The sequence below is a fragment of the Cygnus olor genome, chromosome 2 (genome assembly GCF_009769625.2).
Source record: "Cygnus olor isolate bCygOlo1 chromosome 2, bCygOlo1.pri.v2, whole genome shotgun sequence".
NCBI lineage: Eukaryota > Metazoa > Chordata > Aves > Anseriformes > Anatidae > Cygnus > Cygnus olor.
Window position 1 is genome coordinate 138,984,874 of NC_049170.1, and position 71,562 is coordinate 139,056,435.

A 71,562-nucleotide genomic window follows, 5' to 3' on the forward strand; every position below is an offset into this window, starting at 1 on the left:
AAGCAGACTATTTCGGAACAAGATACACACTGGGTTTGAGGCAACACCCCACTATAGGAAGATATTCAGTGTCCAAACAAAGATGAAAAGTATGTGAAAATATACTTGTCATAAGAGGAGGCTCCTCATTCACACAGGAAATTATTTTCATGATCAAAGACTGTGGATCACTCTCTAGTGGGGTAATGGAGAAAATGAACGTTCAGGGTGAAACTTTTGTGATATCCAAGATGAGCTCAGATACTATAGTAAGAAAAGGCCTTCCAAAAACAAATAAAATCTCAATGACCTCCCATGTAAAGACACCTTCTTATTTAGTGATTAAAGGCACAGGAGTAAAATATTTTTATGCTATATTCCATTGGTCCCTATTTGTGTGGTTTTTAATTTTCAGTAGTAGCTTGATTTCTCCAGATAAATGGAGTAACTTTACAGAACCCTATTAACTCAGAGTTGGATAAAGGTTTAAGAAAAAAAGCAGCAATTTCAAGTATTTTTTTTATAGCTTAAAGTTAAACATTTAGAGTATAATTAGTTTACCATGCAACTCAGTAAGTGGTTTTAGTAAGAACAAGCAAGCAACATCTTCATTAAAGACTTCCCAAGAAACATAACCCACATTTGCTATAGAGCGAGCTATCGTTCTTCCTTTCTAAAAGTGGATCCAACATCCCCAAAGGAATTTTTAGTTGTGGTCTGCCAACTTGCCTTGCTTCCAGACTGGAATGCAGCCCTTTGTTTTGTCAATGTACTTGATTACTGCTTTTTCCTTTTGACAAGTGCTTTCACATATTAAAGAAGCCATTGTTACTTTTTTCAGTGGTAATTGAGGAATATACTAATTTCACCCCTATAAAGCCTCATTAACCTTCACCCTCTGTATTCTTCCCTCCTTCCTGCTCTTCATGAAATTCTAATTTTTATTACCTATTATAACAGATTATCAACTTACCATTCTGGGAATGGTTATTAGTGTCCCTAACTACCTTTTTAAAAGCTTGAAATTATTCTACTCACCTTTTCTACCAATATAAATATTTAAATTCTGGGACAAGAGGCTTAGCTCTTTCTAGAAGGAGAGTACCGTATTCTAAATACGATCTTCATGTTTTAAATCCTGCTCCCCCAAAAGAAAAAGCCTGTACAGAATTTCTAAAAAGTCAGACCTGTTATCTTGCTCAAGTCCAACCACAGGTGCAAAAGGGTAAGGCAATGGAGATCACTTTCAGTGTCTTGGTATTCTTCCAGGTAAAAGATTAACCTGGTGACACTAAGACACCTTTTATTTGGGCGGAAAGTTATCTAAAACTAGAAAATACTTATAACTGTGCTTACACATGTAGCTTGACCAAGAAAAAGACCACTCAAGTTCCCTTTATTAAAATCTTCCCATTGTAAAGTATTTCTGTAATCAACATAAAGGTCAATTATTTTCCAATAATCTCAGCTCCTGGCAGAGATGTGACCTGGTTTGAAAAGTAGACTACTTCCCTGTTTTTTCAGTTTCAAACTAAATATCCCCAAATGCCATAGCTGTTCTGTGAATACTGTCAGTTTAGACCTCAGCAGGAACAAAGAAAGGAAGAGCATCATTGTTCCACGGAATCTTTCTATAAACTGAGTTATAATATCTGAAACGCCTGAATTCCATGGAGGCTCCTGCTCTGCTCTCCTTTGAAGAGCTCAGAAAGGAAGCTGTGGGCTTTCATAGACTAGACTTGTTCCAAAGGTCAGCTCTTCAACAGCTTCACATGCATTTTGCCATAAATCTGGGGACCATATGTTTTATTAAAGCATCTCCAGAGTACCAGCGAAAGAGTCAGAAAGCTCTAGCCACCTAAAAGCTGTAAATTAATTAGGGCAATCTAAAAATCTGATGTGAAACATCCAATCTTGGCTTCCATGAAATTAACTATATCCTTAAGTGTGTATTAATATTCTCCTTAATAAAAAGGCTCCCAAATTGACTTCATGTATAATACTCCTGTTATTCTAAGTGTGGAAAGAGATCACATGAAATCTATAAAGGTAGTTGAAAAGTCCATTCATAAAACTTTTATTCCACTTACATCAACTTAATACACATGTTCTGAACAGTTATGCTTGGATTGTTCATGAAAATTTCATAAGACATTAAACAAAGCTAGCCATCATCTCAAGTTATTTCCCTGTTAACTATTTTTACAGCACATGCATGTTAGGCAAGTATCAAAAAAAATCACAAAAGCAAAAAACCTAAAAAAGTTAAATACATGGGTTTTTGTTTTACTGCTGTGCTCGATATACAGTGTCATTATGGATATCAAGCAATTCATTTTTACTGCATCTTTACTTGTACATTTGTTCTTAGGTTGCTTAAACCATTTAAATACAAATAAAATGTGTAGCAAAAATAATGAAAGCAACAGCAGGTAACTTTACAAATAATGGAATGTGAACCGTTTCTCTGTCCTTCTCTAGAGAAAGCTGACTGGGTTATCAAACTGTCTTAAGGAACACTTCAGCTGCAATCAGAGATGTACACTTGATTGGTATATTCCACAGATTTCACATGTTTACTTGACATGCAAGATCTGTGGGACATCAGTTTGTTCACAGCCATGTGTGCTCCAGCTCGAGTACTCATGCTAACTACACCTGTGGCTGCAACCAATTATCCCTTTTTTCCACCGCGACAGACCAATATGCAAGCAGTCTTCTTTGCTTGACATAGAAAGCTGTTTCAACACTGGCCTTGTGGGAAGCCACAATGTACCAAAAGTACTATGCCAAACATGTAAAACTTGTATAAAAATTTCACAACCCTATATTGGCCACCTCAGATGAAAACAGATAAGTTCCCCAAATGTTAACTGGCTCTATTCCCCTAATATTAAACAAAACCACATGGGAAATATAGAAATCCAAATAGAAGTAACATAAACCTGTCAAATCGTAAACAAAAACTATTCGTGGGACAGCATGGATGACAAATGGTCTACTGTGTAAATTTCAGAATGAGGCAGACGGAAGTTGGAAGGCTGGTTAATTCTCCCCTCCTTCTCCTGCTTCAGCTTCATCTCCTTGGGTATCCGATGTCCACAACTGTTTGGGAAAGAAAATGGAGTAACTAAAAGGTAAGACTATTAATATTTACAACCAACAATCAATGATTACTTGAGAAGCCCGCTTTCTAATAATATTGTAGGAGGTCATACTAAGCACCACGGGGGGATAAAAAGCACATTTAATATATTTCTCTTTGCAGGAAAGCAGAAGTAAATGGCTATTGCTTCTACACAAAACAAATATAAATCTAGTGCTAGGTGACCCAACCCTAAGCTGCTTTTAATGAGGAAGTTCATGAACAGCCAAAACCAAGATCTTGTATTCACAAGGCTCACCAGAACATGACTACAAGCAGGCCAGAGTCAGACCTACAGACCAGATGCTTGAGAATAAGGAACTAACACCACTTGGTTTCGCATGGATTTGTACCTTCTCCTCAAGTGAGCTTTATGCATATTTCTGAAGGAAAATGCTTCAGTAAAGGTGTCTTTCCACATCCAGTGGCAGAGTGAATGCTACCTTTTCTTCACAATAGGCATCTAAAGATTTTTTTAAACCAAGATATTTCACTAAAATTGCTATCCCTTGGCTCTATTCGGTTAATGGATCCAAATTTTGCTTAAGGGCAGGCACAGAGCTTCTAAACTTGGAGGGCAGTGGAAGGAGGGAAGAAAAATCAGGCTAAACATGCTGTATGTACCAAAACCTATTTTCAGCTTCATAAAATCACATTAAGGAGCCATATATCAAGATTAAGTACCACTAAAGAAACTAAGCACCAGTTCCAGGGCAACACCCAGGGCAAAGAAATTATTTTGTGAAGCACGGTTTCCTCCACACTGACTGCTTCTGAACTATTCCCAACCCAATATGATTTGTAATCTCTCTCCATGGACTTAGAGCAGCCTCAACTGAATCCTTCATGCTCTACGGCATTAGGTAGTAAAACCTGAGAACAACTTAATTCTTTGTCCACCCACATTTTAGCATTGCTTTGGGATCTACCAATAATTGTAGGTCCTACGTGATGCTAAAAAAAATCCAACACCAGAAACATTTTACCCTTTCCAGAAGTACAGGACAATACAGAGACTTAAGCAAGACTATATGTTCTTACTCTCAAGACTTATCTGCACTAAACATTCCTTGCTGAAGACATTAAGCAACAAGTTAATACTCTGGAGACAACAACATACCGGACTGTTTCTAGCCCCTGCACTACATTCAAATCCATTATTCTCCGTTTCAGTGCTACTCCATACATTTATAAGGAACAGTCAGTAAAAAAAGAGCTTTTAATCAGAACTTTATCGGGTGCTTCTATCCTAAATCCTCACCCCCAGAATATCTAGAGTTATGTACATACCTTTATTCACTAAATAAAGAGAGCCTAGATGGTATAAAAAGAAGGACTACCAATTGAAAGCAGAGTTTAAATAATCTGTTGGGGGACCTTTAGGGGAAGGGAAATAGGGAAAGATTCCACACCCCCCACCTCCCAGCCCAGTAAAACAAGTTTTGACCTGATATATTAAACAGTCCTCTGAACACTTCTCTACCTTCAATCCCCCCTGAGAATGAACACAGTCTCTTCTTCAGCCAGACGAGACAAAGAATCATCAGCTGAGGAAACTGCTACTGCATAAAATTGATCAGCATGCTGAATCCCTGTTAAACCTGTTAAAAGCCTACATCCAAAAGAGTGTAAGAGACTTGCATAACTAGTAGAACTTTTCACATTTATGATTTTAATTGCAGTCTTTATCAGTCACACATATATCAGAAGTTAACTTTCTATCTCAATAAGTTGTGGAAAAACATGGAATCATTGTGAGCACAATACTCACACGGGTCACACTAAACATTTAAGGCAAGACACATCCATCCATTCAGGAACATGGAATCTTGCAGCAATCTACAATTTTTTCCCTTATAATGGAAACCTTACATCAACTATCAGGGCCCTACTCTCATAATACATTCGCTATGGTATCTCAGTCCAACTTTTGCTCTTGTATGAAGCAAGATGCTTTCCAACTGCTGTGACAAGCTTTACATTATTTTCACTGGAAAGCTAGCAATTAAAGTCAGCTTCTATTTTCTGTTTCAATAGCTCTCTCATTCAGAGGACAGCTCTTGAGCAATCTCACCCAAGGGACAGCAAGCACGCACACGCACTGAAAGCAAGGCCAATCCTGTATCTGTCTCCATTACAGAAGTTGAGACATCTCTGCCATTTGTTTTGTAAGCAACAGCTGGAACTACCACATGTAATTTTCCAGTAGTATTAAATTGCCATTCTCATGGAAAAGGTTCCAAGAAATAGGCAAATAACGTGCTAGAAACAGAAATAGAAGGTATGGCAGCTCCAATTTTATGCAACTGTACAACTTTGCTTGTAGTTATGTTAAAAGAAGTCCAGCTATTTTGCTGCTTCCAATTCCAGATGCATTGAACATGTGAACAAGGGGTTACGTCTGGCAACATAAGGTGCTTCTTATTTTTCTGCTCTTGCTTGCAGTTCTCCCTTTCCCTCACAAGGAAACTGTGAACTGTCTCATTAATTACAGTATTGTATGCTTGCTTACATTTGCTGTTTCATTTAGATGTTTATCTTTGCCAGTTTTAAAGTTCAAAATAGGTTAAAAACCACACACACACGAAGATTTTGGTTACAGCAGAGTCCACGTCAAAAGGAATTAATATGGTTGTTTTATGACTTCCCCAGAAATAGCCTGGCTAGCATTGATTCCAATTTCAGCTTTACCAAAATTAAAAACACCCCACCCACCCCCCCAACAGGCCCTTAAATGGACTTGCTAACTTTGTTTGCAGTTTTCACAAAGGGTCTACTCCTTACGCATGCAAATACACAGAGCAAGCTATGTGAAATTTGATGGAAGTTTTGAGGTAGCAAATGTGACTGTATTCTCTAATGCTGTTATAATAAAAGAAAGCATCGTCACTGGTCACAGTCCCCATACCACATCACAAACATGTGAAGTTACTTGAATTAACAAAACAAAACCCTGGTGAATCTGTCTTCTGCTAGAAAAATGTGTTATGTTAATTAACCCATAGACACAAGAGATTAGGCAGGAGAAAAAGATGTAGCTCAGAAACATCATGTAAGCTTGCCTGCAAGTAAATAACAGCTCCACAGTTAAGAACGAACAGGACAACTCTAAGTGTTGTAAAGACCAACCCCACTACCAATAATATGTAAAATGTAACGATACTCACTGTCAAGTTGTCTCTCAGTAACTGCATTATTAGTGTGCTGTCTTTGTATGACTCTTCACTTAATGTATCAAGTTCAGCAATTGCTTCATCAAAAGCCTACAGTTAAACAAACAAGCTTCATTAGACATGTGACAAAAGGTTACATAAATAATAGAAGTGGGATTTTCCACCCCCACAGACCTACCGTTTTTGCAAGGGAACAGGCTTTCTCCGGGGAATTGAGAATCTCATAATAAAACACAGAGAAGTTTAGAGCCAGACCTAATCTGATGGGATGTGTTGGCTGCATCTCCTTTTTACTGATTTCAAAAGCCTCTTGATACGCCTGTTGTGATTGCTCCACTATCCCTTTAGGGAAAAAAAACCACACAAAAAAACACAAGTAAATAATTCAAATACTGTATTCAGAAATACAATAAGAACTGTGTTCATGGTTGCATGAACAAAGTATGTTAAGAGCCAATGCTTGTGAATAAGCACTTTCCTTAACAAGTTATTTTATAAAGATTTTACTAAATCAAATTTTTAAATGGGTAAAAGAAAGAAGTTGCCACTAAATCATAGGTTAGAACATCTCCCTGTCACACTGTGACTATCCGCAAATACAATCAAATGCTTACAGCACTTTTACAGTGCTTAACAAACATAAAACCCGCCGCCTAAATGAAAAAGGTACAAAGTTGAAGGTCTAACTACACACAGGTTTGATGTAATACCACGGTTCCAATAAGTACTGCAAAGAGATCCACATTTTAGTCACAAAAAGCCCTGATTACCTTTGCCTATCTTGCTGCATCTTTTCTCTTACAGTCAAACTGCTTGACAAAGGTAAAGTGGCATACCTAAGCCTGAGTTAAATAGGTATTTTCAATAGCTTACAGCATAGCTCTCTCTCCAGTGCAGATATGGTAAGTGTTTTTTTTTTTAAACCTAACTTACAACTTCTAATACCTATATATTTTGAACTAACAGCCAAAAGTTACTTGTTTCTTTTTTTAGAGATTAATTTACAGATTAATTTTTAGAGACTTTTTTTATTCAATTGTGTAAGTTACAGGAAAAAAGGCAAGAAAAAAATGGAACTATATAGTGTATGCTAAAATGGAACAGTTCCAGACACCATTCCCACTGAATACACTTGAACTTATGAGCAGACCGTGCCTGCACAAGTCAGAGATCATGGTCCAACACAGTTTACAAGTTGGACTATGCCCTTGATGACTGCATGAGGTAAAGTGCGAGACACTGAGAACAGAGTCACCATTGTTCCCCACACTCTCAAAGATTGTTAATAGTAGCTGAGAAAGAGGTGTGCAGGAAGGAATTCAATTCAGATGCGAAAGGATTCACATCCTAGATTCATGCATCCAGCACGATCTCTGCAAGAGTGCCAGTCACCTATCCAAAAATGAAGAAAGCAATCTTGAGGTTAAGGACTCAAAAATATCAGTATTCATCTCAGTAGCACTCAAAATCTGAAAATAACTGAACACCAATATCCAGGATGCCTATGCAATCTCAATTGGTTCAACTTTATGAATTCCCCAAAACTAAAGCATCGCATTGTTCCTCTTCAGCGTGGGAGAGGAAGGACACTCACTGCACCAATATTCAGGGCTCTGTCCCCTCTTCACTTACTACTAATAATGGAGTGCTTCAGGAAAGTCAGACAACCACCACACCACCTTGAAAATCACCAGGAAAAATCACCAAACCACTACAGTTGAGAAGAACTGGTTTTACAAGAAGTTAAATTTAGAAATAGTGGGATGTGCTTCACTCCTTCCGTAATGGAAAAAGAGTTAGAAAATGGTGCTGTTTATGAAAGCCAGAACAAGTACCTTGAAAAATAAACACCTTCAATAAATGAAGGTGCCTTATTTTAAACATTGTTTCTTTATCATAAATTACTTCAAAAAAGTATTTTTTTTTTCCTTATTTGATAAGGGTTACCTTTTGAGCACTGATTCATGGAATTAAGAGCCGAATTAGATATATTCTATTTATTTTAATATCAGTCATCCAGCATAAAAGGGCTGCAAGATTTTCAATCTTGTTCTGCTCAGACAGATAGCATTGTACAACTCTAAAGTTCAAGGCTACAACAGTTGGGTAAGGTTACTTGCTTGACATTCCTGTCCACTAAACAGCTAAAAGAAACCCCGGTCAATACAATAACTTATGAAAACAAAAATCCAGTTCCTAGAATTGGGAGCTTTATACTGATATTGCATTATTCTGCAAAAGGCTGAAAGAATACTGTTCAACTGAACAGCCATTATTTCTTAAAAAAAACAATTATCAGCTGCTCTTCTTCAATGTTACCCATCAGACAGCACACAGGAAAAGCCTGCAAGATGAAACACCTACAAAAAAAATCTTAAGTTTAGGAACCATAGCAACTAGGAGCCAGTGTGTTTTCAATATGTTTTCTTTATCTAGTAAGTCAAAACCCACTAAAAACTGCTCAGCCAGGCGACTGGGTTGATTAAAAATGAACTTTAAAACCACATTAAGCAGAGATTTTAACAGTCTAATTTTATAGCCTGCAACTTAATCCTCACCGGAGAAGAATATCATACCTTCCAGGTCTGTAAACGAGAGATTACTAAACGGAACATGGTTACTTCAGGGCTGTGACAGTACAGACCACTGGTTACACGTACAATTCTTCTGCAGTCACCAAGGCTGGGTCAGTTTGCATGCAGTACGCATCAGAAGTCAAATCAAGCCCTATTTAACTAAGTCTCAGTAGCTTTATTCAATTCCCCATTATCCAGCGTACTGGGGAAACTGGGCTACCGTAAGTAATGTGGATATAACAGATATGAGGCAAGGCAACAGCAGACATCTACTGCCTTAAAATTATTCCATTTCACCTCTATACCATGCTCAGCCTAGTTTCTGTGCACCTACGTAAAAAGATGTCTATAGTTTCCCATCTCATCCTGAGAGGGCTTCCTAGGCTGAGAGCAGTGTAAGGCAACCAGGACTTCACACATCTGAATTGCACTGAATTTAGGAAATCCTTCACAAGGGTGAGGTTCTACTGACCAGCAATTGCACAGCTCAAGGGCTCTCCAATAATCCCCAAGGGATCCAAGTCCATGCATTCGGATCGTCTGCAGGCTCCCATACTTCCGCAGACTGAGTAACAGATTAAACCGAGTCTGCAAGGAAACAGCTCAAGCCTGGCAGAACTTGTAGACTGGGCTCTGTGCTGAAGAGCACTGCTCTTAAGGGCACTCTGGTCCCTGGTCCCAGTCTTAAGCTGGCTCCAGGAAATCATTTAGCACTGCTCACAAGCTCCATCTAACGTAATGTATCCTCTTGAACTGAAGGCGGCTGCACAGAGTTAACATGTTATAATGCTACAATATATTAGGTGGCTTAACTGCTGTAGTTAAGTACCTTATTTTAACTTTACTAACCACACTTAGGTGAAGGCAACTTACCTGCAATTAGCACAAGCTGCTTAAGTGAAGATATAAGCAAGTTTAGGAAATTAAAAACCATTTGGAGATTAAACTATCATGGCTATAGAACAAGTTCACCTAACAGTACCATTTAGTTCATTAATCCTGTTCTTCTCCAGGTGTGTTGCAGCCTTTGATCACTGAACCTATGCAGATTTTTTTGCAAATGCAGAGCTAGCATGAAAAAGACTTCAAAAAGCTACAGACTGACCGACTCCCTGTGAAGATGTTAAAACAATACTCAGACGCCCAGGAAAAAGATGCACGAACCCATATTACAATGATAAGGTAGATGCCTGTAAGTGGAGTTGATTTCCAGACTTTGTGACTGAACATCTGTTCCCCGCTTCAAGCTGCGGAGGCACACAGAAAGCTTCATAACTCATTTGAAAGCCAGCGACCTACGATTTTTCTTTAGAAAACAGGAAGCTTATTACTAAAGAAATTTACAGCCCAAACACAAGTATTCCACAACTACAGTAGTGTCACTGTTCCCCAAAAGCAATCCAATCTGACAGAACGTGGTGACAAGCTGCCGTACAATACCTTTCTTGTCATCTCCAGCAGCAACCTCGGCCAAGTAACGGTAGTAGTCGCCTTTCATTTTCAAATAGAAAACTTTACTTTCTGCTTGCGAAGCATTAGGGATCAAGAACTTTTCCAACAGAGACTAAAACAGAAACAAAGAACATAGTGTTGTGAACATGCATACTCGTACAGCTCGTTGAACAACAGTTCAATTACATCACCATCTATCTCATAGTCAAGACAGCTTTACTTTTGCCTGTTTTCTTCACGTCCTACATAGCATAGTCAGTTAAGGGGAATGTGTCCTGGATCACAATTCTAGGTACCAAAAAGGAACGCTCCATGCTGTGGCTCCATGGGGAGAACAGGAAAGAAGGCTGTGGTAGCTTAGCAGATGAATCTTGAAGAAGCAAAGGAAGGGTTCCTGTAGGCCTTGGCAAAAATAAGGTAATCCAAAGAGTATGGGCAGAGCATACACAACGGAAGAAAGTCTGCATCCACAGGTGATGAAAGGATTCAAAATATCAGCTGCCAAATCAGAGACCCAAATATCTTACATAAACAGGCAACAGGAACTACAGCAGGCTAATGAGGCTTTTTTAAAGTTACGATTAACTAGAACTGTACACCGGAATAACCCAAAAGAAACTGCAAGGTGAACCTGGATCCCTGCATTTCTCAATAGCTGAAAGTCTATAGCTGAGCAGCACTGAGGAGGATCAGCTATTTGACTATGTGCTGCCCTAACAGGTATTCCCATCCCTTCCAAAGCAAAGGGTAGCTCTCTGAAGTCACCCCACCAAATCCTCCCTGTAGGCTGCCAGTTAGGACCAGGTTTTTCTAGATTATTCTAGCTGCTTATTAAATTAACATAGCAAGTTCCCAGCTGAGGCAGTCATGTAATTTAGCAAGAGTTCTATTATGATGAAAAGAAAAAAAATCACTAGCTCCAAAACATTTAGTCAAACTAAGGTACAAGCCTGTCAAACTTCTTGATAGTGAGTGCTTGAAGTCAGACTTTGAAAGAAAAGCCAGTTATTTAAAAGCCAGAAAAAAAAAGTGCAGAAGTGCTCTTGAATACTGAAAATGAAATCAGAAGCTGTTACATAAACTTTGCTATGGCTACATAGCAAACAATTTTTTTAAAAGAGGTCTCAGTAAGAATTTTTGGGCATCGCTTTTCACTTTAAATTAGAAGAATGACATTTCAGTTTCGCTTCACTGTTTTTAGCTCATCTTTCCAGAGCCATGGCTGCCTTACAATACTTTCCTCTAGACCTGCACGTTTACTGAGCATCTTACATGATGAGCTCTTGGGACAGGGTCAACCGGACTACAGTAAGCTGGAACCAGTGTGCTGCAACCCAACACAGGCACCTTTGGTCAGTAAGTCAGTGGACACCAAGCTACAGAAAACTTTGTCATTGACAGAAAGAGCAAGAGAGAACAAGACCATGCAGGGAGACCTCAAAAAATACTGCGTGTCCTTGCTTCCTGTCTGAACGATAGGAGAGAAACCTTTGGCAACAAAGGGAAGCTAAGACAAGCGAGTCAGCAGCAGCAGTATTTCTCTGGAGCCAAACAGGGAGCCAAGGCGCTGCCTGCTCAAGGCACCCACCTGGAGGTCCCACCACCACGTGAGGAGAAGGGTTCGGTGCCACCGCTGCCCCAGCACAGCTGGCACGAAGCAGAAGGCTGTCAGGTTTGTGGGTCACACACTTTGGCTCTCTGTCGCTACTTATACGCTCTGCTCTCACCAGCACAGAACTTCAGGATTCGCAGCTATGATATTGTTCATCAGTGCCAAGCAGCTCTGACTTCAATGACAAGTGAAGGTTCCTAGCTGCTGAGAACGAGGCTTATTAGGCTGTCTCTGCAGGGCTGCAATTAAGCCAGGTGTGTCAGTCTGCACCTACCCCCTGGCACCACGGGGAGCTGCCCTCCTTCTGTACCCTCCATTAAGCGGCCAGACCAAAATATTTGCAGCAATTCTAGAAACAGAAGTTATTCATCACCCGTATCGGAAGCTGACTAAAGTACAGCTCTGCTCACTCCCACAGCAGCAGCTAAACTCCCAGACCTGAACTTCACTTTGGCCCCAAATGAGGTCAAGTCGTTTGCCAACATCTAACTGAAGGGGTGGATTGCACCAGCAGACATAGAGGAGGGAAGACTACCAATTAATGAAGTCTTCATAATTGGATAGAACCTAGCAGGGCAACAGAAGCTTGGACGGTGGGTAAAGAGTGCACTGAAAAGGGTTCTAAACCCAAGTTGACTTGGGAAGTCAGAGGAGCTAAGAAAATCCCTTTGAATAGCTATTCATACATCATAACCTACACAACGAGTCTCTGACTCCACAGGTAGCTCGCTCCGGTCCGGGTGAAAGTTCTCTCTCCAACCACCACACAGGACTGGTAGGCCACGCATCTTTGGGAGAATTTTATTTCTACTGAGTACTTCATAAACAGTAACAGCAAAACCTGAAAGCGGATCGACATCTAAGAAACGGTCTGTAGGATTACTGAAAGGAGGAGATCTCTCCCCTCTCACAAAATGTTTCAACAGTGCTACCAATGCTTCAACTATTCTGTTTGAATATATACCGGTAAAGGAGGAAGAAGGTAGGTATATGGCAATGGTTGGTTATCAGCGTAGTGCTGATCACCACATGGGGCACCGAAGTGCTAAAAGTTAGTCTAAGACAGGATTAGCATACTGGTCCCTAATTAAGAAGTTTGTTAGGTAAGCCACATCACTGCAATGCACACAGCACCTTAACGTTGGAAGGACGCCCATACCGCAAGGGTACAGTACAGCTATACAGTACGTTGCTAAGTTGTCATGCTCATTCGAGGTATTCTAGCTATCATGTCAAATTTCTGCCCATTTTTGATTTTTTTTTTATATAAAAGTATTACTTGTATATTGAAGTACGCACTAACTACACCTCCATGGGCAGTTAATTACAGTGCTGGAACGAGAATCTTGTAGGGACAATTTCTCTCCCAAATCCACCCCCTTCTGCCCCCCCCAGCTGTAATTGCCAGAGCTTTTAATTTGACAGCAGGAACGTTTAGCTGCTGTGAAACAAACCATGGCATTGTAGTCAAGCGGACAGAGATGCAGCAGCATCTCGGAGTGCTGTACAGCAGAAACCTGTAACAGCTTGTACAAGTGCTTCGAATACTTCTCATAGCAAAGTCACAAGCAGTCTTTCCAAAGAGATTTTCAATGAAGACTTACTTTTTTCGGTCTGTTTTTAAACATACATGCATTAAATTTGAATATTGAGTCTTACAAATATGCTAGTGAAGAAAAGCTCGGGCTCCAACACGTCACCGCTGGCAGTAATCGCAGTTGCAGATAACACGTTGGTCCTCCAGACTGGTAGAGAAAGTGCATTCAGACTCGAGAGATGCCAGCTATGCTCACGCATACCACAGATAAGCAATCTCACAAATTTGGTACATTCCCCCACCCCCAGTAAGTACGCAGCAGAGAAAGTCTTTGTCTCGAAGGATATAACAGACTGCATCAGCACAAATTTACTATTCTACCAGCGAGCTTCAGTTCTGGCTTGCATCGAAAACTAAATGAGAAAGATTTATTCTGTTCCTTTTTAATTACGTTCTTTAGCCAGAGCAGGACACATTCAACAGATGGCAACGCTAACCACAAGCACAAGGCATTTTGAGCCTATTTTGATGAAAGGCCCCATGGACTTGTTCCTGTGGTTTTGCAGGATAGTCTTAAAGGTAAGCGTTAGACTCAGGAGTACAAAGGAAGCACCACAGTAGTAATTCAGTCTGGAAAAAAAACAACCAAAAAACAAAAGCAAACCCTCTACAAGAAGTCTGCCTTCTGCAAGCATACAGACTTAAATTTGTCAAGTTGTGGTGAGAACTTCAGTTGAAGACAGGAAGCCAACCCAAGACGACTTGAGTAGTCTTTTCCTTTCACAAGAAGCCTCAAAATACCTTTCTTTTGAAAGTCTTTGCTTACATCTTTGGCAAATGACTTGTGCAGGCCAGAAGACCATTCCCAAATCCACCATAAGAGCGTTAAAATCCATGCCTCAGTTTTGTTCCATTGCTTGTAGCCCTGCATGTATTTCCCTTTAATAAGGGCTCGGTTTCAGTACGTGTTGTCTGGAATCTTTAGATAATTCCTAAAGCACTTGAGAACTGCAACAACAGCTCAATTTTCTACTCAAGGTATTCCTCTCCTGACAAACAGGTCATAAGAATAAAGTCACTTGATTCTACAGTAATATAATTGTAAATGAGCAGGTAATATATAAAAAATTTTAAATACCAGCAATTAACTACAAGTAAGATAAATAGTTGAGTTAAAGCCTTTAGAAATATCAAAGGGAAAAAAATGGCTTCTGCACAAAAGAACCAAACTTAAGAGAGGCAAAACCTGAAAGGAACACATTGAAAAATATTAGCTAATTTAAAGGGTATCGGTTTTGCTCAGAACTAACATGGCAGGTCTTTTGTCTTCAAGCAGTGTCAAAAGCCATCTGACATAGCTATGCCATTATTGCTACTTTTGGAGATAAGTTACACAGGAGAATTTGCTGAATTTTAATTCACTCAATTTGTGGTATATGGCACAGGGCTGAAGAACATATGGAAGGACTTTATCTTTTTTTAAATTCACCCAGAAGGCATGAAAGAAACAGCGTGTCTTCTTTAAGCTCAGCCTGAAAACCTATTTCTTTGACATTTCTTATTAAGGGACAGCGGCCTCATTTCTTGATGTAGGCAGTGTGCCATTATCTTTCTACAGGAGCACAACACGAGTGCTGTGTTTTCCACAAGAACACAGGGGTGATTGCCCTGGAAGACAGGGCTATTCTGTCCACTAACCCACCCGCAACAATGCCCTAAAGAGGCTTCCGTTAGAAAAACATACAAAAAAAACATGAAAATACCATGCTTCCGTTGGCCTCCATCGATGCCTAGGGACTTCCTGAGCCAAATGTGGTTTTTAAGTGTGGTAACCTTCAGCAGGCTGCTTGTCCACATTCTACGCACTTGTGCGAGTTCCCTTTAAATCAACATAACCCTAAGAGGACAGTACTCTGCGTCAAGGAAGCTGCAGATACGTGCCTATAAGGAATTGTTACTTTTGCCTTAATCTACTTTAGTTAAAAAAAGCTTATAAAAGCATTGGTGCTCAAGTCTGCCTTTCTTTCAGAAGGCCACCAGATAGCTTCAGATCATTTGAAGAGTTCACCGTTTCCAAAGTAGAATCAAAAGCCCACGCTGCACTTTCACACCATCCAGGCAGCTCTATACTTTGTGGTCTACAAAGAAAGGTGAGTAGCGGAAGAGGAAAGATGTGGAGGACGTTAGGAGGGCAGCCTCAAGCTGAAGCACTGTGGTTGAACAAGCAACAAAATTACAATTGACTGAAGCCCACTGAATCTCCGAAATTAGCCTTTGGGATGTATTTGGGATGTATTGATACACTTACCAAGTGCAACCCAGAGAGTACCAAGCTCCTCTTGTGTTCCAGTGCTCCCAGGGTAACAACTGTTCATTTCTACAGATGTAGAAATACTTTACAGATGTAAAGTATCAGGTGCGTCCAGGCAAACACTTAACACATCCATTCTGATCAGGTACACACATGGAAGGAGGAACTACACTAACTTAGTCCTGAGCAGAGCCAACTAACCAGAATAGTAACTGCAGAACATCGTGGCTAACCTACTCCCTACATACTTCTATTTTGATACCAAAATTAAAGTCAGTCACGCGTGTATGGTAAGTTCACGATACCTGTTGTTCCTACAAAAGGCTAGCGTTTGGTTTTCTGTGCATGTGTGTTCTGTGTCAGCACCCCAGCTAGGAAAGTTGCACAGGCTATGAAATGATACGTGCAGTTAGCCACCCTGCACAGATCTGCGTACCCACTACAAAGGGTTCAAACAAGCCATCTGCGGCCAGCGGAAGTTTTATTTCCAGAAATCTGAATTGTTGGAGGGAAGTGACAAATTTTGATTTTTAAGCGGATTTACAACTACTGCCTCATTGGCGACCTCCTACTCTCTTGGGAAAAAGAAAAACAACAAAATGCCACAAGAGTGGTGCTTTGAGTTCTGCTGTCAGCCTTTTACTCTGGCCAAAAGCAAAGCCTCTTGTTTAAAGTCAGCTCAAGATTTCTACCTACTCATTTGCTCAGCAGAACAGGCATACAAGACGACCTGTCAAATACCACTGGCTGCTGTTACACCGGGGAGCTGGCTGGTGAAACAGCTGCTGAAGAAGGAAACAAGCCTGCTGCCTGTCCTCACTACCAGTTATCCCCTCTTCCCATCAAACTGGCTGCCCACACAGGCAGCAGTTTGAAAAACGCGAGGCAAGGAAAGACAAAGTGAGAATAGTGAGCCTGAGAAGGGGAGAAATGCAGGATTTGGGACATTGGGACAAAGGGAAGAGCAGGACTCTTGGAGCTCGTGCAACAGTGGGAGATGCAACGTGCACAGGGACACCCGGGACTGGTAAGAGCAGGAAAAACGTACACTTGGTTACAGCAAAGCAGCTGCTGATCTGGTGAAGATCTAGAAGGGGGAAAATGAAGGAGACGGTCCTGAATAACAAGAGGATAACTGACAGAGCTAAAAGGCTACTGGAGAAAAGGGAATCCTGTAGAGCAGACAAGGATTGGCAAGAACTCTTAGCTTATGCAAAAGATGCTGTTAAAAACAGTCTAAATATGTTTCTGTAGAAAAGAGAACAAAAGCAGTGTCACATACGGGCAACCAGAGGGAGACAAGAGAGAAATAAGTAGGACACCCAGAAAAAAAAAATCACCCTCATGCTCACGCATATGCTGGGACGTGGCACTAAGCAAGAAGTAGGTGTATGCACTAACACACCTAGAGGGCGTTCAGAGGGAAGATCTGGCTCTTACAGCCACACAACGCCCAGTATGAAAAGAAAAGCAGGGGGACTGAGGCAGCAGGGAGCAGCATCTTCCATACCACGCTTCCACAGGCAGATCTGTAGCTCTCCTTGCAGACCTGCCCTCCCCAGCTCATTTCTTCTACCTCTCTGCTCTCCAGCTAGTATTGGTGGCACGGGGAACAGGTACGCTTAATATCAGGATATACTCTCGGAGAGTATTCAGAAGTTATTCACTCGTTCATGCCAACCATTACAGATTTCTACCAAAACATGCTACAGAACACATCAGTGAAGGAACTGAATTGTGATGCATAAGCAAAAATGCCTCTCCGGTTTAGTAACCAAATTTGAGAAAATTCATACAAAAGGCAGCAGCCAATAAGCCACTTTAATCCTAATTATTTTTCTCGTTTTTCTTTTGTTGAGGCATTGCTATAAGCATTAACACGCAAAAACAGTCTTTGCTGAGAACCAAAGCCAATATGCAACATTTCCCTGCTTTTTTTGGCACCACCTCAAGTTTATTTCTTGACTGTTGTGGACTTGCAACAAAATAGCACAGTGCCAAGAGCACAGATCATTACTCCCTAGAAAACAAAGAACAAACAAAACGGAATACCTTCTGAAAAGCTTGTGGTAATACAAAATTGAAACCAATTGGGTTGGATGAGAATTTCTGCTGGACAGGTAGGTCTGCATGACAAGCTGTCCTGGCGGTACTCCAAACCAGAGCACACATTCTAGCTGTCTTGAGCTTTTCCAGTTTTCCTTTCTGAAGAGATACTATTAAACCCCCCAGAAACATGACATAACACTTTTTATCCTTGAGAAGAAACAAAAGAACAAGTTATCCCTAGCAATTTAGGGATCTCTGAGCAGATCTGCAATGTGAAGGGTACCGCATTATACAACGTGTCTATGAGCAGTTCATTAAAGCATAGGATGCTAATATTAGCAAAAATGTCATTTTAGAGATGTAAGCCCACTCTGCCCTAGGAGCTGATCGTCTGGAGACTGAGCAACTTAGATCCCTGCTGTTAAATATTTTGTTACCTGCATAACCACAAAGGGTAGTAACAACCAGGAAAAAGGCCTGCTAAATTATTTGATCTGGACTAAATCTGATCAAAACAGAATTTACTGTTTATCTCAGCAGCAGCATGACTTACTATTACTCTTCATTAGATGGGGCACAGCCAATCTTCTGCCAGATTTCAAGAAAAAATAAGCAACTATGTAAGAACTGACATTCATTAAAAAACAAGTTCAAGAGGTAATCATCATCTTAACATTATTCCATCATATTTAACAGCACAAAGCTTTCTCACAAACTATTTCAAAATGGTAGTCAACTACTGCCTGAAGAGATGATCAACCTCTGGTTAACATCCAGGAGCTGCTTTGTCTGCCTACAGGAAAAAAAAAGAAAACCAAACTAAAAAAAGACAAGAGTTTGAGAACTGGTTTCAGAAAAGCGTATTTCTGTCAGATGCATGGTAACAAGACAGAAGTTTCCAGATAAAACCAGAGATAGCTTGGCATCTACTTATTACAGATGATCAGAGATAATGCACCAACTCTGCTCATGTTTTAGATGTTGTATTTCTACTACTTACATCTTCCTCAGGCCCAGCAGCAGCAGGCATCTTACCATGGCAGTGTTTCTACTGCCAGCCTCCTGAGCACCAGTGAAACGAGCACACCTAGCAGCTTCAGAGTCGCAGTGCTTGCGTCAAGTTCTTGCTTCTTCAACAGCAAGGAGTAAGGAGGAGAGCATTTGTCATAAGTGACTAAAATTGAACAACTTGTTTTTATTTTGCTGCTTAAAACTTGTGTACCACTTCCAAGCACATAAGGCAAGCAAACACTCAAGGTTGCTTTCAAGTAAGAAAGTTACCTGGATGCTCCTGAGCAGCAGAAACCCTATGCACAGTTGTTATTTTATTTTTAAATCAAAGTCAATTCTTAAGCATTAATGTGACCTTAAATTAGTACAGCAGACCACTGGTTATAGTAAAGACTTGCTGTACTTCCAACAAATTCAAGAGGATACAGATACCTGCATATATGTACATAGACACGTGTGTGCATAACTAATATAAGTGTCACAGGTAACTGCATATTTAAATACGCGTTTGCATTTATGCAGAGCACCGTGACCAACTTTATGATAAATGGGTGCTCCAAAAACATCTATCAACATCACAGATGCAATTCTTGCTAAGATTAGTAAGTGCTGTCTCACCTTTGTTCACGCAGCCCAACCATCAGTAAAATTACTTACAAATGCTGGAATCAAAAAAGTCCTCAAAAATGAACTGAAGTTTCACACATTTACAAAGAATTACATGAGCAATGTAGAATAAATAAAGCATTAGTTTTGCATAACTGATAATTGAAATTATCAAAATAATAATATTTGAACTTGTCCATGATGTTTTAATTCTGTGATTCAAAAGCTTTAACACTTTTTTTTTTTGATTAAGGAAATCGCTCTAGTTTAGGCAGTGCTTTCGCCACTGCAGGAAAACAAGGACAAAAACAAACACCTGAAGGGGTGTAGCTACAACTAGGGAAGTGATTAAAGGATTAGCAAAGTGAAATCATGAGGTTGATACAAACAGTCTCAGCCTCCTCCCTTCAACCTATTTGAACAATTATACCAGCTGAAACTTCACTGAAAAAGCTAGACTTGGAGAATAATTAAAAGCTTTAATTATAACCATCCCGGGAAGGCGTAAACCCTGGCTATTTTCTCCTCTGCAATATACAAAAATTTATTCAAATAAATGATTTTTGAACCAGAGGTACTGACTTATTTCACATACACCCCCTAGCATGTTACCAGTTACCATCTTTCAACACAAAGTTGAAAAACAGGAGATGATATCCAGAGTTTCTTGTCCAGGTTTGGGCTCCACAGTCCAACACATGGACATGCTGAAACGAGCCCGGGGAGGCCACCAGCATAGTTATGGGGCAGGAGCACATGAAATATGAGGAAAGGCTGAGAGCTGGGTTTGCTCAGCCTGGAGAAAAGCAACAGATCTTACTGCTGTGTGCAGCTGACTAGAGAAGATGGAACCAGACTATTCCTGAAGGTCTACGGCGAAAGAAAGAGACACAGCAAATGAGCTGGAGCACAAGTTCTGACTGTATAAAAGGAGAAAAAAAATGTATATATTTTATGGTTACTTACAGTGTAACAAGTATTACAACAGGCTGTCCAGAGAAGTCATTCAATCTCCATCCTTGGAGATATTCAAAATTTGATTGGACAAGACCCTAAATGATGTGATCAAGCAGTATCTGTTTTGAGTGAAGTTGAACTAAACGACCTGCCTTCAAACCTAAGTTATTCAACCAAGGCAGCTTAGAATGACATGGAACGAGTTTTTCAAGACAAAGACTTGATGCACGCAACTCCTAGATTTCGAAGTTCGCCATCCTCCTTCAAAGAGCTGCTTTCTGCAGACAGAAGTTTCTACTACCTCTTCCTTTTTTTCTCCTTCCTAAAAACATCTGATAAAGGGCACAGATCTTAAAGGCAGAAAAAAGTGGAGTCAAAACCAAAAAATTAAGTCTGGAGGAGTCAGAGAACTAAACATGGAAATTTTCAGCCAGAACGTGTTTTTTTTTTTTTTTTAGCATCTACACTATGAAAATATCTGAAGGCTGCACAGGATAATCAGTCACTGTGGCTCAAACAATCCAGCTGTCCGCTCGCTACCACCACTTTATAGGTTAGCTGTGTCCTGACCGTCAGGAAGATGCGCTGGGTTTTAAGAACACCCCATACGTACACATAGCTTCTTATAGGACGGAGGACTAAGTTTCCTGATCCTATCATTTGGAGTTAGCACACAAACAGGTTTTATAGATGTTGAAATAGTAACCTATTAGGTGTTTGCAGGCATCTAGAAAATAGTCTCAGAGGAATTTGTGAGTAGGACAGCAACAGGCATTAATTCCGTGGTATGTTCTTTAAGAAGCCATTTAGATGCATTCTGAAGGGAATTACACTCTCAGGCCCCAGTGAACTGCAGCCCCACGACAGGTTACTAAACCTTCCCCCAGTCCCTTATGGAAGATTCCAGATATTTCAAACCTTCCCCCCCCCACGCATACGGAAGAATTGCAAACCTAAAGTCACTTGGCTGAGATATTTAACTTCATCACCTTCCCTTTTCACAACAACCACTGTTATGGATGTTTTTCTTTTTTACAGAATGCAAAGAAATCCAGCTAGGTACACAAAGAGCCCCATTTTATGCTTTTGAGCACGAAGTCAGGAAGAAATAAAACCTGGAAAAGCAAGCAAGCAATTCATCTGATTCTTGAACAGCACCTTTTTCCTTAAGCCAGCACCTTTCCTTTTTCTGGCAGGGAAGGGAATGCAGCGTAGCACCTATGTGCAACAGCAACTCTCGAGCGCTGAATGGGAGCCAGGGCTTCAGGAAATACTCTACACCTCAAGAGGAACAACCCAAAGGGAAAAGAAGTAGCAAAGCAGAGCGCTTGTGCACTGCGAGCAAAGATTCATTTAAGGTGTAACTGTGGGGGAACCTGGAGGGGGAGACAGGTCACCCAGAAGACTGGGCACGGGACAAATGTGAGAAAATCACAAGATGTTTTGGAGGAAATGCAAGGGGCTGTGCTGCCATACGTGCCAGCCTAGAGATCGGACAGTAACTGTCTAGAGCTACCTCCACAGTAAACTGAAGAACAATTCCCATGCTTTAAATTATTAGTTTGCATTTAACTCACATCAGAGACTGCCTGAAAGCTAGCAGTAGTTTAGCGCTCCAGAGAGCACGCGAGCAGTAAGAAATGTCAGATGCTAGCTATGCAGAGACCTCTCCACCTATTCTTCTCTGTATTTCAGAATCCTTATTAGCTGGAAAATTCATCTTACTACGAATTTAATGGGAACCACTTCAGCTACAGTTCTGTTTCCCTTTACCTAAAAAAAGGGCTTTTTGAAGAAAATCCACACCTGTTCAAGTAACATCTATTTTTACTATGGAAACGACAAATAAAAGATTATTATACTGACCCTCCTCCTACCCCAGAAAGCAAAACGGGATGTGAAGCACACACTTAGCTAACATGAGGAAAAGTACTTAACAGCTTAATTTCCTGTATCAATATGAAATTTCTGAGGCTGGAAATTTTCTATAATACTCAGGTACATTTACGATGCTTGAGTATGGCAACGCACTACCCATCCACGTCTTCCCCCCCCCCCCCCCAACTATATTATTATTCTTGAAGGGTTTGGAAAATCAGTCTTCATTGTTACAGTGCACGTAACTAGCAGCATGCATCATGTGTCACAACTACTTGCAGTTTATTGGTGCCACCAAAGGAACTAAAAATTAGGGTTGATTATGACATGCCTGAATGTCTCTGGGCATATCTGACAGAACTGGTGCCGGAAGAAGAGATTTTAAGTCTCTCTCCATGCAGCAGCACGCCCAGGCTGCAGCAAGCAGAAGGATGAGTTCACCTGCTTAGAGAGCTGTAAAAGCACTCCGCGGAAAGATCAAGGAAGGGAAGATACAGAAGTGGCGAGGACATAGACGCTGGCTTTTCTGTGGCGAGGTCAGTACAAAGAAGAAAAACGTCTGGATCTGACCCACGTCACTGCTCATGTTGTTATCTCTTGATCACTAGCAGTTCCGAACCAAGAAAAGCCCAGCATTACTCTTATTCAGCCCATAAATTCATAGGAGAGCTGGCAACGGACCCCAGTCACAGTTTGGCGTACTCCACACCTACTGGCTTAGAAGGGCCGTTCCTTCCAACCCGCTACTAATTTGATTCCAACAAGCGAGGGAACAGAGAGAGAAGCTTCGGAGGAGCCAGCTTTGGCTACATTTTGCTTCAATATTCTCTTAATTTCCTCCCTTCAACACAGAAGTTAGGACTCGGGTCACTTCCACACTCAGCTGTGATGTAACACTCCAGGGCATTAAATATTACTTAAGAGCCCAGTAGGCAATTGAAGACAACAGCTCAAATGGATTCACAGTCTTAATAAAAGATACAAACAAGTTTCCAACTTCTTTTTTTAAGCCAAAATGGATAAGCTTCGTGACTGAGAACTCTGAAAGTTTAACACTTCGGGCCCTGTTAATTGCACATTTCATACCAATTGAGATTTGGTAAGCATTATTTTTCATTTCTGTGAACAGTTACAGGCTGTGCAAAAATTACAGAGGATCTAAGAAAAAAATCCTAGTTCTACCTTTGCACGTGGCATCGTGCAGAGTCCTGTTCATAAAAAATAATTACGTTATTAGAGCTTTTTTCCCTGGTAAAGCAAAGTGGATTTCAAGTAAAGCAATGCAATCAGTCGCGTTACTAGGTGAGTAAGAATGTATGTGAACAAAGAATCAAGAATACATTTTAAGATATAAATCTAATCCTTCACTATAATTATCAACGTCAAATTCGGTGTGTGCCATTTGAAAGCATTTTTAAATCCTGTCACTTGAATACAAGAAGATTTCATTTTCCTTTTTAATCCTAAATCTAAGAAGTAGTTTTATTGCTGTTAATCACTGTCTAAGGCATTGTTTCATCTGGACAATACTTTTTCCTCAATCTATTAAGAAAAACCAGATTGGCAACACTGAAAACGAGCAAGACATTAGCCGCCTAGAAGTAGTAACATGTCAGAGAATAATAATTTTTTGAATAATTTACGTATCTCTCATTAAGCACAGCAAAGAGAAATTCAAGCCTATTTTGAGAATCAAAAGATTTAACAAGATTCCCCACCCATGTTTCCCCCTCCCTGATCCATTAGTTGCTGCAGCAGCCTCAGAAACTTTTTTTATTTCTTGTATTTAGCACGCACAATAAAAGCAGGCTAGTTTTGCCTCAATCTGGTTTCCATTATCAGAATGAAACTTAATTGCAAACACTTTGGTAAGTTCTACTAAAAAGGGGTTTCTAAGCCCAACGGCTTAATTAAAATTAATCCTTAAACCCACATGCAAAAAGAACTTCAGATCGCCCTGAACTGAAAGCATCCACCCCCGAGGACTTTCCCCGTTAATAAAGTAAGTTAATAATAATAATAAAAAAGAAATAACAAAATTAGATCAGATTCAGATCCTTATTTTCCTGGCTTAAGTTGATGAGCTGCCACTTAACACACGGAACAGCAAACCAGCTTTTTCCTATGCACAAGCTTGGCTTTTCCATTTTCACAGTGGAAGTTTAAGAGCTATCCCCGCACAGAATAACAAAGCGCATGAAACTGGGTGTGTTACAATAACCGTGGAAGCCAGCCTAAGCTGGAAGCCAAGGCTCAGAGCTCTCCATGCCGACTTTTACACACCCTTGGAGAACCAGTCTTCTAGAAGCGATCACCGCCCATGGCGTTTCGCTATCCGACACGGCAAGCCAAGTTTATGCTACTCGCTGGCATTAATTTTAGTTTGACATCAGGTCTTCGAGCACATGCTCAGCTACAGACCGCTTCCCTCGGATCGCATGTCATCCTGTCACTGCCAGGTATGTGATCCCCCGTCACATATGGGGTGACACACCAGCAGGGCCCACAGTCCAGGGTGAAATTCTACAGCTGACAGCAACATCAGCCCCAAGTGGACGTCCATTGCTCAAGTGCTCACTGAAGCATTACCGGCATATGCAGTTAAAAAAAAAAAAAGAGACAACGTGGAATAAGCATTTGGAAGATGTTCAGATTTTATAAACCGGCCTCGTAACGGCAAACATAACGTTCCTTGGTAGGTACGTGCCCATTGTAACACAACTGCGAGTCCCAGAAAATGCCTAAATTGAACCCCCTTTCAGTTTGCTTCTAAAAATCTGAAGTTTAAGAAGGTATCATAGGGTTGCTACTGCCTCTTCCTGCAGACAGTTTTCTGCATGGCTGAGTCATAACTAACATTACATCATCTTACCCAGGGAGGGGCACAATTTCCGTCGAGTAAGAACTACCTCTTACAACTAGTGCAGCGCGTTAAAGTTACAGGAATCAAAGCCATCCAGGACACGAGTACTGCAGGGGAGCGGGCTGGAAGAGAAGACTCCAAACCAAGCCCGTATCTACCTCAGCCTCAAAGAAACATTAGATATAAAGTAACAGTTATGAAAAGTTACCGTAAGGTTTCAACATGTCTCCAAACACATTAGCATTGATAACTATGTTAATTTGTACATAAATAATCAATATATTAGAGGGAAAGAAGAGCAAGACAAATTTTAAAACCTGTCCTTCAGAAATGGCACAGGACTCCACAGCTTTAATGAAAGAACAGATAGAAGCAGCCTTACAAGACCCAGCACCATTTACCCTGCAACTGTAAGTAAAAATGGATCAACAGTTTCATTATTTCTCACCAGCACATCATTGCAGATGTCTCTTAGCTCAGTCTCAATTTTCTCTCTGTATTCTCGAGCCATCTGCTGTTTTTTCTCAGCGCCTTCCGTCTTTTGTTCAATACTTGAGACGACTCTCCAAGATGACCTACGGGCTCCTACAACATTTTTATAGGCAACAGAGAGAAGATTCCTCTCTTCGTTGGACAACTCAGCTCCTTGCTCAGTCACAGACTTCATGCAACTTGCCATGTCATCATATCTTTCAGCCTGCTCAGCCAGTTTGGCCTTCTGCACCAGCTCATTTTTATCCATGCTGATATGTTTCTAAAGAGGAAAAATAGTGAGGCATTATTCAGACACCGATTTCATGAAAAAGACGTTTTAGCTTCACATGCAGAGCCGCCATTCTCTAATTAGCCTGGAATTGCAAGAGGTCCGGCTGAAATCTAGAATGCAAGGCGTGCAAGTGCTCACACACTGGGATTGAAAACTTACAGTCATTGATTCCTCCTAAAAGGCTGTTAACTTGTAGAAGTGATTACTTCAAAAAATGCAAACAAAAGCATCCAAAGGTGAACTGGAAGCAAATCCCTCCTATCTTATGCAAATACACGATCCCAGTTCTTTGCCACTCTCTCATAAGAGCGCATTCAAGCTGCAGCATCAATTGCATCTAATTGTGAATACAACAAAATTGACAAAGAAAGCAGCCGATAGTGCTTTTTTCCCCACAAGAACAGACAAAATAAAGGCTAAGATGAACAGTACCACAACTCTCTGTGCCTTAACAAAATCTTACGGTTATGTGCAGAAAGAACTGGCAGATGGATCTGCAAATCCAACCCCACACTGGATGCTGCAAAGTCAGAACCCACCAAACACCTAAATTTCGAGGAGCCACGCTCATTTCAGCCACGCTAACCTCCTTTCCTGAAAGGCGAGATGCTAGACCTCCTGACCCCTCAGCCTGAGTGGTCACATTTTTTGGAGACAAAAGGAAATTTTAGGGTTTAATAAATTACTTCAGCATCCGTATTTTAGATGGCAGGAGGTAGCGGACACGCTTCACAACCTGCACCCCGTGAGGACTCCTCCAATCCAGCCCTGCTGCACGGGGATAACCGCTACCTTTATTTTTTTTCGGTCCATGAGGGAAGAACCATCCTTCCTCACCCCCGACCTTTCATATACCTCGGCTGGGTCCTTCCCGAAGCCCTGGCAGCCCGTTTTGGTCTACATCACCCTTTAAAGCCCATTTATTCAGGCTGCTTCGGCACGTACCCCGCTTAAAGCTCACTCCATCCGAACAATTTCGCTTCCCACGCGCAATAACCCCGCGTGACAGAAAAAAAAAAAAAAAAAAACTCGCGGGGCTCAGCCCAGGCACTGGGGGGGGGGGGGGCACAACCCCTAGCGGGGAGCCCGGCGGCGGCTGCGGGAGCCATTTTACAGGCGGCTCCGGCCGGGGGTGGCGGTGGGGGCGGTCCCGCCCTCCTCAGGCTGTCCCCCGGGGGGGGGGGGGGGGGGGGGTGTGCTCAGAGGGGCTGGGGTGGGGGGGGGGGGGGATATAGAGAAAAGGGGGGTGCACAGGGAGAGGGGCTCCGCGAGATGGCGGCCGGGGGCGGCCCCTCAGGATGGCCGCGGGGGCACCGAGCGCCGCGCCTCGCCCCGCCGCCTTTGTCATGGCGGCTCGGCGCCGGAGCCCTGCCCACTGCGGGGCGCCTCCAGCCCAGCGCCGCGCAGGAGGAGGAGGAGGAGGAGGAGGAAGAAGGGGAGGGGGTGCCCCCCCCCCTCACACTCACAGACGCACACTCACACACCCCGCCCGGGGGGCACCGTGAGGCGGGGAGCGGCCGTTACCGCCCGGGGAAGGACGGGGGGGGGGGGGTTAAGGGGGGTGGTGGTGAGGACACCCCCGGGGCCGGCCCCACCCGCCCCCCAAGGGACCGCCGGGCTCCCCCCACCCCCTCCCACCCCCTGCAGCCCCGGAGGGGGCTCGGCGGTGCCCGCTGGGCTCGGGCGGGCGCGGGCGGCGGGGCCCCGTTACCTGCGCGAGGCGGGAGCGGTGTGTCGGGGCGGGCGGCCGGCGCGGACTGTGCGGGGCTCGCGGCGCTGCAGCCTCTCTCCCTCCCCTCCCCTCCCGAGCTCAGCGCCGCGCACGGGGCGCCTCGGCCAATCAGCGCGCCGCCAGGCGCACGGCCCGTGACGTCAAGCGGCGCCATGGCAACGGGCAAGGCGCGGGCACGAGCCCCGCGCCCTTCCCCCGGCAGCGCCGCGCAGGGCGGAGGCCCCGGCGGCGGGGGCGCGCGTCCCCGTCCCGCCCGGCGCCCCCCCCCCCGTCCCCTCACACGCCGCCGTTACCGCCCCGTCCCCTCACACACCGCCATAACGCCCCCGTCCCGTTTCCCCCCTCGCCCCGCCGCGGGGCCCCGTCCTCGCCTCAGGGCCGGGCCGGGCTGAGGCGAGGCGAGGGGAGGCGAGGCGGCGTCCCGCCCCCTCAGCCCCGGCCGCTGTCACTCCGCCAAGCCCGCCCGCCCCGGGGACACCGCCGGGGTGTCGCCCCCTCCCTGCCCCAATCTCCGCCGCCCTTTTGTGTTTTGCCCCCTGTGGAAAATCAGTGTAAAAACCCCAAATTTGTCGCAAAGCACAACACCCCCATTTCTGCTCCCTCACGGTGGCGGTGGGGGCACAAAATGGCCGGGGGCAGGTCCCCGGGGGGAGCTGCTGAGGGGCTCCACGGGACCCCCGGCCCCCTCAGGGAGCCCCGGGAGTGCTGAGGGGGTCCCGAGAGAGACCCTCGGCGGGCGGGGTCCGGCCCCTGCTCTGCCTGGGGAAGGGGCCTGAGGGTCCTGAGAACGTGCTGGGAAGGAGCGGGAGGAGTATGGGAACACTAAATGTTGGGAACGCTTTCTGTGTGTGTAACAAAATAAAATAAGGTGTTCAGGTCTGCATCCGCTTGGCTGCCTCGTTCTCTGTCTCAGCACGCTGCGTCCTGAGCTCTCCTGAGCTTGATTCTGGGCTTTGAGATGAGCAGCATCAGAAATAAGACCTCACTTCTGGCTGGGGCATCTGACGGGAAGCCACCGAGGCACCTGGACGCAAGCGTGGTGCCTCGCCGGCCTGAGCGAGGCAGCGGCTTCAGGATGCTGAGGTCTGTGATCTGCTTGCTGTCAGTGGAAGATGGAGAAAGTGACCTGATCTGTTCCCTGCAAATGGTCGGTGACAACAGAGGGGCCGGGGAGGTTTTCTCCTCGGGATTTGTACCGAAGCTGGCAGTGTCACGGAGCAGGAGCATCTCTGCTGGGAGAGGGAGATTCCCTCTCGTGGCCTCGCTCCAGGCGCTCGTATTTATGGAGATTCCAGCGAGCACTCCACCCTATTCCTTTGCAATGCGGGATCCAACATAAAAACCTTGCACGGCCGTCACGTGGCTGGTTACTGTATCTCGGCTGTGGAGCAGCAACTGGAAAACAAGCCGCAGCAGCTCTCCGAGCTACTCCTGCTCGGCTCACAAACGCTTGCTCGACGAATCATTAAAAACAGCTCGTGCGGAAATAGCCAAAGCATGGGACGGACGGGTATTTACGCGGACAGAGCCGTAAAAATCTCTTGGTAGGGCAGCATGTGGGAATAGCATAGGAGGACCGAGGTACTCGCTTCTCGGAAAGCAAGAGGAAGTTGTGAGCGTGTTTGTGCTCTTGACAAGTAACTGGTCAGGGCTAGGCTGGGACAGTACCACGGAAAACAGCGTGAACAGGTTCTCCTGCGAGCTCACCGCCTCCCGTGTTGTGCCTCGCAGCCTTTCCCGCACGTCTCTGTCTTTTCCAGGCACTTCTGGGGGAGCTTCTTGGCACGCTCCTCGTCTTCCTTTCTCCCTGCATTGGCAAAGGGGCTGGAGACTGGAAGTATGATAAAGTGGCCAGAACGGGGATTTTATTTCTAAATCTTCCAAACAATTATCCCGTGTTTTGACTGAATATCAGAAAGACTCTATTTCAAGCTCTGCATGACAAAATTGGTTTCCTAAGAACAGGGCTTTGTTTCATTTACCTTTAAAATTGTATCATATAAAGAACTGCTCCATTTTCAGCGGTGACATTTTACCTATAGTACTGGCTTATGGCTCTGTTACTGCCCTTTCTTGTGGCCTAAGATGTATATTGAGGTTTGTCACAACATGACTTTTTCTCCTTGTTTTGTCCAGCAGCTACTGATATCTTAGACGTTGATTTAACACGGGGGATTTTTTTTTTTACATTTTTTTTCTTTCTTAGCATTTCTAGTGCCTTCCATTTACTCCGACATTTAAAGAATTTCACTCACTTGCCCGTGGAATATTGTTGGGATGCCTGAGAAAGGAGCTAAGAATAGCAGAGCATGGAGACTGGCGGGCAACACCAGGTAGAGCAAAGCTCACCAGGCTTTGCTAGCTGTGTCAGGTGAGAAGATCACTGTTGCTTAATTTAAACCTGATGAAGAACATAACCTTCCTTTTTTATTTCCCCAGTGACACTTTGTTGCAGGAGGCAGATACAGAGGAATTCATTTTTGTAACAAGCACGGTAAGGCTCAGGTTCATAATGTATTCCAATACACAATGCTTCTTCATCTTGTCTGTTTTTATTTTTTATCATTATTTTCCACTTTAGGAAGCTATAGGAGGAGAGCTTGAGAGCTGTACTTGAACACAGATGGTATGATGGCACAGCATTTGCTGCAACTTGCTTCAAGTTATGTTACAGAGTTCATTTTTAACATAAGCTTTAAACCTTTATTTTGTAGAAAAGTCTCATTGAAATGGCAGCTACCCAAATATAGACTATACATTTTCAGAGGTACTTGAATGTTTTGTGGTAATGTGGTGAAAAATGAACTGATACGAGAAAATAGAATAATCCTTACAAGTGCACAAAAATCCATGCTGAAGTGTGTGTGTTAGATGAAGCACAGGTATGCATCGCTTCTTGATACCTCCAGGAAACACAGGGGAACCACTTGTGAAGTAGGCTGCAATATTGTAGGTAGTGTTAATAGGTTTGTGGAAGGAAAACATCAGCCTTTCCATTCACTTCTTTCCATTATTTCTGTTTTTGGAGCGAATGGAACGTCTCCTGCAACAACCCTAATTGCCACTAACCATAGTTTTTGTTTGCTAACAGCCCCATATGTCAATAGACTCTGCACTCGTTCTCCTTTAAGTAAGCTATTTTTGCCAAACACCATTTCCACTTCTCTGGATTTTACGAACGCTGCCATTTGAAACAGATCCAAGGAATTAGACATTACTCACCTTTGCATATGCCGTCTCCTGAACAGATACTCTCCTGCTGTCTTCTATTCTTATATTTCCTGCACTTTTCCCCCAGTGTGGAATGTTATATTTTGTCTTGCTTACTGCAGCTTTGACCAAGGAACTCAGCCTCTTAAAAAGATAGGCTTTAAGCAGTTTCCCTTTCCTTCAAATGCATTTTCTGTGCTGCTTTCCCCACGGCTTTTTGTTCGATGACTTGCACTTTCACTATCTCAGACTGTCAGGCATACTTGTCAACAGCGAGGAGCAAAAACTCATTTGTAGAGTTAGACACATTAGCATATAAAAGTATATATATGTGTGTTTATTTACAGTGCTTCTCACTTCACTTGCTTCTTGAGAGAGGAAGAAATGGAGTGGGAAAAAAATGAAAACGGCCCCAGATGTCTTTTATTCTCCCTCGAGCACAGCATTTAGTTCTTTCTTCTTCCCTCTCATCGTTTATCCTTTAAGTGCTAGTTATTCTCCCCTGCGCTTAACCATAACCGACTGAAAGTGGATGGGTGGTTACGGGAGGGTTATCCGCTCACTGGAAGAGGACAGCAGGAATTTTGGGGGAGGTTACCCTCACACAGGCCAGGGAAAGCAGTCCAGGAAGTCAGTAGGAATAGCTCTTAAAGATCGGTGAATGCTGTGAGGAACCGGGAGGCAGAGCGTTGCTCGATCCTGGTGCTAACCAGGAGGCGGCTGCTGCTGCTAGAAAATGGACATGTTCTGATTGCCTGTTTTTTCCTGGGAACAGGAAAATGAGGAAAGGCAGCCTAGCAAAGGGCATTTCTCTGGAGACCAGGAGATGATTCGGCAAATCTATGGCCTACAGGGGGAGAAAGAAGAGATGGCAGCTCTGTCGTGTGGTGTCCTGCCGTCAGGAGCCAATTTTCTGAACGATGCTTGCTCAAAACCCTAGCTGTTGTGAATTTGTTTCATACTTTTCTGCACCAATTCTCAGGTTATTATGTTGTATATATGAGTATCCTTACATAGTCTTTTTGAGCTTCTGCAGGGCTTTGAGCTCCTTGCCCCCCACTTAGCAAAAGCAAGATCTTCAGAGTATTACCACCTTTCTGGAATAAAACTTTCATTAAAATTTAAAGGACTCTGTCCTAGCTGCCTTCATGTCTTTCCTTGGCCACAACCTCTGATTTACAAGTCAGACTTCAAGCTTTGCTGATAGCATTAGTGGACTAGATATTTCCTCTCTTGTGTAGTCTGATTGGGGTCTTGAATCAGCTGACACACTTTGTTCTCAGGACATTCTTGTAGATTGACCAAACAGAGACTTTACTGAAGGAAGGATATATTTTAGACTTTCCATTTTGTTCCTTTTTTTTTTTTTTCACAGTGGTCGAAAATGAGTCAGATTCTGACTCCGTGTCAGGTGCCACTGATAAAAAAATATAAATTGTGGATAAGGCTGCTATTTTCTGCCACTGAATGGAAAGCAGTTAGAGCTGCTGGGTCTTAAAAGCCCTTTCTCTCTGCTTCCTCAAAGATGTGCTGAGAACCTTCTCTAAATTTCTCACCTTTCCATCCATAGTCCATTTTTATTAAAAATGACACATCTAACTGAAGAATCAAAGCGAGTCCTGATTCTGGATATCCTGATACCTGGATCCTGATTTTGGATATGGACTGGTTTAAATGCATATATTAGAGAGAGTTAGTGCCTGATTGCGAGTGTCCTGAAAGATGAATCCTGAGATTCTGCTGCCAGGAAAAGGCAAATGTCATTCTCACAAAAATAAAATAATTAAAAAATATATTTATAAACATTTTGTCACATAAGTGATGTGTATACAAGAAGGACGTCAGAATACCACCAAATAAATGACATAGAGCAGGTAAATTATAAGTTAGCACGTTCCTTGATTCTGAAAAAAAAAGTGATGTGAAATGGCAACTTCCTTCACAGAACTTGTCGCCAAATGACAAAGATAAATTGACGCTGCTCTTTACTTCCTACTGACCTTTCTGAGAAAGGAAGCTAAATGCTGTTCTTCCTTGTTTAGAAAAGTTCCAGCAAGGTATGAAAGACTGTAAGTTTGCACAGATGTCATTAGAAGCTGAATTTAATCTAAAGAACTTCTATTTCTGACATTCAGTGTATGACATGGCGGAGAACACCAGAACCTGGCTGTATTTAAAGGTCTGTGATACATTTCAGTACCAAGTTAGATGCGAGTTAGCTTGAGAGGTCTGGATGTTGTGTATAAAATGTAGCTCCATGGATGGATCTCATTTGATTTCTTTCCTTTTAGTGTTTGAATGTGTCTGCAACATTTGAGCATGTATGTATTGAGTAGAAAATGAGCAAATTCTTGAATTGCTGAAAGCTCATTTTCAGAACAGGCAACTTGGCATGGCTTTGGGTATATTTACTTTCCCATGGAAAATTCATCCTATTTCTGTGTTGTACCTGATTTGATTTTGCAAAATTAAATGCAAACCGAAAAGCTATGCGGAAGAATAAAGTTCAGCACTCGAATAAGATTGATTAATCAGACTATTTTGAGAAGCAGCTAAGGAGTGTTTTAGGGATGCTGCTGCAGTTATCAGAACTGTGAAGAAATCAAATGAAATATCCCCAACCGTCAGCACAAGAAGGAGACTTAACGTGAGTGTTTAAAGACACTTGGCTAGACAGAGGCCTGCAAGTGGAATATACATGGTTTATGTCTTGTGATTTTATTATATTCTCATTCTTAACCGATTGCCCAATGCTGAGGTATTTGCGTCTTCCAAAGACGTATTGAATGAGTGTATCAGATAAGTTTTCTTCTCCCTTTCTTCATACAGGAGACAAGATGGATGATGCTGAAATGAGCATGCTTTGTCCTGAGATGTGCTCAGGTGGTCAGCACCCCCCACCAGCTGAGAGCACTGACTGAACCTGGGTCCTCCAGGGCCGAAGGTTCAATGAGTTCAAGTGAAGTTAATACAGCACTGATAAATTCACCGCGCATCCATCTTATCCTGGTACTCTACACAGTCCTGAATTACACCCTGAATTACTAAATCCTGAGTAATTCGGTTGGTCTATAAGTGAAAACAGTTCTTTTCTTTTTGCAAACAATAGCCACGGGGATTTGGGAACTTGGAACTCTCCTTAACTTGTATTCATTTCCTTTATGTGTAACCGTTCTTGAGTGAGCAAGATAATACATAAAAAGTGTTACCAGAAGAGACAGGATGTCTTGAAGCAGACTTGAGACTAACATCATTCTATTATACTTACTTTGATTTATTTTTGGTCTTATTTTTTATTTATTTGAGCTTACTAGCTAATGTTATTTTAACATTGATTGTCAGGAAAAGGTTCTGTAATATCTTGTTTCATATCTGTTCTGTCACTAAATTTCAGACCTCCTTGTCTTGTAAGCATTTATTCTGAACTAATTTGTCTGATATTTTTAAAACAATAAATTATTTACTATATTTACATTCTTTAGAAATATATAACAGCCGCTACAGTTGAAGGCATCAGAAAAAATGCTAAGGTGTGCTTGTAGTTTGTAAATACGTAAGTTGCCAGTTTCATAGGGTATGGCCTGAAGATTTCCAAAGGACCTCAAAACCAAAGTAGCATAGCTAGTATATGACAGATACAAGCTCTCACTAAAACCATGACCAACGGGTAATTTGTTGAACCTGGATTTTTAAAAGGTAATCCAAGGAATTACTAATACAGTGCATTTTATATTTGTTTATCATTATACTTAAAAATGGAACGATACAGTACCTCAAAGATCATTTTATGAGGTGGTTTTAGCAACCACAATTTCTAGAGCAGAAAAGTCCATCTCAATAAACTCTTACTGTTACCTGAGTGGTTCAACAGAGGTATGGATAAAGGAGAATTTACTAATATATTTTATTTAGATTTTCACAAACCTTTGGTGAAACTAACAAGCTACTAAGGAAATTCAGAATGTAGTTTTACAAGGGAAACTTGGGCCCCGAAATATGTATTTAAGCAACTTTATTCATGTTATAGGCATTAATAGCATTTTTAACCTTGAAGGTTTGCTTAATGCTGTAGGAACTTGCATTTTCGACTGGTAAAATCTCTTAGTTTCCTTGTTTTTGCTGCTGAGCATGTGCAAAACCATCTTGACAGCTCCAGGCTGCTAAGCCCCAAAGAAATACACAAAATAAGCATTTTCTTGCAAGTTTCCTCTCAACTGCTTGTCAACTTCAGTTTTGCATCCCAGCAACCAATTTCAACTCATTTTGTTTTATACTGACTACATTTACCACAATTTATTTTATATTCTTGATAGGATATTGAAAGAGGCTCTCAGGGCCACAGATTGCTGCTGAAATGTTAGACAACATTTGGCACGAACAGGATCAGAAATTAAAAACTGGCATTTTTTTAGGCTGGTTGCCTTTGAAACGAAGTTTATAGGATTGTGTTGTTTATCTCTCTGTACATTCAGCAATTCACCTTAAAAACTTTGGGACCCAATTTCAACCGAATTTGAAAGATGAAATCTCAAGATAAATAAGGTTTGTGAAAAACTGCAGCTGTACAGAGGACAAGGAGCATAATTAAACGCCTGCACTATGGAAAAGGCAGGTGGAAGCCAGCCTTTTATAGCAGTTGAGAGCAGCCAGCCAGCCAGAGCATGCTCAAAGATTTTGATTGAGCATAGCATGTGGCCTACATAGAGGGTGGGTTTCAGAAGATAACCTGAGGTTATTAGGGCAAAGGAGATTTTAGGAGACAACACAAGACTGTGAAAACAATCAATCAAACCCCACTTCGTTTGTTTTATTTCTTGCAGAGCAACTCGACTCTCTTGTCCTGCCTCTTCTTCCTTCTTTCCACCCTGAACACCTGCTTTCCTCCCAGAATTATGGGAGTGTGTTACTATCTTTGTATTCCCCTTGCTCTCCTGGCGCAGTATCAATTCATGTAACTTAACAGGCATACAAATTTTGTCTGATTTAGTAATGAGGTCTCAGGTGTACCCTGTCGGGAGCCAGTTAATGGCTCTTTCTTCATCCAAAAAGTTCAGCCAGGCTGTTAGGATGTGCTCATGTCAAAAGCTGTAACGAAACTAATTGGTACTGACCCCTTTCCATCCTGACTGGAGAATCTCCTGCTTTGGTATGTACACTCACCAAATATTTGTGGATTCTTACTGTGCCCCCTGCCAGCTACCCAACATTTTAAAGATCCAGTCCTGTGTGGTGGGACTAGTGAATCTAGTTTAAAAGGAGCTAACTAGAACTAAGCAAACGCTTTTAAAAATATCTATACACACATATCAAATAGTATATCCAACCTACATCACAAGGTTTTTAGAATATTCCTGTACAGTATGGAGGCTTAAGGATGTGCTGCAGGGTCTTTAATGTTCTATAAAACAGTGTGAGAGTTGTATATTTCACAAATTAGCTTAACTGGAGAAACAAACTACTTGCCTCCTTTTTGTCTTTTCTCTCAGATTCTACCTCAAGATGGGTACCTTATCTAGAAGAGAAAGTTTTTGTAGATCTTCTCTGGTCAGTTGTCTGAACAGGATGACCCAACTGTGCTGGTGTCAAAACAAAGAATACATACGCTCATAGCACTGTGCTGTGATAAAAACTGCTCTTCTGCACAGTGTCCCAGCTTGTGAAACCCGTCTGGTTTTGCATAATAGATAAGCCTCAGGAAGTATAAAATTAGTGGGAGTGCTTGCAGTATGGCCAAGTTACAGTTTTACAGTCGTTTAAAGGTCAGCAGCAAATCGACATCTACACCCAGTCCTGCAGGATAAGGTTTTGTAGGGACAAAGCTCTCAGGCAAATACCTGCATCATTTGCCTAAGGCCATACAGAAAATCCCAGGCTGAAGAAGGGACTGAGATCCCACCCTGTCACATGCAGGCCATGGCCAGCGTTACCAAGCCAATCTTTCTCATCATTTACCTAGCACAGACTTTGAAACCTAAGCCTTGAGGAGAAATTTTCGAAGAAAAAACTCCAGGCCTGAGGTCTCACAGGTCAGCTATTCTTTTTCCCCCTAACTTCTGGATTCTCTCTCTCTCTTTTTTAAAATTTATTTATTACTTAACTTGAAAACGAGTTTTGTATGAGAAGAAAGTTAAATTGCTGAAGGAGACTAACAAGTTTATGGATGCTATTATCTCCCAAATAGTTAATGTCTCACTTCTCAGTTAAACATTTATTTTTTCAAACTTGTTTTCAGCCATTCTATTAGGCTTCTGGCTAGGTTAATTAAGAGTGCAACTAAGCTGAAACCAAATGATCTCTGTGATAGGATAGGCAGCATGCAGGCAGCAATAACAGCAGTACATGAATTTCTGAATGCTGTGAATGCCTCCGAACTTCACCAACAGGTGAGTTGATCAGCTCTCATTCTTCTCTCACAAGAAAAATATCACCGTAGCTGGTTACAGATCATGCCTGCAAATGCAAAAAGCTGCATAGAGACAACAGTGTACAAGGAAGACTTGCTAGGCCATGGATTGAGATCCTTACCAATGCCAAATAAAAACTCATAATCAGAGAGGTTGGGTGCTCTTCTAAGGAAAATCTGGATTTTTTTGCCAACGTGCAATGATAGGTGGAGGGACAAGATTTGATGGAAAACATCTAAACCCCAAAACCTAGTGTAAAAAATGTTCCACCTGCTGTGAAAACAAACATCAAGGAGGTTAATAAGGGAAGTCTGAAGCATTTCTATGTTCAGAATTTGGCTGAACAAAGAGAAGCAGTAAAAATCACAACTACAGGTGAAATCCATAGGTGGTTTTACAGAATGGAAGGATCTGTACTGCATCCTGCAACTGCCGGAAAGCAGAGGCACACAGGGGGGTTAACAGGCAGATCATGAGACAAGGTGGAGATTTGGAAAAGCTATGGCTGCTGTTCAGGCAAGAGGTCCTTGAAATGTCCTGTGCTCCATGGAGCACGCTTAAATCCACAGGTCAGTGCTGTGTACGCTACAGCTACTCAGCACCAAACAAGGAGCTCTCCAGACCACTTATTTTCTCCATCTCCCTCTGTATCTCTACAGATACAGGTGATGAAGCAAACATGGTTAAGAGTTTGCTTTCTGCTGGAAGTTTCAGGCTATTGTGCACGTGTACTTGATCCGCAATACCAGGCCTACCCCTGAAAAAGGCAGGGATGACTCAGGGAAGACTTTCCCTTCTGATTCTCAGGTAGAAGCTAGGCTGTCATACCTGTACCTCAGCTGTCAACTGAGAAGCCTTTACTGGCACTTGTGCAGTGTGCCACTCCCAGGGAGATTTGGGAGTTTGCAAGGCATGTTCTGCAGTCCCTGGCACCACTCCTACATCCACAGAGCATTTTACATCTCCAGCATATCACCTCTACAGGTATGTAAGACCCAGCAGCTCAAGGGGGACGTTCAGAGAGCTTTGCCAGGCTTTCCTCTGGATATTCACGGCACTAAAGCACCCTTTGTCTACGCCTCGGTGCTTTAGCACCAACCAAAAAATCCCCCCCCCCCCCCCCATCATGATCTTCCTCCCGCAGAGCAGCCTTGCTGGTGACTTTGGCCTGCTCCTCCCTTCCCCAGCACTCCCCAGCGAGCTTCTTGCTCTGACAGATTCTCCCTTGGCAACAATAGCTGCTGCCGGGTCCCTCCCAGTCTGTGGTCATGGCTACTGGGGTGTGAAGCGCTCTGCCCACCTGAGTCAGAAATGCTCAGCAGCTCTGCTGACAGCGTAACAAAGAGCAAGCCAGCAGAGGAATTGTGCTCAGCCCTCAGGACCGGCTCGGCAGAAAAGGCTGGATGTGAGGATTGCTGGCCCGAACGCTGCAAATTCTCAAATTATTCTTCTTATTATTTTTCAGTTCTAACAGCCCCGCAAAGCAGTTCGAATTTATGAATCCATCCCACACGTATTTTCAAACTACCTTCTCTGCAGAGAAGAAATTACCAAAATAAAAACGTTTCTCCACCTAAAAAATGAGCTAGCGTTATGTCTGGGGAGTCGAAAAGAATCCCCAAATTAGGTTACAAACTGATGCTGTGTATTTTTTTGATTACAGTTGTTCTAACTGAATATGTTTGCAGATCTGTAAATGTTCAAAGGGATTTAAAAATAAAGACGGCACTTTTTTTTTCTTTTTTTTTTTCCTTCCAGAGCCTTAAAATTTAAATTCTATCTCCATGCTGGCTAGAAAGCTTTTGCTTCTGCTTGTTTTTTACTGAGCTTCCTAAGGAAGATGCTGTTTTTCTTTGCTTTTTGAAGGGAGAGACTTCAATTAATCTCTTTGAAACATTTTCAGAGAAGGCTGGCTGCTGAGTCCACAGAACCATTGATACTGCAGAAGCTGTGCTCGGGAGAAGCGCAGAACTGGTGGGTGCTCGTTCTGCAGCCCACCCGTTTTACACGTGCGTGGGGCATTTTTCCTGGACCGAGTGCCTGTGCTCCTCTAGCGCTACACCTGCTGCATCTTCCTTCGAGCACATGTTCCTTAATGTCAAGTGAGCAGCCTCGCGCATTTGGCTGGCTGCAATGCCGAAGGGAATGCCTCTTAGCAGGTTGGGTGGGGGGCATTAATGTGTGTTTTTCTCGTGGAAATGAAAACAGCAGGTTTCTGCATCTCTTTGTTTCTTCCCATCTGGTTTTTGTGATGAATTAAGGTTTGATTTATTATCTGTACGGTGGTCTCAGCTTTCCACCATACCGCTCACTGCTGCAGGGAAGGTGCTAGGGAGCCCTGATACTCCTCAGAAAGGTAACTGAGCTTATTTATTTTACCCAGTAGCAATCACTGGATAAGGCACAGCAGCAGCCCTTGGGGCACGGAGCAGAACCAGGTCTCCTGGGTCTCAGTTGCAGCCCTGCCCAGCAGCCATGGTTGCTCTCAGGATCAATGCTCTGCTGTTCATTTTTGCACAAATATGACATTTTAGCAGGAGCTAAAGGTTTCCTTGTGGAAACTGGTAGCAAGAAATTAAGAAACCCCTGAAGAAATGGGTTTGTCTTCTTTAAGATGAATTGAATTGAATTTGGGTCTCCCATGTCCTGGGTGAATGCTCTTTCCACTGAAGTGCTGAGTTAAGGTGACGGGGAAGAGAAGATAGGAAACTTGGTTCACAGTTTGGAAGGAAAACATGACAATTGCTTGCTCTTCTCCCAGCTCATCTTCAGAAGAAACATCTGGCTTGTAACAACAGGCAAAGAGAGATCCTTCCCTGACACCCAGATGCAGGCAGGACTGAGGATACACCGCTGGCTGTGGCCACACCTGAGGACATTGTGCAGGGGCCCTGGCAGCAGCAGCGCCTTCAGGAGACTTCTGGCAGGGCTCTGACGGGGCTGCATCCCGCACGGAAAGTGGAAGGCAACAATCTACATGAGCCTGTCCTGGGGAAGCACCAAAATCTTGCCAGAACTCGATACGAGGTGGGTGGGGAGGAAAGGGAGGTTTCCATGTTTAACGCCGAGACAACATGCATATTTACAAGCCTCCATGTTCGCAGTTTTTCTTCCTGTGCTCTGCATAAACAGGAACCTGCTCCAGTTCGACGGCAGCCGCATACGGGATGGGCTGCGGGTTGTTATTGTTATTGCCATAACACTTGTGTGGAGAGATGTCAACCTGTACCGGGAACCAGTTAGGCTATAAACACAGCAGGCTGGAGTCCCTTGGAGAAGCAGAGAGATAGATGACTTGCCTGCAGTTAAACATAAGTCAGTGGCAAAAAATAGTACTGATCTCTGGGCTGAAAAGCCAGCGTGGGATCAACCCTTTTTGTCTCATGCTTCCTGCAGCTTGCAGACGGATGTGGATACGTAGGGCTGAATTGGGATCTGTTAGATCTAATTAAGCCCTAATTATAATACATTAAACAATTAAAATAATGAAGATCAGGCACAATCAGATCTCAAAACAAAGAGATTTAGCAAGATTAGATGTTTAAAACTGTACAGATGATGCTGCTAATCTTGGAGGAGATCCAACATAAACAATACAATATCCAGCCAGCTGGGAAGACAGCAAACTAGAGGTAATATCAGGTTCCCAGCACAAAGCGTGAGGGGGTAGGTGGATTTTCCCCCTCCATTATCCAGCTATATGTTTAGACAAAAGCAAAATACTGTATATATCAAAAAATGTATACGTGTGCACACATAACACGATGCATGTGAATGATGGAAATTTATGGGCTTCGAGGAGGCAGGGAACTCACAGCTTTAAATGCTTGGTGAATTATACATGTTGCTGTACTTCTCATTTATGCTTTTAAGAGTTATGTGGTTAGCTATTTATAGTAACTTTAGCCCTGAGGAAGCTGGCTTTGACTGACAACTGTGGGAGCAGAAGGTGTTCTTTGTCCATAAAACAGGTTTGGGAGATGAGAGGGGACCTTGGGCCCCACGCTCATTCCTTTCCTGGCCTCTCCAGGGATCTCATCACCACTTTTTATCAGCAGCAATGCGTTTAACACGCTTTGTCACTTGTGAGAAAAACCTGCCGTGTTGTTTGCGTGAAGCCAGGCTCCCCCCCCGCCCCGAAACCCTAAGTTGGTGGAAGACCCTGGAGCCGGGCACAAAGCCACGGGGAGGGAGTGCTGCAAAATGCCCTGAAGCTGTTTGTTGGAGGCAGAGCGTGGGGAAGAGCGATATGTAACAACTGGTAATGGAAGGGCAGGTAAATGTGACCAAAGGCCTGTCCTGCAGTTCACACGTAGAACGACTTTACCAGAAAAAAAGAAATTCTCTTAAAAAAGCCAAAGAACAAAGACATTTGAGGCATCCTCTGGGAAATAAGGATGAGCAATCTAAACTCTGGGTTTTCTTTGTATAATCGAACACCGTATTCCTGGAGGGATCTTTTTATTTGGTTCTTTGCTCTCTCTGATTTCTCTCGACAATGTACACAAGCTGCAGCACAGAAGAGAGAGTCAGAGAGAGATAACAGGGTACTGAGAGAATTTAATTAATAAATCCTTGTGGGACTGTGGGTGACTATGGAGAGAATGGAAGACAATGAGCAAAAAGAGGTCCTCTTAATGTCTGAACGTGTTGAACATTTCACTGAAGGAAAGCAAAAGAGGCACCAAAAGGAGTTTATAGTTGTTGGAAAACAACAAAAAAAGAGTATTAGGCAATGCGTTCTCTTTTCTCTTTCAATTTTGCTGTAGCAAAACTTAGCACTGCGCCACTTTCAAGGAGGAGAATTTGGGCCAAGGATTTAGCAGCAGACATCTGAAGAACGCAGAAAAAGCAATGGATCGGGGAAGCAGAATAAAAGACTTTTACAACAACCACCTTCTGTCACAGTTCTTCGGGAGACACACATGAAGTCCTGCACGGGTGGGTGCCACACACACCGAGACACAAACGCTGGAGCCTCCTTGCTCCACAGCAGGCAGCAGATAGACAGGAGCAAGGCTGCTTAACTTCAGGCTGACCCAGGAATGAAAAATTTTTGGCATACTGGTCTTGACCTCTCTCTTCTGTCCTGTCAGCTGTTGTTTCCCAGTGCCCTTGGACGGTCTGAATTTGCTCTTGCTGACAGCCTTTGTGTAGTTCCCTCCCCTGGTACGTGTGTGGAAGCTAGGCTTTTAGGTCTTTGGGTGGGTCTTGAAATTGCCGATTAAAATCCCACATCTCGGCTTTTATTAAAAGCTTTGCTGAGGTCCAGAAGTTGCTGGAAGCCTGATATTAGCCACAATTTACTGGCTGTGAATTATGTAGATACTCATATTTTTAATTTCCTTTCATTTAGTTGTGTGTGCAGGACCTCTGTCATGACCAGCAGGGAACTCTCCTGGGTACAGAGAGGCAATTCAGTGTCTGTGCCAACCCTGGCTTGTAAAAGCCTGGCAGCTCTTGACAAACAAAGCCTAGAAATGTTGCTATTAAAAGCATTTATTGAATAAATCCATATGTGACAAAATGATAGCTGCAAAAAGCACTGGAATTGTTTTTTTAATGGATAAATCTTATTTGAAAGGTAAAGGGGAGCTGCAAAAGCTCAGAGAACAGTCACCTGAGGATAGAGCTTTGAGCAATGTGGGAAAAATTAGACCCACTATGAACAATATAGAAGATAATAGATTTCAGAACATGTCTGCTTTGAGTGGGAGCTTTTATGTAAAGAAAAGAGAGGATAAGCCTGGTTTTAACTTCTGTACTTGAACGCTCTCGCAGAGATAAGAGAACAAATCCTCATTCCCATCAGCAAGCCTGCAGCAGCTAGAAACAAGAGGACCCCTGTTCTTCTGCAGAGGGGGCAGCAGGCTGCAAGTGGCACCGTGGGCAGGCTCTCATCTCCCAGCCGAGCTGCAAGGCCTCCAGGTCTGCTTTCCACCTTGATTATACACCAAGATGCCACTGCAGCATGCCCTCTCTTCTCCTCTCCCTTCAGGAGGAAAGGAGGAGGGCTGCTGACCCGAGAGGGGGCTCTGTTGGGTTCTCCCCCGTCCCCACAGCAAAGCACCAGCCCTTCGCTCTGTGCGCAGCCTTTATGCTTGAGGGAGGCAGGGTGCTGAGCTCAGGTGGTTGAGATCTCCCTAGAGGGTGGAGCAGAGGAGCAGCGATTGTGTAAAGGCTGCTGTAACAACCGAAGAGCAGCTCTGCTGGAAATCCAAAAATTGTCATGGGAGAGGATCCTATTTCTGCGCCTCTCTGCTTAAAGCTTCTTTGCTTTGGCCTTGCTTGGTGATCAGAACTTGCTCTAGATACCAAAATAAAGAAAAAAGAATGACATTCTTTGAAAAGAGGCATCTGGACTGTATTTAGCCTTAAAAATAAACCAAGAGCAGCTATCTGAATTGATTGTCTCGTGGGATGCTGAAGACGATCTGTCATGATGGGCTTTCGGCAGGTGATAGCTGGGGGTGGATGTTTTCATTTGAGGGGTGGAGAGCCCTTCACTGGAACTGGCAGAGGCAGATGCAGTGACCTATAGGTGCAAAATAACCTCTCTGGGAACGACCAGTCTCTAGAGAGGACAGGCTGCTCCTGTGACGGCTGCTGACATATATGAATGCAGTATGGAAGTGCTCAAACTAAGTCAGGAATTTCTTGGCACACATAATGTCCACATTGGGGAAATGTTTTACATCACTTCAGGGATGGCCTAGCTCGTCCGGTCTCTTCAAAGAGATTGTTGGAGAAACTATGAAAACAGCATATCAGGATTATAGAGGTTTACTGGAGGATCAGATAGAAATGAAAGGGAGGACAGAAAAATTGTTATGGAACAATTAAAACAAATAACATCAGAAAACATAACAGCGGAACTGATCCTGCAGAAGTCCTGGATGAATATCACAAGCAAACCTGGATTTAAGAAGATATTTGGGAAGTAATGAGTTCAATCTTGCGAGGAACAGATTTTTAAAATCAGACGTAGGAAAACAGTCAGAAGCGCCTACTATGTTTGGAATATTACACATGCAGGTGCAAGTGCCCGATTTAGAAATGAGTCTCTGACATTCCTGCAAGGAGCAAATGGATGTTTGTGTGCACCTATTGCTGCAAATCAGCCTTATCGCACAAGAATGTCCTGCTTTTGGAAATGTCAATATTTTCTGAAAAAAATAATTGTCCTCTCCTCAGTTTCCCAATCTGGGATGACCAATGCTGGTGAAATTGTAGGCCTTTTATTTCATGACAGATCTACACTGGCTTTTCTCTAACAGCAGTTTTCCCTTCTATTGCTTCCCAAAGTGGTTGTGGCAGAGTTGTGGTATATCATCAAAGAATGTCAGGTGCTTAGTGCTCGCAAACCACCTCCTTATTAGAAAACCTCTTAGTGAAAAGGAGCCATTTTCCAAAATTGAGGCTATATAAACTTTCAGAGGTGTCTGGGATCCTTAATTTCTACCTTATTCTTCAAAAAAAGAGATGGGTAGACAAAAAAAAAAAACCACAAAACACAACAGTTCAACGCCTTACACAGGGCAGAACAGCTAGAAAACAGGGAACAGAAGAAACACATTGCATTTAATTCACCTGTGAATTAATTGAGTTTAATTCACGTGTTCAACGCCCCTTGTGTTACAAGTGAGTACCACTGCCATGCTCCAGTCCCAAACTACAGTAGCTGCCATCCCGTGTCAGTAACTCCCCTCTCTGCCGTCTCGCTTTCTTCCCTCCTTTGCCCAGTGGTTCCCCTGTTCCAGGGATGAACGCCATGGGATCCCACCACCGGGAAGAGGAAGATGTCTCTTTTAGCCAAGCCAGGCAGGCCAACGAGGAGCTGCAGCAACATCGTGGGTCTTGCCACTGCAGGAGCTGGCGAAGGAGTGCTGATAGCCCAGCAGCAGTTGCTGTGTGGGGTGAAGGGAGGGCCCCATCCCGCACCAGTACTTCTGTCTTCACCCTTCCTATCTCTGCAGCAGAGGCAGCAGCAACAAGCCTGGTTTTCCGTCGCAGTGCTGCCCTTCCTTCCCCTTTCCTGTGGCAGGAGCAACCCAGCCCTGGCCCCTCGTCCTCAAGACAGCAATATTCAGTGCTGCCGGGCCTCCCAAGGAGCCCCGAGGTGGCTCTGCCCTGAATTCCCCACAGGTGACACCTGACGCTGGGGACTTGCAGCAGCGTGGTGTCCTAAGGCAAAGGTATGGAACTGTCTCTCTTGTGAGTTTTTAGGGAAAAGTCAGATGTTTCTGCTAAATTAGGATGCCAAGCTTGCCATCAGGTTTTGCACACGCAGAAGAGCCTCTTGGTTAAGGCAAGGTCGCTGAAATTGGAGTACTCGGCCCAGTTCGGCCCACAGGGATTTCAATGCACGCGTCCTCCGTGAACCAGTGTTCAGCCACCAAAGTGTGCTGCCACCAGCTCACCAAACCAGACCTCCTCACCACAGGAGCTGCTGAGGAGCTGCTCCCTCGTCCTCCCTGTCCTTCGCTCAGGGAACCATCTTTTTCCGGGGGAATTTTGGCAGGCTGCTCCGGCCTTGAACCTGCATTACAAACTAGGGAAAACACCGGACCCTCGTGCCTTTGAAATCACCTTGAGCCTCGCGTTGCTCTATTTCTCCCAACAATTCCCGTTTGTGTGCTGTGACATTTAAGTTCCCCCAGACACTCGAAGCAGAATGTCTGGGCAATTATAAGCTGAATTTGTGGTTCAGCTTGCACCCACCTCCCGTGGGCCGAGCCCTCAGCTTCTGTGGCCATGCAGTGCCATTTATACAGCCCTGGGATGCGGCTTTATGGCCAGCCCAGAGAGATGGATGCAGGGCTCCTACAGATGAGACTCCAGCACTCGGTCTGATCTCCAGATCCTTCCTTCCACATCCTTGCAAGCCAAAAAAGGCTTTTAACAGGGAAGGCTGAGCTTGAATCTCCCACTCCAAAATCGTGCGTGGATCTCTGCTTGCAGGCTCCCTTCCTTCCTGGCCTCTTCACAATGAAGTGCGCTGTATAAATGTTATTTATTGTCAACCTCGCTGGGAATGGAGCGTGACCGGTTATAACAATCCCTTGAATTTCTTAAACACGTTATACCTCATTTCATCGCCCTTGGCTAACGTTAGGACTTGAGCCTCGCAGTGCCTGGTCAGCAGGGTAAGTGCTGCTGTCTGTGGGTTACGGCTGGGACACTGAGGCACAAAGGCTCTCAGTGGCCACTGGGATCTCTGAAAATCCCACGGGGTGGACTGAGACACCAGGTGTTCCCAGCCTCAGGTCTGTGCCAGCCCTCTGCCAACCCCCTAATAACAGGGCCAGCAGAAGGAGAAGTGTATGAAGGATCCTGCCATCCCAGTTTTAGCACAGTTTGCCAGCTTTTGCATGGATATGGGGAGCTCTGCACAGGACAGGTGGGTCACAGGAACTTGAACTTTTATTACCTTCAGTCAGTCTCGCTCTGGGGCAGTGACTGCTAGCAGAGGGGGCAAAAAATGCCAACAGCCATTGCAGAATCACCCAGCACTGTCTGGCAGAGACCTCAATGTGACCCAGAAGATACACTCGTAGCAGAGCCAATCTCTTTTCAACCACAGAGCCATCCTTCCTTCCCCAGGTCTCTGTGTCACGTGCTCCAATAGTGGAGGTATTTCTCCAACACAATGAAATAAACACATGTAATATAATTATTTTTTTTCCCAGCTCTTGAGTTTATCTAACCAAAACATTTTTAGGAGCTGGATAACAGAACAGAATGCCAGTCTCAAAATCGTAACTTTTAAAGTTGGGTGAAAAATTAAAACAAATTAAAAATAGATATTAAATTTGAGAGAGGCTGAAAAAGTTCTGTTGGAACTTGGAGGAGTTTCAAATGCTATTTTTAACCATAGACATTTAGCTCTTATGGGAAACAAAACTTAGAAGGACAGATATAATTAGGTCAGATATTGAGAAACTTATTATGCTTTGCTACAGATGATCCCAGGAGAATGTAACTTAAGCCCTTTTTTTTGTATTAAGATTCAATCATGGTTCTTCACTTTTTTATGTGGAGTTCTGTTCAAAGAATAAAATAAAGTAGGATAGAAATATGCTTTGTATTCCTAACTGTTTCAGCATGTGAAGCAATGAATGTTTGACAAGAAATCTGAGGACAGAAGGCAAGATTTTTATTTCATTTTGTACCAAAATACATAACATTATGCTAGCATCTGTGCCTGATTTTGTTCCCTGTGTAGATACAATTGATATACTGATGATAGTGGTATCTCCTGGGATGATCTGATGCGTGGCACCTCCAAAGCACCGCTGCGCAAATATTGGCTACGCCTTGCAGCATGATTGCAACACAGACATCATTCAAACGACAAGTGGGGAAACTGAGGCAAGGAACCTGATGATCAACGCCAAGCCTGTTTCACAGCTGCAGTCAGGACTCAAGAGCTTCTGCCTTCTGCTCCCGTTGCTTCTGCAGAGACATCCACCTTCACAAAAGAAATATACATTTCATACATAACCAGAGGAGAAAAGCCGCTTTCAAAAGAAGAAATGAGCCAGTAGGTGGCTGATAGAGGGTACTGCTAACACATGGATCTGTCATTACTCATAGCATTTATCATGTCTGTTACCGAGGCACACTGTTCTTTAAAGTAGGTGTCTAATTTGAGGGATACTGGTTTTCTCAGCAGCTACGGCGATCTGTGGGGAAGTCTTGGTAAGTTGTCTGAAGTGAGGTATCGCACATCATTCATTGTAAAGCATGCACAGAGGGAAGTGGAAGTGGACTGGAGTCATGGTAGGCAGGCCCTGAATACCACGTTTTCCTGGCAGAGCCCTGCTGGCTCAGGAGTAGGAAAAACAATCAATATTCTCACTGACATGGATTTGCCGGCACCCCACCTGGAACCCACAGCCAAGTCAGACACCACATATACAAGCAAAAGAGCCTTTTGGTTAGATAGCTTCCATTTCTCAAAAAGATGGTTTAACTGTATCAGCAACAGGTCTCCGTTTGCTAGCACAAAATGTTTCTCCAGCAGCAGGGAATTTGTGTGTATAGCTATTAGCACAAATTCTGTGGTTTAGATGGATTCTCAACTGCCATCAAAATGCAATTTTTTACAATGTCTGGATCTGGAGTTTGGGTCAGACCCTTCATTACAGGTGAGTGAAAGCAAAGAAGTCTTTTCTCACTGCTAGACCATGTCCAGACCAGGAGTAGTGAGAAGCCACTTTTGAATCCATCTTGAACCTGAAGTGAAGATTAGCAAGATGCACATAATTTTCCAAGGTAGGTAAGAATCTCATGTGTGGCCTATAAGCAATCTTCATCAAGACAAAGTGGTGGGAGGTAACTGACTCCTGTACTGCATTGGAAAGCATACATTTGTGGCAACATAAGAGTTTCATCCATCCCACTGTTGCCAATATTCAGGACTTTATTTGCTTTCTACACTTGTAAACAGCAGAGATTACAGACATAGTTTCCCTGTCTGCCACAGGAGGTATTAAGGTTGATGAGCTGTTCCTAATTATTGCTAATGACTACAAGGTAGTGATATTGCTCTTCACCTTCAAGGTAGTAAGTGGCATCAAGCTATGTCAATAATTTCCCAGAATAAACATTGTATTCTTACTTTCCAATGTAAATTGCACTCTTATTGATGCAATAGACTGCAACTGTTTCTTCAGGCTGTGGAAAACTTCCAGTAAGCAATAAAAGCCTCGGTCATGTAATTCTGTTGGGTGCTAGTTCCTCACAGTGCTTTGCTTGCTGAGCTTGCAACAGGGGCCATACAAAAGAAACAAATTCCCTATCTGCAACATATGAACTGTACAGCAAGCTTGTCTTTTTCCATGTGGTTCAAGCAGAGCTGGGTTGATTTCTCTAAAATACACCACTTCCTACATGCCAACACAGAACCTCTCTGCCCTTAGAAATTCACGTCTGCTGAGTTATAACTCAAAGTCCAGAAATCACCTTTCCAAGCCTGTGCCTGTTAGGGATAACACTTTTGCTGGTGTCCAAACTGACATAAATTAAAACTTGTTGAGATTAATATGGAGAATACATGTATTTTCCTATGCTGAGTAACTCTGTAGGCACACTTCTACAAGAGTTCTTTCTTTCCGGAAAGAATCTATCCCAAGCCTTGTCAACCTGCCTGTATTGCTTGTTACAGTTCTGCCAAGAGATTGAATTCCTTTACTCAAGGTACATTGGCTAAAGAAGGTGTCGTTGTTGTTTTTATTTATTTATTTATTTATTTTATTTTGGCTGAGGCAGCTGGTCTAACTTTTCTCAATCTAAAAAACTATCCCAGCAAAATTACTTTTTTTGCTTCTGCACCAAGACTCAACTTTTTCCAGCATACAAACACCATTCGTATGTGTAACGCTGCATGCTAATGACTGGTGTAGCAATAACAGCTCTCTCCTGACACAATGGCCAAGCTCTGAATTTGACATTTGAATGTTCCCTGCTGTAGGCAACAGTGCCTCTGGCTCTAGAGAAGTGGCAGGGGAGCAGACTATGCAGAAAGCAAACTCTGCCTTAGGTTTTCAGGATGCTCAGCTAAAAGGTGTTATCAGGAGAACATCGAGCTTCATCCTCAGGTTTTGACAGGTAAAATTGTCTTCCTTTTGATTCTTGAAACATCATATTTCTCTGTTAGTATTCAAGGCAACCAGTAGGATAGCTACTTGCCTTTTCTATTTTTCAGAGAAAAGCAAAACCAAATTCTTCCTGGTTTGATACAAGAGAGACACTGTCTACTTGAAATAGAGCCAGCTTTTGAAAATGAGTTAAAAGTCATCTCCTTGCCAATTTTTGTGGGTGTTCATCCTGCCTGGGTAGCAAGAAAATTCCTGCAGGGAATGAATGTCAGAGCAAGCAGGTAATGAAAAGCTAAACCCCTGCGAAATTTCTTTCTTCCTTCCTGTGAGGAGGAGGAGGAGAAGGGAAGGCAGATGGTAACTCTTCACTGGAGCACTGTGCGTATGTCTTTTTTTGAAGCTTTACCTCTACTGAATTGATGCGTTTGACTAAAAAATTATATTTTTCCTGCAGAAAACAGGAGTAAGACATCAGCATATTCAATGGCTGCATTCCTGTGAGCTGGGGGAAAGTACTTAGGAAAGCAGGCAGAGGAGAGAGTAGGAGCTGCTAGCTGCAGAGAGCACTCCCAGCAAGAAGAACATATCAGGACAACTGCCAGCATACTGAGTGAAAGGTGTTGGGGAGTGTTTGTTGTTCAGATTTACCAAATTGATGTGATTTATTGTGTTTTTCTTTCATCCCCCTCCAAGATGTTATGCCTGTTTGAATACATTTTTTACTTTATTGCTCATTATTGGAGATATTTCACTCAGTGAGGCCCAAGTAATACAATGCAATTTCCCAGATTTCACCACGGAAGCTCAAAATAATGTTTAAGTGCTTTTCTGCAAAGGCCCTCTAAAAATTGAACCCAAGCCCTGCTTCATTAGTCACTTTGTGGCAGAACAGCAGGAAGGCCTGTCTCAACTTGAATTTTATGTCTATATTAAATATATATATATATTTTCACAATAAAGACATAACCTAGGACTACATCTTCTCAGAAAAACAGAAAGTGTCAGAAACACTGCTAAAGTAGTATTTGTTCATTAGCCTCTGATCACATTCTAAGGAAGACAAAGCAGTACATCCAGGGCAATATTTCCTAATTTCCTCTTTCCTAAATCTGGGGGCATAGAATGTGTCTACTTGAGCCAATTGGGGAGTCTGGAGTCCACTAAGTTGTGGGTGCCAGGGTGAGGATGATAAAAACCTATTTAAATCTATGCTGAATGCATTGGATTGTATTAGTTTCGCCTTTCTGAAAATACTGTATTCCAACACATTCAAAATGAAACTTCAGTTTTTTTTCACATAAAAAAAAAACCTTTCAAGTTTTACCTACATTTAATTTAGTAAAAACCATTTTATCTCCCCAAGTAAAGCACAATGCCTTTTGCCATTATGCCCACATCCCACATTTTGTTTCTTTACTGACTTTCCATTTCAGCAGGAGCAGTAAAAAAAGCTCTCAGTTCAGAGCAGCCACAGACCTCATGGATCTTTATTTATTAGGTGAATGCCAAAAGTCAGTAATTTGTGAAGTTGGGCAAAACCGAGGGTTTTCACCCACACCGGCCTGGAAACATCACTGCCCTCACAGGGACACCCCCAGGAATGGAGAGCATGCTATCAGGGGAGGGCTTGGGGAGCCCTAATTAGCACCTCAGTAGGGTACTGATTAATTGGGTTAATTGGCAACCTGAGCTGTGAAGTACAATGCCAGCCTGGAAGAGTGAGGCCTGGTGGGGTGCTGTCAGCTCTGGCTGCCGTTGTGGTCTCCTCAGCTGCCAGAAGCTTCCCCAGTCCTTGGGAAGGACAGGGCCCCGCCGCCATCTTAGGGCAGCGTGAGGGGCTGGCATGGCCGGTGGGCGCCAGGACGTGGTGGGCTGGATCAGTAACCAGAGTGGTGACCTGGAGGGGAAGGAGGAGAAGGGGGAACTGCAGGCTGTCCTGGTTCTGGGAGGAGAAGGGCACCAAGCAGCTGCCTTGGCCTGTAGGAGGACCTGTCCTTTGTAACTCGCCATAGGAGTTACCTAGGGTAAAACCAGCTGTTTTCAGAATGCTGTCAGGCACACAAAGAAAATCAGTTTAAGCACCAGACAGACGTGTTCCTCCTCCTTTCACCTGTCCCGTGAGGTATTACCAGTGTAGCCCTCTCCCTGTGGAAGTACATGGAATTTCCTAGCAAGTTCTGGGCAGGAGGTAACTGGGGAAAACCACAGCGCTCGAGCAAGAGGCAGTGGCAAATCCAAATGATGGCAGCCACCTACCCATACGACATCCATCACGTTACTGTGGGTAGGCTGGATTTATGTCTGCACAGCAGGAATATGCAGAGGCCGTAAAGAACCCACCTGCTCTTCCCCTCAAGGTCCCAGCACCTAAGGCCCATTCTGCCCCTTCCACTTTGGTTTAATGATGCCAGCAGGTGCCACTTCCACGTGATGCTTCCATGCCATGCAGAACAATGACATTAACACAGAAGAGTTTTAGCCAAAGTAAGCAACCAAGGGCCTGATAAAGAGCACTACACTTGAGTTTTATCATCATTAGACTAGATATGTTAGTGAGGGTCTCACAGTCCAGACAGTCTAACTGCCACCAGTATTTTCCAAACAGATCCAATGCCCACTGCTGCAAAGGGCATACGTGGCACTGGAAAAAGGCAGGGAGCCATTGCCAGTGAGGTGGGGTTTGTATCAGCGCAGCTGCCCAACCCATGCCCTGCAGCAGACAGCAGAGAGGAGTGGGGTGGAGGAGGGAAAATGGAGCTATGTTTTTGGTGCGAGATCCAGGGAGGAATGAAATGGTTGGAAGTTGCCTTTTCTTCTCCTTTTTTGTCTCATCCTATTCTGAACCAAGGACAGGAAGGAAAGAAGTCCTGGAAACATTTCATTGCTTTGGTTTTATGAATTCAGGAAAATAAGAAGTATTTAATTAGTTCTGAGTAGTCTGAAATAGTTTACTCCTGCTTTTGTGTCTATTATCCTGCATAAAAGTCCTCAAAAATCCTTGCCTGTTTCTTTCTGTTGAACGTAGCTAAAGAAGACACAGGGCAGTCCCAATGAATCGGCATGCCTTGACCCTTCGCTTCTGCTGAGATCTCAGCAACACGCAGCAGTTGTGGAATGCCTATCCTGCTTTACATTCAACCCCTAGCTTATTCTGGAATAACTTTCATGTGTAGACAAGCCAGGACAAGGCTGCAGTGCTAACTACCCTGTCTTTCTCTCTTCAGAAATTCTCCATGGGAAGGGAATACTTTATTTCCTCTTTAAAGCAGTGATTTGTCCAGTATCTTCCACAGCTGCACAAAAAGGGGAGACTAGACACCAGGATTTGTCAAAAGTGAGATGGGCTGGATCTGGAATAAGCAAATCAAACTCCCTTTAAGTTAATGTCCCACCTACCGTTTTAAGATGGATCCAAACCAGAACACTGAATGCAACTCCTCTAATGCCAGGGAAATTCAAATCCAGGTCCAACTTAGAAACCTAGGAATGAGAGGTGAGGTAATATGACACTTCCCTTGGGATGGCTGTGCAAAAGAATGCAGGAGAAGGAAAAATTAACCCTGTCTGCATGCAAAGCAAGCCACGTCCCTCCTGCTCTCCAATCCTGGGGGAAAGACTCTGCTTGTTCAAGATTTGAGCATTACTCCTACCCCCCAGACAAGAAGGGGCATGACACGGTTCTAATGACTGGGATCTAGGGGAATGTGGAGTTCATGACGAATATTGCAGACTTAGCAATACTGATTGTGGTGGTGTGGAGGCGGCATAAAATAAAAAAATAGATTTTAGAAACATTTGCTTTGATTTGATGCAAGAAAGATAGTTAGCAAATAAGTTGCACCTGATATCTACTACATTTTTACAGGTGACCCTCACCTACACTTGAACATTTATTCAGTTGTATAGCACTGGATTCAGAGTGAATGTCATATGATTGTCTGCGGTGAATAAAGATGATCCTAGAAATCAGTACTACTAGCACTCGCTGTACTGTCCCTTTTATCATGGTTTCATAGCATTTACACTACAATACAGAAACGGCAAAGTGATTTTGAAGGCAAATACATCAGCATAGCACTCTCACTCAAAGCTTCTATTAGAATCATTTTTGGAGAGGGAAGAGAGAAATTTTGAAGGAGATGGAATCTGAAAAAGAGCCTGGGGCAATGGCTGATTTCTACTTCAGCAGACATCAGGGATGGGCAAGGGAATCTCAGCTGTGGTACCATCTGAAGGGTGACACTTTCAGGTAAGTAGCACCTAAGTGCCATCCATCATCAGCCAACGTTTTGTTCAATATTTATACAGAGCCAGCACCTGTAATTTCCTGGTCTAGAGGCTACGGGTATACAGCTAATGCAAGGAAGCAATATCTACTAATGCAAACAAACTCACTACAGATATACATAGTTATTTGTCGTGTTGTGCTTGCTGATAAAAGGCAGATATTTAGTCCTGAGTTTGCAGATGTACTTAGTCAAAGCTGAAGAATTGAAAAGATCAGGTGGGAAGGACTTATGACATTAAAAACAGGACTTGCATATTGCAGAAGGTATTCCAGTATGGAAGGTTTAAAACATACGGTGACTTTACTTACTCCTACCTTTTGGATCAGTGACTATTGAAGTTAGCTGGAAAAAAAACAACAAGGCAAAACACAGCCAAAACCGTGGAGCTGCATATGGTTTTGACTCAAACTGTACAAAAAGGCAGCCTTTCAATGGTGTTGGAGTCAAAACCATAATTCCCTCCTTCCATTATGAGCTTCCTAGTCCCCTTGGGGAAGGATGCCCATCAGGAAACTCAGCCCTGCTATAGCCAGGTTGGCCTTGGTTGTCATGAAGGGCTGCGGAGCGGTCAGGGGAGCTCAGCTGAGGCTTGGTGCTGGAACAGTGAAGCCCACAACCAAACTCTGGAGAGGTCCCAGGTAGTTCTATTTAGAAGCTACAGCTTCCATCAAATTAGTTTATAGCCCCCTGCGGGCTTAGATCTAGGCCAGTTTTAAATGATCGCAGCCTATTATATTAAATACTCACCCGCAGCTTGTGTGGTAGCAGTGCAACTTCTAAACCAGGTCGATGACTAATCAAGGGCAGTTTGTGCTAGAAAGGAGGAAAGAAATTGTGGCACATGCGTGACTTCTAGATGGGGCCCAGTGTCACATGCCCTGACAATGTGGGGCGCTGCAGCCGCTGGGTCAGCCTCCTCCCAGACTAGTCTTGGGCATTATTTGGTTACTGTTGAAGGGAAATCTGATGTTTTCACCCAGATTTGAGTACTAAAAGGATATGGTGTTACAGCTATCTGATCGTAGGATTAAGGGCTCTCTTCACATCGTATTAAGGATGATACTTTCTCATGCACATTGGTATAAAGTTACACCCACAAGTGTCTCACATACAATTGTCTCCATATTGAAGTACCCTCTCTAAAGCCCCTGTGTAAAATTGCCCTGATCTCTAAGATGCAATGGGATTAATTTCACCCTGCTTTCAGTGCTGACCACGTCTCTTTTCTCTCAGTTAGTCAGCTGGGCTCCCTCTGTAGTCAGAGAGAAGCAGGCACTTAAAAGCAGTTTTACCTGATCTCCTGGAGACATCTGCACGAGGACAAGAAGAATCAGGTTCTAGAAGTGCTGATTTTTCTCCAGTGACTACAGAGGAATCCAGCACGTTGCTTTGGAGCTGCTGTCCCAACACCCCAGCCTCCTGCTCCCTGTGTACTGTTGTGTCTCTGCATCCTTGACTGACCATAGTTTCCACAGGAAGCGTGTGTGGGTGGCAGATGTGATCAGCCCCATAGGATAATCCTGGCTGACACATAGTGCTGCAACCAGAGATCCCATCTGGAGGTTGTAGTAAGCTGCAATGCATATCTGTGGGAAAGGAAAAGGCTCAGGTATTTGTCACGGTGATCCAAGAGACCAGAAACTCAATGAACCTGAATGTTCTTAGCCATAAGAGCAGCACAGGAACCACCAACACTCCGGTATCTTTTGCTATGGTTTCCCTCGTTTTTACAGACTTTCATTTTTACTTTGTCTTAGCTATTTAGTGAGGAAGATTTCTCCTTCCTCTTTCTCTCCAGGCCTTTCGATCTCCGTACCTTGTGCACCCCATGCAGCTGCAGAACATCGCCTCTCAAGGTCCTCCTGCAGCCCCAGCCCTGTTAGGGTGGCAGCTGGCCATCCCACCCCGTGCTTGCTTAACCCTGCCCGGCCACACCAGCCTTTTGCTGAAAGACCACTGCTCCAAGATGCAGGATAGGCCAGGGCACAGGGAAGCTGGCTTAGCAACCCAAACCTATCCTGGGACTGTGTACAAACAGACCTGGCAATGAGCCTGGCCTCCCATGAGCTCCCAGGGAGAAATACCATGGTGAGCAAACGTAAAATATGAAGAGAAGAGGCTGAAGGAAAACAGCTGAGCTTTTCAGATGATCTGAAGCAGAATCTAGTGGGTGTTTCTCTCCTTTCAGTTCCCTCTGAAAACCCTGGCTCGCAGTGATAAGATCACATGGGTGCACAAGCCAGATATTGCACAATCTTCTTCCAGACCGCTTAAGAGGCGGTGTGGTTGTTTTTTAATATACACTGCCCCCTCTGGCTTCCCTCTTTGCTGCTTCTCTGCTGCCAGGTGCCCATCTCCTGCAGGAATTAGGAGTGCAGAAGCAGGAGGGGTGCAGGGAAGGGGAGAGCAGCATAGCTTTATGGATCACGTCAACCAGGACGTGCCATGTCCTCAGGCAACATGGGAGAAAGTGGAAAGGCGCTGGCTGGAAAATCTGGCAAGCAGGTGGTGTCACTTCTGGGGCACGGGAGGCACAGGAACATTTTTCTGCCTCAAAGTGCAGTCCTCATCCCTGCAGCTGGCACTGCACGGTGACAGGGTTCACGTTATTTGACTTCCGTTATTTTTGTTTCTTTCGCAGTTTTGCTTAGCAATGTTAGCACTTATATAATCTCTAGCAGCCTCTGATATTAACACTCATTAAAATGAGCAGGGAACAGGATTCACACTGCTACGGCTGCTGTGTTTCGCTTGGAGACAGGTGTTCTCGGAGATGGCTGAAAGAAAGTAGATCTTATGGGGAAAACTATCTTTATAACAGATAGGTCTAAGAATAGACAAACTCCTTGGCTTGGACCCATCTCTCAGAGACATCCAGATGGGAATCCTGAGTCCAGTGAGTCAGACCGTCTGTGCCAGATGAGGGGGCAGAGGGCTCCTTCTCTGCAAATCTTGCTAGATAAGCAGGATTTAGGGAGCATTTTCACCGCTGTGAAAGCTCCCTGGGACCCTGCAGGGTTCTGGGGCACCGGTTGCAGAAGGTTATGGCTGTGGACAAGACCATTTTCGTGTGGTTTTCCCCCAAAATACACCCACCAGCACATCCCTCACTGGGGGTTGCACACTGGGAAAGCTCTTCCAAGAAGTCAGAAAGGGAAATTGATGGCACTGTTCCAGAATAGGAAACGATGCAGGGATATGCTCAAAGCATCTGAGGAAAAGGCTTGTCTCCTATGGGTTCAGAGAGGATTTTGCTCAAGAGAGAGAAAGGAGAAGGCGGTCCAACCAGCTGGATTTGTCCTCGTTGTGAGATCCCCTGTTGCCTCCCTTGCTGGTGGGCAAAGGACAATATTTCTAAAGCAAAACATGGGCAAAGAACAAGTGCTGGCAGGACTTTTTGAAGCTATTTGATGTTTTTTCACACATAACAGGCACATAACCCTTATTTGATTGGATATGCCAGAAATGAACGTTCTCTTGAATGTATGGTATTTCTGAGCTGGCACAGAAAAGCTGGCCAGATAAACACAATGTTGAATGTGGTATTCTTTTCGAAGTGGCTTTAAAGATGTAAGGATCACTGCTTTTGGATTAAGTGATTCAGGAATCATCCCTCAGGAGGGAACTGGTCATTCAGAAATGCCAGCTAATCACCGCCAAAACCAAGGTCTTTTCAAGGTGGTACTTGTAAGAGCGAATATAGAAATCTTCGGTCTTGAACCTGTGTGCTCACAGGTGAGTGAGATATCTGTTGAGGTTCTGTCACTAAATAAAATGCAGCTCCCTAGGATGCATCAGCTAACTGGATATTCATTAATCCTTGCATTTGTGTGAAAACCAATAGGATAGAAGACCTAAACTGGTGAAGAAAAATGCAGCTATACTGTAGATATTTTCTTTAAAGCTATAAAAATAGAAATATATTTTATGTATATTTTATATGGATTCACCCCTTCCGAAAATCAAAGCCTAAAGGAATGTCTTTGCTCTTCAAAGGTGTGGCACAATATGTGTCTTTCCCTCACTGGTAGGTTTCAGTGTTGTGAACACTTCTAGTGCTCAAAGCTAAATAAAAGGTATTGCATATCTTTTGTGTGGGGGATTCATTCCCGATTCACATGGCAACTTAATTTATACTGTCTTTGTTACGAGAAACAAATCAGACCAGCTGTTCAGTGTCAGCAACTAGAAAATGCAGCTTTTGAGATTACAGAAGGCAGTATTGCTGCTGTAGTGTGCCATTATTGGTCCCATGGGAAGATCGTTTCTACGATAAGGAAAAATAGTGTCTTTGTGCAACATTTATTTTTAATTATTTTACAGGGAATGCTCTAAAATAAATTTTCCTGAAGCAAAGCAATCATAGGAAGGGTTGTTCTCGTTTCTTCTCTATTGCATTTGCTAACGTGGAGAGCAAGAGTGGTCCTCCATCCCATCCCTGTGAGATGGTAGTGTACCATGCAGTGAGGGATCACAGTTATTTGTGAAGTGTTTCCAATGCTCAGAGAGAAAAGAGATATGATAGGATAAAGTATTAATTCTATCTCATCTTGACATTATCCCTATAAATCCCAGAGACAAATAACACCAATTTTAGCAAATCACTCCCTATCTATTAAGGATGGCATTTCAGGCTTTGGTAGACCAGTAAATTAATACTGCATCCTGGATGACTGGCTGAAGAGGTCTGAGCATCTCTTTAGCTTCCGTGCTTACGGATTTTAAATTTTCCGTATTCAAGGATGCTGACAAACATTGTTTTCCCAAAAGACATGCTTTTGTAAAGTCATCTGTATAATGCAGTGCAGCATCATGAAACAAATGCACCTCTTTTGCATTTGTAACACTCTTCCTCTTGCTGACTCTGTTCAGAATGACTAAGGTCCTGGTCTCTAATACCCGGAGAAATTAATGGAAGTGAGGCATCTGTCTGCTTTGTTCTTTTGATCTTCTTCCTTAATTTTCATGCAGACCCATAGGGAGCAGCTTCTTGTATGGGAGGGAATGACTGCATGTGTGAATGTGGAATGACTGAGCAGTTACACAGGGAATAGAACTGGCAAATTGTGTAAGGGTGAACAGAGTGAAACTTCTGGCAGGTATCACTTCCACAGGAGAAGTAAAACAGAGAAATGTCTGAGCATCCAGTGAAACCAGATGCAGATGCTCCCTTTTTCAGATTTTCCCCTAACCTTTATAGCTTGCTTGTAGCATGTTAAGGACAAGCTCTTAGGGCGTGAGCACAGAGTTGGATCTCTTCAAATGCCACCTAAAACCACTGTGGATACAGGGGTCAGCTGATGGAACATGTTGTTCAGATGTTTCCAGAGGCTCTTGCAGAAGCCTCCCTTAGAGGCTAGCCAGAAATTTTCATCAGCTAAAGATAACTTGTGACAGAAACCTGTCTAACTGCCAGCAAGTACTGGCATTCACCCAGCAGATCAGGCAAAGTGTGCCTTCCCCTTCCCCGAGGTATCAAGTCCCACAACAACTGTCTTGAGAAATAGCTCGGGAACGTCTCTGTCAGGCTGGAGCTCAATCCCAAACCTCACGTGGGTGCCCTGGCCTCTTCAGTTCCCTCTGGTGCTGTTGTTGGTAGATGAATGTCCCCCCATTTTCCTTTAGAAGCTTATGCTGAACCTTTCACTGAGCTGGTTACACCCTTGGTTATGATCAGTACTGACAGAGAAACTGAGCCCTTAGAAGCTCCTGTCTTGCACATGGTACCACCAGGGCTGAACTCAGGAACAACTTCCACCCTCGCTTTTGGGGGGGGCCAGTGTCTGCTGCCCTTCTACCCCCTGACCGAAGGACTTCATCTAGCTGCAGCACCTCTACCAGAAGTACAGGTCTTCCTTCAGTTAGCTGTTGAAGCAAAGTCATTACCTCTGGTCCTAGTGACATGAGATACACTTTAGACTCTTCACAACATCCCCCTCACCTATATGTAGAAATACACATGTATTGATGCTCTGCAATGTATTTACCAACATCATATTTACTGGAAGGGGACATCTTCCCCCTTGACAGGCTGAGGGAGCTGGGGTTGTTCGGCCTGGAGAAGAGAAGGCCCCGGGCAGACCTTGCAGCGGCCTTCCAGTGCCTAAAGGGGGCTACAGGAAAGCTGGGGAGGGACTCTCGGTCAGGGGGTGGAGTGATAGGGCAAGGGGGAATGGCTTTAAACTTAAAAGTAGTAGATTTAGGTTAGATATTAGGAAGAAAATCTTCACTCAGAGGGCGGTGAGGCACTGGCACAGGCTGCCCAGAGAAGCTGTGGATGCCCCATCCCTGGAGGTGCTCAAGGCCAGGTTGGATGGGGCTTTGGGCAACCTGGTCTGGTGGGAGGTGTCCCTGCCCATGGCAGGGGGGTGGAGCTGGGTGGGCTTTAAGGTCCCTTCCAACCCAAACCATTCTGTGATTCTGTGATTCTAACTCATACAAAGAAATGTTAGTAGTATCATTAGATCGGTCAAGTAATTCTCCTAATTCTGTACATGAGAAATGAGGCCCTAATTGCAAGTACTCTAAACTATAGTAGAATTATAAAATCATAGAATGGTTTGGGTTGGAAGGGACCTTAAAATCATCTAATTCCAACCCCCAATGGCAGAGTAAAGCTATGCCTGCTCCGGGCTGACACTTCTGTTCAGTTTATGCAGTGAATTATGCCTAGACAAAAAGTGTATTAAAAAGCTAAGTGGAACTTGACAAACCATCAAGATATGTTTTATGGGAAGAAAATGTACAAAATGAGTAATATTATGCATAGTTAAAACATATTTGCCAAATGCTGGTGAAATGGGAAATATTAATTAATACATTTTTTTTTTCAGCAGAAAATTAGTTGAAATTATTCAGAGTCCAATTCTGCTCTTTGTGCTGTGACTAATCTAAGTGAGATGAATAGGCTACTTGTAGATAAGAAGCTACTCAGTATGACTAACATTGGTGGAATCATGCCCTTCATGAGCATTATTAACCAGGTTTGAAGTACAGTGCTCATTTTGTGTTCTTCCACTGAAAGACAGGCAGTTTTCTCCACTCCTTTAGATTTCCAAGATGCCCAGAAAGGTGTCCTTTCAAACTGTGCCAACAAAAAAAAGCTTGTCATGAAAGGTGCAAATGGTATTCTTGCAGATGTAAAATAGCTACTCCATGTGCAAGGAGTGAAATCACAATTCCAAACTTTAAATCTCAAGAAAGCAAGACCTCTGCTGGGGGATTGTGCTGGCGAAGGTGTAGCACCCTCGGTGTCAAAATGATGCATTGGGCTTTCCTCTTCAGCTGAAGGCAGATGATGTAAAAGCACAGCTCAGGACACTCCTCTGGATTTCTCAGGGCACTCGTTTCTGCAGCCATCTGCTGCACAGAGCTGATGCTCTCGGTGGTGTTCATTATGAGACATGGTTTTAAAGCATTTAACATAACCACAGTCTGACAGACAGGAAGATGTTTATCCCCTTAGGGAAGTGATCAACAAAAGTGCATCTGGAAGCAAAGCAACGCTTTTGGATCCTGTCCTTGTGGCCTGGCTCCATAAAAGACGAAGCAAATTTTTTTTTATTTTTTTTTTCCTTCAGGAGGACTTTACACTTTTGATCCAGAAATGTGTTAACAGAGATCAGAGAGTGGAGGTGGCATCCCATATGGCCCACTGGCAGATCCTTGGATTTCCCCAAAAGGAAATCCTAATGCTCTTTCTGAGTCCTGCTTTTTGTTCTCTGTGTCCTGTGCAGGCAGCTCAGTCAGTCTAAAGGCAGAAAGGAGACATCTGCCTGACAGCAGCACTGGCACACTGAGGAACTGGTGCATGTTCCAGATAGTTACTATTTTTCTCTTTGCACCTGACCTAAGGCAAGGACTTTTCCCTTTGTTCTAATATCAGGAGAAAAAAAAATCCTTAAGTTATGGCTACTTATTAAGCTATTCTAATTATTTAGTGTTGGTCTTTACATAATCAGGTCTTATATAGGACTACAGACTTTCTGATTAGCCCCTCCTCAACACACCTGTGGATGATGCTGTGGATTCACAGGACTATGGCAAGCACGGAACAGGATGTCAACATGTTCGGTGTTTAATGTCCCATTTATTTTACCATGTTAGTGATAAAATGTTCTGCACTGCTGGTTAGAACATGATAGTCAGTGTAGTGCTGCCAAAGTGGTCACCTGCCAAAATCCGAACCTTATGTTCATACTGGTCTTTATGGTACCCCCATGTTGTGGTTTAGCCCGGCTGGCAGTCAAACACCACACAGCCGTTCGCTCACCCTCCCCCTCCCTCTCCGGGATGGGGGAGAGAAACGGGAAAGTGAAGCCTGTGAGTTGAGATAAAGACAGTTTATTAAGACAGGGAAAAGAAAACAACAACAATAATAATAATAATAGTATTAATAGTAATAATGTGTACGAAATAAGTGATGCACAATGCAATTGCTCACCACCCGTTGACCAATGCCCAGCCTATCCCCGAGCAGCCGGCCACCCCTCCACCCCGGCTAGCCACCCCTATATATTGTTCAGCATGACGTCAGATGGTATGGAATACCCCTTTGGCCAGTTTGGGTCAGCTGTCCTGGGTCTGTCCCCTCCCAGCTCCTGCTGCATCCCTAGCCTGCTCGCTAGCAGGACAGAGAGAGGCTGAAAAGTCCTTGGCTTGGTGTAAGCACTGCTCTACAACAATTAAAACATCAGCATGTTATCAGCGCTCTTCTCATTCTAATCCAAAACATAGCACCCTGCCAGCTACTAGGAGGAAAATTCACTCTGTCCTAACTGAAACCAGGACACCCCACCACGTGAAAGAATGGGCAAGTCACGTAATATAATTGAAACACAAATTGTTTAAAATTGTGAAAACCATTTTACAGTTTTAGCTTCCTGCACGCAAAAGGCCTTAGCCAAACGCATTAAGCCCTAGGCAAGGTTGTACATTTATCCGAAGGTCCAAGGTCATAAGTGAGAAGAGAACAGATAAAGTAGTGCCATGTCTTGTAAGACAGGAATTCACTTAGCTTCCCATAGCCGTCTGAAAGGCAGGCATGTAATTCATGCTATGATCCAGGATCCTGTGAACATCAGCGGGGAGGACCACCCCGAGGCTGAGTCATCCCACCCACACGAGACACCTCGCTGAGGAGGTGGTGAGTCACCCGTGAGAGTGCCTATCTGCCCGCGGATGGCAGGGACAGGGACAGCTGGCACACGGCAGCTGCCCGGATTTTCGGTGGCTGGGGTTAGGTGAATTCTGCCTCAGCTACCTGCCATCAGAAACGGGTCATTCTGCCTTTAAACCCGGGTGGCTGTCACAGTGATTAAGGAGTTTTGAGTCTCTCGATAGTACTGAGGCTGAAATAGTTCCTTGGGGAACCTCTTCCCGGCGTTGGACTTCTGTTCACAAGTTGTGTACAAATTTGAACCCCTTTGCTTTGCTTAGCCTACTGGAGTTTGGCGCTGGAAAGCTGCTGTTCTTCTCTGAGACCTGGCTATGGGAGCATTTGTCAAACTGAGAGCATTTACAGGAGACACCTGCTCTTTAATGGGGCCTCATAAGTCCCTTCTAAACTGATGATACCTACTGAGCAGAGGGACAGTGGCCTTCATGCTGGGGTCACAGTGCTTTCTTCATCTTGGCTCCCACCACACTCAGCAAGTCTTGTTTGGGGGCTGGCAGAAGACACATGTGAACCCCATTCTGCCTGTAGGCAGACTCTTTTCATCTATGTGCTGCTTACTTGGCCTCTGCCTAAAGCTAGCATCATTCCCACTGGTCTTTATGGACTCAGTGGGTTCATTTAGGTCTCTGCAGTGCGTGCCATGTGCTGATTTTTCCTTTCAACAAGCATTTTCTTTCATTTATCTACATTGCATTTCCTATGCTTTATATTGCCCTTCAGCTACCTTCAGGTTCTTCAAAGCTCTTTGCTACTATGGTCACAACTTTACTTACCTGAATACCTTTTGACATGTGTGGATGTACTGACTCGGCCTTTTTCTCCCACAAACCACCAAAAGGCATGAAGCCTAAATTCCTGGAAACCTGTTTGCAGGGATGATAGGAAGAATGCTTCCTATTCTGTGTGGATAACAGGATATTGCCTTTCAACTATGGTAATAGTTTTCTTGTTCTGATCCCCTAATGCAGGCTGAATTCATTACTGTCATATAGCTCATAAGGGCTTGTGCACACCATTGTACCTTTTGGACAAACTGTTACCAACCAGAGGCTCACATGGTTCTGTGCTGATGCCATGCTCTGAAGTCTCTTATGGAGGCTTATTTTCTTTTTAACTAGCTCTTCTCAACCTGGACACGCTCTCCTATTGACTTAAAGGTCATGTTTAACCTTCAAAATCCCCGTCCAGAATTCTGCGGGCTGCAACATGAATTCCTGAGCAGAGAAGAACCGAGTCTGGGGAACAACTGCAAGGAATGATGCTGCAGAGAAATATCCTACCATCTTCTAAAACACTGTGCTTGATCTCTTGGCTTCTCTTGTGGCTAAAGAATGCTACCAAAGCCATATATCCCATGTTACAGTTTCCCTTTGGAACAAATTATGACATTTTTAGCTAAACATTAAAGTTTTAAGAATCATTTTTATTTAGAAATAGAAAATAATGCAGTTAAAATTCTGAGCTGTTTGTACTCATGTAGTTATTTTAAATAACTCGTTTTCTTGACGGATGGCATACGTTTGTTTGTTAGACTGGTGTTTTGCACTGAACTGTAATCCAGTAATCAGATGGTTAATTGCTGCAGTTCTGTGCAAGAATTAATTGGGCCACCAGGTGCTTGCTGTGTACATGTTAGGTAGAAGTTCCTGAGAACAAGATGCTTCTGTGTGATTGTTGTTCTAGCCTGAAACTGTGTTAAATTCATTAGATTGGAAACAGAGTGGTATGGAGAACATTTGAGAGGGTGAGAAGATTATTGGCCTCTGGGCTGCTAGGCTGTTGTTGTGAGCTTTGAGGATATTTCCCCCTTTTCTCTGTTTTAAAATAAGTGTGAAACATCTGCGAAGCCTTTTCTATAATGTGCCAGGAGTTTTTAGACAAGTCTTTCAGATATCAAACCTTATTGTGTCCTATCCATTATTTCCTGTAACCCTTTCTTTGTACAGCCCAACAATTGAATACTAATTATACGAAGGGAAGCTACCTGATTGATCACCAAGCCGTTCATTTTCTGACAAGGTTAGATTGATCACCAAGCCTTTCATTTTCTGACAAGGTTAGCCACTGCTGGCGTATTTTCCAATAACCTCTTCATTCCTAATATCCTGTTCAAGGTATTCATGCAGCTTCCAGTGCCCATCAAATCAGGAGCGATAAAAAATAACCAGAAATCATGCTAGTATCTGTCACTTGCTATTCTTCTGTTTTACAAGCTTGTCATCCAGTTAGGGAACATAAGATACACTGTGTGACTAGTCCAATACCACTAACAGACAGCAACTTGTCAAAATGAACATTTGCAGACAACCCACTGCATAAATTTTTTTTTTTTTTTTTTTTTTTTTTTCTGAAACGTTTGAGAACACTTACAAACAACAATTACATCCAGGAAAGCCTGAGAGTAGCATTCAACCCAACAAAGTCTAAACTTGTGTTTTTGACTCAGTGAGCACTATTCCATATTCCAAGTGCGACGTGTGCCTGCTCGTGTACAGCATTAAGCCATGTAAATCCACATGGCTTCTTCACCCAGCAGTGAAATGAATTTAAAAGCCAGCCTCTCAAATAATAGGGCTTATAGTATGCATTTTATTTTCTGTGGTTCTCCTGCTCTGCAGAATCTGGAGTGACACGTATGTAGGTACACGGGGCACGTGATGAACCAGCCTCAGGCACTGAGGCCAGCCCACCTCCCATCCATTAGACTCTCTCCACCCCCACAACACAACACCCTGTTAGGAAAGGTCTTTGGCCTGTAGGTGGTCCTGAACTACGCCTGGGAAGTTTTTTGGGGGGTGCCTTTCTTCCAAAACCTAGAAAAGAGAAGACACCCACAACTTTCAGAAGGAAGGAGTACCTCTCCAATCCCTTTCCATAAAGGTGCAAGCCCCTTTCAGAGCAGATTTGAATCCCCACAAAGATGCCTTCCTGACTGGGCTATTGGCTCTTCTAGCAGAGGGAGGCTCAGTGCCCAAACTCTTCTATTTCACATGCAACATCAAGCACTCACTGGTCTAATGGCCATGAGAAGAAAAGTGGACATGACTGTGCCTGGTGCTCAAGCATGCACTCTGCTGCCCTGAGGCACTCAGCCTGCTTGCTGCCATTTGAGTCAGCCTGCTTGCTGCTATTTGAAAGGTTTCTAGCAAGAAGCCACCTCCCCATGCCCTAAGCAATGCCATCCTCCCAGAGGAGACCTTTTCCCCAGGAGGCAGAAGGCTGCCTGTCTTCCTGACACCTCTCATCACCTCGCCTCTCTTTCCACTCACGCTGCAGTGGAAGTCTGTGGGGAAGTCTTGTGGGCTTCCACAAGTGCTGTCCCCAGCTATTAGTCTGCAGGGTGCACAGCTGTCAGCTGAACCCCTCAGGTTTAGCCACCTACCTCAGAAGATGCCAGTAGATTTGGATCAATCGATTGCAGCCTTGCTGAGGGTGTCTGACTGCAGGCCGGGTCTCCCGAAGCAGCACCTCGCAGGCCAGGCAGAGGAGCTGCCTCTTGGAGCGGGGCATCACCTAAAGCTCTCTTCCTGGAGACCTGCGAGAGCAGTCTGTGGCCAAGCTGTTATGTAGTTGGTGTAGGTAAAATCCAGCTTATTTCTTGTTCCTGGGTATAGCTGGTTACATAATAGAAAATTGCCCGTATTTACCCTGGCAGGTGGAAGGGAAGACAAGGAAGATGATGCAACCCTATGGGTTGTCCACAGTCACCGCTCCCCTCTGCTTTGCAAGGAGAAGGCTGGGGTGAGGGGAGCCAGGATGACTCAAAAAGCAGGCAGAGGAGGCCACACAGGCTTTTGAGCCAGAGCAGCCTTCAGCAGCAGCTGCCAGCAGGAGCCCTGCAATAGCAGAAACCATCAGAATGAGGTCCCCAAGGGCTGGATGTGATGAGCAGGCAGCAAAAGAAAAGGTGCAGAACTGGCTGCATTGTGTCATAACTGCTTCTTCCTCCTAGGGCAGAGAAATCAAGTGGAAAAAAGAATACGCTGGGGGTTTATTTCCCCATCAGGCTGTGGAGTGAGCAGGAATGCTGCTGTCCCCAGGCCCTACTCCCTGCAGGGACCACGGTGAGGACTGTTGAAGCACTACTTGCCTCTATTCAAACCCTGTGTAATGATGGTTCATTTTCTTGCCCAGTCACTCCAGGACCTTTCCCATTTTGTGGCAGTTATGCCTCTGACTGCTGTATGTGGTACGCTGGTGATGTAAAGCGTTACACAGCCACGGGTGTGTGTGAGGGGAAGTGCCCACAAAGGAGCCTCTTCTCTTAGCACTGGGATGCAGAACATTAATGCAGTCTGCATCTAAACCCACGAGTGGTGGTAATAGGAAAGAAATCTCGTTAATGGTGTGGGAGCTCACAGCTGAGACCATGGGGTATGCTCCTCATCCTGAGGTGACCGTGCTCAGGCTCTGGGTGGAGACTGCAGGCAAGCAGCGGGGTCGGGGCTCTGTGCTCCAGGATTTCAGCTTGGTTTGGAATCGCAGGAAAGAATTGTCTTGGAAGATGCCACAGGGGAAAATATGCCCAGGAGAGGAAGCCAATTTCTAAAAACAACCGAGGGCTGAGGAGTGAACTGTCCTGTTCAGCCAGAACAGGAATGTCAGGAGAAGGCCTGCATGCCTATGCAAGGAGCTTTTCAGTGAACCAAACTGCCAAAAAGGAGGCAAAGAACAAGAGGAAACAAGGACAGGGAGCAAATGAAGAGTATAAAAGCACTGCCTGGGGATTTGGGAACAAAATCAGGAAGGCCAAAGCCTCCTTGGAGGTAAAACTAGCAAGAGACCTGAAGGATTAGAAGGAGTATGCTAGTAACATAGAAAAGTTCAGGTTAAAAATAGTGGGTTTTTGTTTGTTTGGTTGGTTGGCTTGTTTTGTTTTGGATGGAGGAGGTGAATAACCTAGTGATGGATGATATAGAAAAGGCTCAAGTCATCAATGCCTTTTTTGTTGTTGTTGTTCTGGCCTTCACAGGCAAAGCCTGCTCCAAGACCTCCATACATGAGGCCATTGGGTATTTTGCACAGAAAATCAGGGTGGTCAGTAGGGAGGTCGGTAGTACTCCTGCAATTGGAAGAAAAGCTGACACTGCTCCCTTCTTCATGAGAGGCAAGAAAGAGGATTTGCAACTATAGGACAGGGAACTCTATGTCAGTCTTGGAAATGTGATGGAGCTCACCCTCTTGGGATCCACTTCCAAACACACAGAGGAGAAGAAGGTAATCAGGAGCACTCAGTGTGGATTTACTATACTTGGCCAAGCTGATTGTCTTCAGTGATGAAGACAAAGGCCCCCAGCACAAGAAGGACATGGACCTAGTAGAGTGAGTCCGGAGGTGGGCCACGAAGATGATGAGAGGGCTGGAGCTCTTTCCTTGTCAAGATGCCTTGCAGGCTGCTCATCCAGAGCCAGTAGTTGGATTTTCTGCTCGTGAGGTTCCTGAGATACATGACAAAGTTGGTGAGTGCCAGCTGTAACCCTTTTTGGCTCTTTAAACTGGAAAGCAGCAAGGTTTTTGGGATCAAATCCTCACACAGCTGAGTCATGGCAGGAACAAGCCTGGAGGCCACATTGATTCCGTAGGACCTTGGCTGTCCTTTCCCCCAGGGGGCACACCGGGGGACCGGAGGGACTTTGCTGCATCCTCTCAGGGCAGCAAGCCCTCCTGGAGCATGTGGGCACGATCCATAATTCCTGCCAGAAAAGAGTGATGTTCATCAGAGAGGTGAGCGAGGTGGGGAGTGTTGCCTGGCATTTTAGATGGGATCCAACTGGATGGGCTGGATCCAGCTGCCAGGCACCGCCAGGGCAAATGTGCTGAGCTCCACCGAGATGGTTCGATGGGCAGATTGGCCCTTCTGCAGAGCTTTCCTTACTGCATCGGGAACGTCCGGGGATAGTGCTAATGCAGGGTTTAGACACTGTAATTTAAAAGCTATGAGGAAATCTCCTTCATTCTGAACACAAGAGATGTAATTTTCTCTACTTGTGGAGCCTTTACACCATTCCCTAAAGGAAGATTTTCCCCTTTCCCATTTGACTAAAGCAGTACAATGAGCAAGACAGCACAGCATTGGCAGGGAAATGGGTACACGTGCTTTCCTCTCACTTGTCGTAATCAGAAGTGTAAGGCCCAGCTCTTTGCCTGAGACCTTGGCACTGGTGGTTGTTCACCATCAGAATTTGCCATGCAAGGAAACCTCACGGCTTTGTAGTGATTTTATTTCCATTTGGCAAAGACAAGCAAGTCCGGGCTGCAGGCTGTCACGGCTTCCCTATTCTATGCCATTCAGCTGTGTGGTCCCTGGAGGAGATGACCTCACATGAGGTCTTTGCCATGTGGAAATGGCAATTCAGATTTATAATATATATAAACATATTTATTTATTTATTTATTTATTTATTTTTCCCCAGGAAGAACCTATCTCCTTACAATAATATTCCTGGGATGTTAGGGGCAGGCAGAATAACACAGGAGTTTGGGATATTTATTGTTTTAACCGCCACAGAGCACTGAAAACTAAGAACTACTTGTGACTCCATCTGAAGAGTCGATTAAATGGAGGCATTTATAGCTTGCTGTGAGGGTATCCTGCCTTTAGGATCCTTTCCTTTTTTTCTTCTTCTTCTTCTGCTTTTTTTTTCCCTTGTTAGAAAAACAACCTCTGCTGTGCAAGAACAGAATTACTCATTCCATGCTGATGTATTGCCGTACCAATTGTGCTCTATTCTGAGCAGTCACACTTTTCAGCTGGTACCTGGAAAGAACATCAGCTCTTAGGAGGCTGCATAGGATGGTTAGAAAATACCTGCCTGGATGAGTCACGGGGGAACAGAGAGGGAGAAGGAAGATTGGAAGCATTTACTTTTGCAGAACTGTTGCATGCAAAGAAGAATATTCAAAGAAAATGAGCATAGAGTTACTGCGTCCAGCCTGTAGTTTAGCAAGAAGAACATTTTACTTTTTAAAATAAACAAAGAAGAAATCTCCACTTCTTGGTTTGAATATTGTTGAAATATTCAGCATGGCCACACCAGTTGTAAAAGCTTCTCCACCCTTTTTCCTTATATAAACCCTAACTTTAGCCTCCTGTTTTGCAGCTGTCAGAGGACACGTTGGCAAACCCATTGGGACAACATAGGATTAAAAAGGAATTAAACTCAAGAGAGTTGTCAAGCTGTGGTTAACACCTCAGGGGCTCAAGTTAGTTTGCCTGGAGGTCAACCATGCATGTCCTGTCCAGCTCTCCCTTGCTGCACACACTGGAAAAAGGGAAAGAAGGTGGTAAATATATGTATCTATGCATATGTGTGCGTAGCAACATTGCTAGCCCTGTGTCTGATAGGTGGGAACTTAGCTTCCAATGGAAAATGAAGTGATTTTATTCCTTGTGCCCCAGGGCAGCCCCAGCTGTGGTGCTGGGTGGACACCAGGCTGTGCTTTGGGGCACCAGCTCCCACTTCCGTGCCACCCAGCCACCCTCAAGGGCCCCGTCCTGTCCCCCAGCTCCGCAGTCAGACATGGACAGCAGCACTTGACCATTGACCCAACTGCTTTCGAGCTGTAGGAGAGAAACAGAATGACACTTAGGTCAAAACACGTCCTCGTTATGTGCTGGTAGGGTGGAGAAATAATTAACCAGGACAGAGTCTTGATCAGCAGCAGGGATGCTGGGCAGGTCGCTTTTATACAAGCCAATATTTGCCCCATGGGCACCCCTGTATTTGTTCACACTGACCCTTAAAGGTATTTTTTGCAACCGTTAAGTTGTTTTCCCGTACTGATTTTCCTTAAACGAGCCTCAAGAGAAAGGAGAAGGTGTTGAAAAGGGCACAGGCTCCCTCAGAGAGGCCTGGTGTAGCTCAGAAGCTCCTCCTTGAAGGACGAGAAGCTCTAAGTCTCCTAGATTGGCTGTGCTGCTTCAAAAGCACCTCTTCTGAATTACGTAGTGATTCCTGCTGGAGACGTTCATGGCCCTCTAATACCCAGAGCGGTAATTTTTGCACTCAGTAGCTGTTAACACAAGTAGCTTGGAGGCCATGGCATTAACGACCAGCTGTAATTAGCCATCTCCCTTTAATGGCCCTGCATCCTCACGCACAGTGCCCCAGATGAGCTGGATGGTGGCCAGTCGCAAGCAGAAGCAATCTACTGGCAGCAATGGACCTAAAACCAGCGAAACTAAATAAGAAGATTCCAGCTTGCAGTCTTATGTGGGTCTCTCAAGACTGG

The 71,562-nt window shown here is 43.9% G+C and overlaps 1 protein-coding gene and 2 long non-coding RNA genes across 13 annotated transcripts; 1 reads left to right on the forward strand and 2 right to left on the reverse strand.

Moving 5' to 3' along the window:
* Nucleotides 1-2,040: 2,040 nt before the first annotated feature.
* On the reverse strand, nt 2,041-28,081 carry YWHAZ (tyrosine 3-monooxygenase/tryptophan 5-monooxygenase activation protein zeta). 2 transcript variants are annotated; one of them, XM_040548646.1, is made up of 6 exons: nt 28,019-28,081; nt 25,598-25,903; nt 10,314-10,437; nt 6,476-6,639; nt 6,292-6,387; nt 2,041-3,084 (listed from the first exon to the last, which is right to left on the reverse strand). In XM_040548646.1, the coding sequence occupies exons 2-6, from the start codon at nt 25,889-25,891 to the stop codon at nt 3,025-3,027; spliced, it is 738 nt and encodes a 245-aa protein (XP_040404580.1). In that variant the 5' UTR covers nt 25,892-25,903; nt 28,019-28,081; the 3' UTR covers nt 2,041-3,024. The 2 variants fall into 2 exon arrangements, with proteins under 2 accessions (XP_040404580.1, XP_040404579.1); XM_040548645.1 differs by lacking the exon at nt 28,019-28,081 and adding an exon at nt 27,627-27,778.
* Nucleotides 28,082-28,137: 56 nt separating this feature from the next.
* LOC121065677 lies at nt 28,138-46,903 on the forward strand. Of its 10 annotated transcripts, XR_005817237.1 has the most exons (8): nt 28,138-29,259; nt 29,854-29,980; nt 30,087-30,141; nt 30,229-30,273; nt 31,633-33,036; nt 33,687-38,245; nt 39,128-39,235; nt 40,023-46,903. It is a non-coding gene; the product is annotated as an uncharacterized LOC121065677 (long non-coding RNA). The 10 variants fall into 10 exon arrangements; XR_005817242.1 differs by lacking the exon at nt 30,229-30,273; XR_005817243.1 differs by lacking the exons at nt 30,087-30,141; nt 30,229-30,273; nt 31,633-33,036 and having other exon boundaries at nt 29,854-30,018; nt 33,687-33,801; nt 36,344-38,245.
* Nucleotides 46,904-47,397: 494 nt separating this feature from the next.
* LOC121065678 lies at nt 47,398-55,866 on the reverse strand. Its single transcript, XR_005817245.1, has 4 exons — nt 55,445-55,866; nt 54,900-54,965; nt 53,260-53,343; nt 47,398-47,732 (listed from the first exon to the last, which is right to left on the reverse strand). It is a non-coding gene; the product is annotated as an uncharacterized LOC121065678 (long non-coding RNA).
* Between the last annotated feature and the right edge of the window lie 15,696 nt (nt 55,867-71,562).

Bases quoted from the DNA above. Each gene is read 5' to 3' on its own strand.
- YWHAZ (XM_040548646.1), bottom strand. From the start codon at position 25,891: ATGGATAAAAATGAGCTGGTGCAGAAGGCCAAACTGGCTGAGCAGGCT. The intron at 6,640-10,313 runs GTATTGTACGGC...TTTTCCCTAAAG, and splicing joins TGCTGGAGATGACAAGAAAG to GGATAGTGGAGCAATCACAA. The intron at 3,085-6,291 runs GTGAGTATCGTT...TTTCCCAAACAG, and splicing joins TACTGAGAGACAACTTGACA to TTGTGGACATCGGATACCCA.